Source organism: Ceratotherium simum, chromosome 4, assembly GCF_057802395.1.
Source record: "Ceratotherium simum simum isolate JZ-2026a chromosome 4, ASM5780239v1, whole genome shotgun sequence".
NCBI lineage: Eukaryota > Metazoa > Chordata > Mammalia > Perissodactyla > Rhinocerotidae > Ceratotherium > Ceratotherium simum.
In genome coordinates this window covers 51,145,942-51,218,030 of record NC_141903.1, presented here as the reverse complement: position 1 = coordinate 51,218,030, position 72,089 = coordinate 51,145,942, and the positions used below count along the sequence as shown (strand labels likewise).

At 39.7% G+C, this 72,089-nt stretch overlaps 1 protein-coding gene across 1 annotated transcript; it reads left to right on the top strand.

Moving 5' to 3' along the window:
* Window positions 1–30,071: 30,071 nt before the first annotated feature.
* On the top strand, window positions 30,072–58,877 carry LOC101392842 (zinc finger protein 474). The gene is made up of 3 exons (XM_004420272.3): window positions 30,072–31,285; window positions 55,717–55,897; window positions 58,611–58,877. Exons 1-3 carry the CDS (start codon window positions 30,254–30,256, stop codon window positions 58,760–58,762), a joined length of 1,365 nt encoding a protein of 454 aa, XP_004420329.2. The 5' UTR covers window positions 30,072–30,253; the 3' UTR covers window positions 58,763–58,877.
* The last annotated feature ends 13,212 nt before the right edge of the window (window positions 58,878–72,089 follow it).

Below are 72,089 nucleotides of genomic sequence, written 5' to 3'. Positions count from 1 at the left end.
TCTGCCACTTAGCTGCTTGGAGCAGATGCTGTGGAAAAGTGTATAGGCTTTGAAGTCAGGCAGGCAGGCCCTGCATTCGCTTTTCAAAGGTGTCCTCACTTGTTGGCTGCAGGAATATGACTAAGCTACTTAGACTCTGTGTGCCTGCTGCTTCATTTGTTATGTAATCCCTTAGTTATGCAGCAGGAGTCTGGAAAAAGCCTATTCTAGAAAGAAAGCTTTCTCATTTGAACACGTGGAGGGTACAGAGCCCAAAGCTCAACCTTGGCACTATTGACATTTCAAACCAGATAATTCTTTTCTGTGGAGGGTTGTGTTGTGCATTGTAGGATGTTTAGTAGCATCCTGGCCTCTACACACTAGATGCCAGTAGCACTTCCCCAACTCCATATGTGACAACTAAAAATGACTCTGGACCTTGCCAAATGTCCCTGGGAGTGAAGCGGGGTATCACCACCGGTTAAGAACTACTGATTCAGAGGATGATTTTCCTATCAAGTTTCATTTTGGTTTATACATGGTCAGACTAGAGTTGGCGTCTGGACGATATTGTCTTTTTCTGGCGTCCCTTACCATGTGCCCACAATCCAGCTTAAAGGCAGCTCACTAGGGTGATGGGGACATTGTCTCCATAAGAGTCAGCTTAAGGCTTTCAAAGCTCAGGGAGAGCATCTACAAGGCAAACAAACTTGGTCTTGCTGATGTTGACCAACTCTTTGTAAAGCTTTCATGAGTTATTACTTTAATCAAGTTTCTATCTCAGCAAAGATCTGCAGGAAATCAGGGAGTGAGGAGAGACAGAAAACTCCATCCTATCACAGCAAAGGGAGGACTCAATAGCAAACTGCCTGGACAAGACCTGGCACACAACAAAAGTAAGCTCTCTTCTTTCTTTCTAGGTCACAGAATACAGTGCTCCCTACTTACCAGCTGCCATCTCTCTCTTCACTCATTCAGGGTGGTAACCAACAGCCTCTGCACCAGGAGCTGTGGGCTGTAACTTAGGTTTTGGACTCTTCATTTCTTGGATGGATTATATTTATATTCATTGGGTCTTGAAGTCAGTCTGAGGAATTTGTACTCATTTTTTTTTAATCAATGGGGTGGTTAAGAAAGGAGAGAACTTCTAACAGGTGGAAGGGTGACAGTGTTAAATACATCAAAGTCATTGTGGGTAATGGAAACTGGAAAAAACTCTTAGATGGGTTGATTCGGATGCCACTGATGATGTTCTAAGAAGATGCTTCAGTGAAAGAAGGGATAGAAACCAGATCATAGGCTAGAGAGAGGGTAAAAAATGAAGGAAGATATAAGGAGAATGGAGGCAGTGCCTTAGACCACTCTTTTTCAAGAACAGGGCGGATGCACAGAGCAAATGCAGATTATTTTTTTTGAGACAGAGGACACCTGAGACTGTCTGAAGGGTGAGGGGAAGAAGCCAGCAGAACAGGAGAAATTAAATGTGCTAGAGAGCAGGGACTAATGGGGAAGCAAATTACCAGAGAAGAAACATCCCTTCCTCTTAGACTTGTGGAAAGAATTAGAAGAGGGAATTCCCTTATAACTTACTGTTTTCAATTAAGAGGTTGAAATGCCCTTCATAAAATGCACATGAGAAGGTAAAAATATTAAACCGTTATCGGCCATGAACACTCTAATTTAAACCAGCTTTAGAAATCTGTGGGTAATAAACTAGTGATTAAGTATTTATTAAACATTTATCATTCACTTGCCATAAGGCATTGGACTTCTGCCAATTCTCCAAAAAGAGAGGCAAAATTATTTCAAAATGTTTAGATTATATCAAGTAGAACACTTTAAGTACTTTTTGTGTGTGTGTGTGTGAGGAGGATCGGCCCTGAGCTAACATCTGCCAATCCTCCTCTTTTTGCTGAGGAAGACTGGCCCTGGGCTAACATCCGTGACCATCTTCCTCCACTTTACATGGGACGCCGCCACAGCATGGCTTGCCAAGCGGTGCGTCGATGTGCGCCCGGGATCCGAACTGGCGAATCCCGGGCAGCCACAGAGGATGGCGCGCACTTAACCGCTTGCTCCACGGGGCCAGCCCCACAACACTTTAAGTATTAATGTGGCCTTTAACATCTTGTAACTTTTAGTCATCTTCAACCAAGCCAGTCACTATTATCTCTTTTAACAAAAAAATTGTGTGCCCAGCTTAGTGGGCAAACATTTACCAAGTGCCTACTATGTACAAGTCCCGCGTTCGGTCTGGTTTAGTGGGTGTTGGAAAAGAAGTGGAGGAGCAGGGTGGAGAGCTGTGCCAGGACAGTTTGGAGAGCCAGACTTGTGATGAGTAGTCCAGACTCACAGCAAGTATTTAAAACCTAGAAACTCAGGCCCTTGAAACAGAAGTATGTAAACAACGCAGTATATACACAATATTTTATTATCAGTAGAGCACTAGATATATACTAAACAAAAATCCCCGGTCCATAGGAAGGGAGATCAAAAGAAAGAAATTCTTCTATCTGCCCTGGCAATGTTTCTATTATGCCAAAGATAAAGCAAGAGAGTCTTTTGACAATTTTTTTTATTAGAGTCTCAGTTTAAATCTGTGGCACATAAACAAATAACTTAATGTCTTCTGCTTAAATGCCTCGTCAATTTAAAAAAAAAAAAGTTAGACCAATAATATATTTTTGCCTGAAGACAGCTGGCTGGACTAGAGGCTATTTTAAAGTCCACTTCAGCTGCAAGAGTTTTATTTCTATGATAAAACCATTCAAATGCATAGAAAGTATAATATACTTATTGCCCTTTTCAAACAAATCCATTTTGCTCTTGAATACAGTAAAGGAACAATTTGCTGTGCTTTTTTGTTTTGGTAATTTAGGAAGGGTTTCCATGGTTTCTGTGGCCTCTTGGTCACTTTTTCTGTGCATCAGTTTGACTATAAGATTATCTAAAACCAACATTGTGAGCTCTCCAGATGTATGTCCCTGGGGCACACATTCCCATGTATAAAGTGGCTTTTGGGGGTAACATAATTTTAGAAAATACATTGGTGTGTGGCCCACCAAAGGGCTGTAATACTTGAACAGATACAAGGTATATCTGTAGTATTAAAATTTCTTGATTGGGGGGGATAAGAAGAAATATACACAAAAAGACTCTGAGTGGAAGCAATCATGAAAAAACGGTTGGTAAACACTGCCCTGGAGCAAGGAGTCCTTGGGGATTTAAGATGTTTTGGGTGAGATTCTGAGGCATCAAATACAATTTTTTGTTGTTGTTGTTTTAAAAGTCTGTATTTAAAGTGTATCCTCCCCCCTTTTTTTCTAATCCACCACAGGACACTTTTTGCAGTATTTTAAATTTAGACATTTTCAAATTCAACGCAGTATATAAAACTCAATTTATGCAAAGGCTTTTCTTGTGACAAAAGGAATATCTAGAAAATCGACTCTCTCTTTTGAGGTCAGACTGTTCTGTGTGGCAGCCTGGCAGCGAGGTCTTGCGGCAGGCAGTGGAAAGAGTCATTGGGCACCAGAAAGACGTGCATTTCAATCCCAGATTGGCTGTGGATTAGCCTTGCAATTAGGCAAGTCGCTTAAAGCCCCTGAACTCCAGTTTCCTCATCTGCACAATAAGGATACTAACTCCTCCTCCTGTAGGGTTGTTAGAGGATTTGAGATAACTGATGTCAGCTGGCTGGCAGTCCCTGTTTTTGAGTTAGGTGGTAAGGAGAAGTAAACAATAACTGGGTAGAAGAGAACAAGATGCCCAGTGGACCTATTTTGCCAAACTTCACAAACATCCTGTTTGAGTTCCTGTAGCTGCTGCTTAAAAAAAATTCTTGCACGCAGAATGTAGCCCCTGACCAGTTTAAATAAACTCGAAAGGATTATCGGTAGCTTTTAGAGTTAAGATTTGGGCTTTGTATCAACGAAGAGACATCAGGACCATCAGAGACACCGGCAAGGAGCAGCATTTCTCCTGCTCCGTAAAATCACCATGATTTATTCCTTTAATGAAGAAGTCAGGGGCTTGTGAAGGCACAACAGCTGTGGTTTTATGAAGGGAAAATAAGCTAGAATTCCTTGTGGTGGGGCTGTTGCCACAAGGGATCATTGGTGGAGGCTGGCATCATCCTGCAGTGACACAAACATGATTGGACATCAAATAGCATGAAATAACTCGCGATTGTTTTAGGTGAGAAAAGCTCAAGCAATACCAAACCAGACTAGCTCTGTTTAAGTAAGGGCTTCAGTGTCTTTGATCTGAGGTTGAGCTGAGTGTCTGGAGTGGGAACAGAAGAAGGAACCCAGTTATCTTGAAGCTGGCTCTGGTTGCTGGTTGCCCACTCAGCAGATGTGAGCAGTTTAGCTGTCACCATGAATCAAGGGCTTTTTCCCCCAATGTTATAAATAGGGATGGGTAAATATTTTGGATTCATCAGCCTCTAAGTATTCTTCAGATGTTTGGGGTTCAACCAAACAGAATACATCGTGCTGAGTACATTCTCCCTTGATTTTTTAAGGACCGTGTGTGATTTATGGGAAATGGAATCCATATGTTTCTGCTTCATTTACTCTTCAGTCATCAAAAGGTTGTGTTGTAAGAGCTATTTGATGTCCAAGATGCTTTTTGAGTTTGATTTTTTTAAAAAATATAAGCCACTTAAAAGTTTTGGTCCCTTTAGAAGACAGAGAATGCGAGAAAGCCGCCTAGGAAGGCCTGTTTTGCCAAGATGAAGTAAATTTGAACATCAGGAAGTTCAATTTAAGCTGAAACTATAAATCTATGAATTTCAAATGGGTCTAGAATTTGAGAGAAAACCAAAGCTCCTCTCCAGCCAGTTTGAGAGGTAGCTCCGATGGTTGCAGCAAAGCAGCTGGCGACTTGGCACCCCCACCAGGGCAGAGAGGGCTGTGGTCCCACCATTAGCGCCCCAGCTAACACATATGCCCACTGCTGGAGGAGCTGTCATGCTTGGTCCTCCGGAGAGCAGTTGTTCCAGTCCAGATAAAGAACTCTTCGCCCTATTTTAGCATGGAAGTATCTGCTCTCTCGGTGTTTTCCCGGGGTTGTCCTGTCCCAGGCCAGCATTTCCTGTCTGTTCTTCTGCCATCTGGCCCAAACAGCTGGCCACTGGACTGAATATTGTGTGTGCATTTGGGATGTTGTTTATTTGTTGGGCAATTTCTTGAGAAAAATATCTCATTTAGCTCACAAGAGTGCTGAGACAGCGTGCAGTTTGTGTAGAGTAGGAAATATGTTAACTAGAGACCCACAAGATAGTAAAAAGCCAAATGTAAAACTGAGCTTTCTTGCCTCCGTCTCAATATTTAGTCACTCATAGCGGCTCTTAAGTCATTTTAGGCATGCTTGCTCATCTATATATGGCATCTTAGGAAAGATTTCAGAAGAAAAGCATACAAATTAGGACTATCTTATATGATAGTATACTTAAGGTATCTTTAAATATCTGGAGAGGATATATCTATTCATCTTTAGAGCATTATAGAGTGTTAGGATGTGGAACTTCATTATCCAGTGGGGTCTTTAGACTGTGTGGTCTGAATTAACATTCCTGTGAATTACCTGTATATCCCAATTCAATTATCTAGGGGTGAGGGACAGGGTTTTAGAATCTTAGAGGTTAAGGGTTTTTTTTTCCCCCCAACTCCTAACTCTAAGGAACATCGAATAAAATATTTCCTAATCTCATCATCCAGCTATTACTACCGTTAACATTTTGATGTATGTTCTCTGAGTTAAGCACATGCATGTGTACAAAAACACATACATACACAGAGTTTAATAAGATCATACTGTTTATTCTGTTTTGTAGCACCTCTTTTTAGAAATACATTGTGGACTTTTTCCCATGTTAATAAACTATCTTACCTTCATGAGCTTTAATGCTTGCAAAGTATTTTGTTGTAGGATTGTACCATAATTAGCTTAATGTCAGAGTATTTTTAAATACTAAAAAACATAATTATTATGTCTAAAAAACATAATTATTTCAGATACATTTTAAAATGTTGACCTTAGTTTTAAAAATGTTTGCTATATCTTAGGATACACTAGAAAATAAACTAACCATAGCTCCTACATCTTGTATTTCCTTATATTTTAGACCAAAGCATCCACCTTTGAGAGCCATGGGGACTATCCATCTCCCTCTTTCAGAAGAGACTAAGCTCTCCTACATAGATGGTGCTTTTTAAAGACCCTAGAAAAGATTAATAAGATAGTCAGTACATTTTATTTCTTTTTCTTCCTTAGAAAAAGAGTTGTCTCCACCTCATTCCCACACAAAGAAGAGGCTTATGACTTAAATTCATCTGCCTCTCTTTGATGAATCTGCTGGTAAAGCTCCTGGAGTCAGCTTCAAAGGAAGCTGAAATCTGTACCTATTCTGTCAGTTTCTGAGTTTCTTCACCCCTTGTTTTGGATTTTTCCAATGGGTTACTAGAGAACTCAGTCCTGTCCCTTTTGTTGACAGGTTGCTAGGATACATCCAGGAGACAAAGGCTGGGGTTCCTGTTCCCGGCAGCCTCACATACCATATGAACTCCTGCAAGAGGGCATGTGAATCGTGGAGCTTCCGGCTATTTTGCTCCTGTTTCCACCAGCCCCCTCCCTGAGGGGCTCAACAGGCTCTGATAAAAGCCAAAGTAGGAAGGTAAAGAACAAATGTCACAAGGTGAGGCTCTCAGAAGGTATGCTCTTTCTCTGTTGTCTGACAGCTAATCGATTTCAAATCTTACTTTTCCACTAATAATGGCTGCTTATTTCAAATAATCTTGATCTCTTCTGCTTCCTTCTCACCAGTTTGTAGTAAATATTTCCTTGCTATAGAAAAGGAATTCAAAGAAAAATAGTCTTAAGTTCTTAAATTCAAGTTCCTAAAATCAATGAGTTTGATAAATATGTGCAACCATGTAACCCATCACCTTAATCAAGACATAGGACATTTCCATCACCCAGAAAGTTTATTCACATCTCTTCCAGTCTATCTTCCCTCCATAGGCAACCGCTGCTCTGATTTCTATCACTAGAAAATAATTTGGCTGTTCATGGACTTTATATGAATAGAATCATGCAGTATATATTCTTGTAACTGACTTTTTTGGGTTAGCAGAATGTCTTTGAGATTCTTCCATGTTGCTGTAGTATATTACTAGTTCAATTCTTTTTATAAGTGAGTATTATTGCATTATAGGATTATTCCACATTTGTTTATCTGTTCTCCTATTTACTGGTATTTGGTTTGTTTCCAGTTTGGGTCTCCTACAACTAAAGCTGCTATAAACATTCTTGCATAAAGACATATGTTTTCATTTATCTTGGGTTCAGACCTAGGATTGAAATTGGTGAATGATATGGTAGATGTATGTTTAACTTTATAGTGGGTATGAAATGATATGTCACTGTGGTTATAATTTGCATTTTCCTGATGTCTGATGAAGTCGAGCATTTTTACATGAGCTTGGAGATCTGTATCTCTCTTTTGTTAAGCATCTGTTCGTATTTTTTGCCCATTTTAGATTTTTTTTTCTTTTTTATATGATCTTTACTGATGTATAATTTACATACAATAAAATGCACCCATTTTAAGTACACAGTTTGATGAGTTTTGACAATTGCATCCATGTAATGACCAATGATATCAATATAAGAACATGTCCATTAACCTTTGTAGTTCATTCTCCACTCACCCATCTACCCACCAAGCCAATCACTGATCTACTTTCTATCACCTACAGATTAGCTTTGCCTGTTCTAGGGTTTCATATATAGAATGATTCAGTATATACTCTTTTGTATCTGATTTCTCTTATTCAGTATAATATTTTTCAGAGGGATCCTTGTCATTGTGTGTATCAGTAGTGTGTTCATTTTTATTATGGAGTAATATTCTATTGTATGAATATGCCATAATTTGTTTATTCATTTACTGTTGATATATATTGTCAGTTTCCAGTTTTTCACTATTAAGAGTAAAAGCTGCTATAAACATTTGTATACGCCTTTTTGTGGACATATATTTTCACTTCTCGTGGGTAATTACTTAGGGATAGAATGCCCATGTCATCAGGTAGGTGTACGTTTAACTTTGTGAGAAACTGTCAAACAGTTCTCCAGAATGGTTGTAATATTTCCCACTCCCACCAGGTATTTATGGGAGTTCTGGTTTTTCCACATCCTCACTAACACTTGGTATTAGCAATATTTTTAATTTTGGCCATTCTAGTGTGTGTATAGTGGTATCTCTGTGGTTTTAATTGGCATTTTGCTAATGACTAACAACTAATAATATTGAATTTTATTTCATGAGCTTATTGACTATACACTTTTTGTTGTGAATAGTCTATTCAAAGCTTTGCTCATTTTTAAAAATTGAGTTGCTTAATATGACTTAATATATATATTTATATATAATATAAATCTTTTTCAAATATATGTCTGGCAAATTTTTTTTTCAATCTATGGCTTGGCTTTTAATTTTCTTAATGGTGTTTTTTAAAGAGCCATAGTTTTGAATTTATATGAAAGAAATTTTTTAATTCTTTTTCTTTTAAGTTCAGTGCTTTTTGTGTTTTGTCTAAGAGATCTTTGCAAATATTGAGGTCATAAAGATATTTTAAGTTTTCTTCTAGAAGCTCTATAGTTTTTATATTTATATATTTTCGTATAGGTTTTATATTTAGTTGTATGATCCACCTTGAATTAATTTTTGTGTGTGGTTAAAGTGGAGAGTGGGTACTGATTTTTCCCCTACATGTATCCAGTTGTTCTACCATCATTTGTTTCAAAGATTTTCCTCTCTCCATTGAATTGTCTTGGCATCTTTGTCAAAAATGAATTGACCACATATGTGAATCAACCATATATTTCTGGACTCTATTCTGTTGCATGAATCTATTTATCTTTATTTATTGGCATCATTAGTTTTTAATAAGCCAGCTCATCTTGACTTGTAAATAGTGAAGCAAGTATTAAAAACAAATATACAAGCTGAGTCCTTTCACGTTTGGTTGCCAGTGGAACCATGCACAAGAGTCTGCATCAGGTTGGGCATTCTTTCTTGCATGCTGTCCAAATTTTTCCCTAGGCAGTAATCTCATTTTAAGTGATTCTATAATAAGCAAAAGCCAAATATATGCAGTTATAAATATTCAAGAATGATAATCCCGGTAAAAGAGATGTATTTTTCAAATCCATTTATACAGAATGTGCTTGAACTTAATTTTTATTCTTTCATTCAATAATTTATCAAATACTTACTGTATTCCAGACACTGTGCTAAATAAGAAGAGGGAAGGAGAAAATTTCTTGGTTCATTTCCTGCAAGGAAATTATTTGTAATCTCTACTCTATTGCCTACTTAACAATGTATTTTTCACAATTACAGAGAAAAAAAATCTATACTTGGTAGAATAAGCATCAGATTAAATGTCTTCATGCATTCCTACAAATTGACAGAAAATTATCAACACTCAAATGTTTACTAAGGAAAAACATTTCCTCAGGCTTTCCAAGTTTGCTATCACTCTCATAAAATATCTCATAAAATATCCGTTTCTTTTGAGCCTGAGAATGTAAACTATCATTTCTGTCGGTTGCATCTTCCAGCTTATTTTAGAATTTGAATCTTGTATATTATTTCCAAGAGAAATTTGTTTGAAAACTGGATCTTAATATGGTTGTTTCCTCTCTGTGTCTATATAATTTCAATATTATATGCAATACTATTTTAAATAATTTTCCCAAATTCTGTGGTGACTGAAACATTTTCAAGAATATATGTAATTCTAAAAATAAATTATAAATGGTAAAGAATGTGAACAATTCCAGAACACCCTTCCTGAGGGAGCTGTGTTGATTCCTGTGGAGTCTTAAAAACAGAAATATTTTCAAAATATCACAGCATACAAGTATGGCAATAGGCATGCACCATATTGGGGGCAGCAGGGAGGGAGAATGTAAAGGAGCAAGTTGTTAATAGGTTCAAAGTGATGATAAGCTGCAAATAGAATGTCCAGGGTGCGATGCAGGTGAGCATTTTTTTGAGAGAAGACTCTAAGAGGAGCCTGATGGAGTTCTATGTGAGCAAAACTTGGTAGACTTCTGGTTGCATTGAGTGCTATTTTGGATGCTTTACTGTTAAAATAAAATGGAGTCTCATTGGTATGCTCTACTTCAGAGGTTGTGAAACTTTTCCTACAAATGCCCAACTAGTAAATAATTTAGGCCTTGTAGGCCATATGTTCTGCAGTTATAGGGCAAAACCTGTCCAAGACAAATACATCAATGAATAAGCACGACTCTGTTCCAATAAAACCTTATTTACAAAAACATGTGGCTGGCTGGTCAGATTTGACCAGTGAGCCATAGTTTGTTGACCCTCATTGTAATCTTTGCGGAATTCTAATGAAATATCTTCCAAAATCATACTTTGACATTTTAAGGCCTGTGGCCTCGAAACTATTCTTCCTCTGGGTGCCCGGTACTTTGGGGCTTTCTTCAGAAGAGATATGACTTCCAAGGAGAATTGAACTTTGAAAGTCATCTGCAGTTAGGATGCATGTGGTCAAGAAATACAATACATGAAAAAGGCCAGCTCAGGAAAGCCAAACTCGTGGATTCTCCTTCAGGTTTCTACCTAGTCATACACACCAGTACATGTGTCTAGCTAGTCATACAGCCACCTCTGGGGTGCTGTCTAGCTCCATTCTCAGGGAATGCTCCATGGCATTGATGCTGGTTGCTCATTACTCAATAAACAAGCTTTACCAGGAGATACAGGGCTTGGTCCAGTAGATAGTCATTGGCTGGATTCTCATTTCTCTTGGATTCAGTAGAGTTACACTTCTAAAGCTAGAATACTAATTCCTTCAGTTAGTATTGTGAGGAGGATTGAAAAAGGGTTAAATGCTTAGGTATCCCTGAGACTTGAGAAAATACCACAACACTGGCTGTTAACCCTTCCTTTCCAAAAGTCCTTTTACATTTTTGTTCTTATATTTAAATAATGAGCTTGATTTCTAGTTAAAAATTTAATATAAAATCAAGTTAATCTCATTCAGCTCATTCAACATTCAATATATTTTGTTAGCACCTATGATGTGCCTGGTATTGGGCAAGGTGCTGGGGATATAATCATGTAGAGAGAAAACAAGTCCCTAATGTCTTGGAGTTTACATCCAAGTGAAGGAAACAAATACTATACATGTAAACAAACAAGACAAAAACATATTCAACAAGTGCTGGGAAGAAAATAAAGAGCGATGTCATTAACTGTGAGGTGGTGGCAGTGGTACATGTGTGCGTGTGTGTGTACATGCATGTGTGCGTGTGTGCGTGCGTGTGTGCATGTGTTCACATGTGTCTCTGTGTGTAGGCATGTGTCTGCATGCACATGTGTGTCAGTGTGTGTATAAGTTTGAGAGAGAGAGAGAAATTACTTGAGAAAGAGTAGTCAAGAAAGGTCTCTTTGAGTTGATGATATTTAAACAGATACCTGAAGGACAAAATGAGAAAGCTATGCAAAGAACTGGGGGAAGATCCTAGGCTAGTTGCAAGAGCATGTGCAAAGCCACTTTCCAGTCCCTCCCCTAACCTACACCAGAGTGAAAATGATTTTAGCTTGTTTAGGGAACTAAAAGGTGAACATAGATGAAGCACAGTGCAGACAGGGTAGAGTAAAGGAGAACCAAGGCAGAGACTTAAGGAGGCACCAGGTTACAGAGGGCCCTCATGGTCAAGAGTTTGGATTTTATTTTGAGAGTAGTGGGACAACCGTGGAAAGTTTAGTCCAGGGAGATTTAGGATCTGTTTTGTAAGGAAGGAGTTGAATATGACCGCTCTGAAAAAGAAGGTTTAGAGGGGGCAAGAGTGGGAGTGGTTATTCACCCACTATGGCTGAAACAGCATAAGGATGGCAAGGCATGTCCATTCACCTGCCTGACAGTCAATTTAGGAGGGCAGGCAAAACATCCAAAGGAACAACTGGCCACATCAACAATAGATGTAGAAATGTTTCTACGTAAATTAACAAAACATTCTAAGTGGTTATCCAATATCAAAGGGGTAGAAAGGAGTGGAAGAGTATGGAAGAAGAATTGCATTAAGATGCAAAAAGCAGAAAGAGCAGGAGATGAGAAAGCAAGCAGAAGGAGAATTTAAGAAGACAACTAGAGTAGGATAAGAAGTTTACTTTTCTGCCAAATCATTATTAGGCAATCATACAGAGAATGAAAAGATTCTCTTGCTCTCTTCCCCTCAACCCTACATCTCCCATGCAAGCCCACAACAAGATCAAGAACCTAGTTGGAGAGAAGGAAAACATCTTCATGGTGATCTCAGCCTGGCCTCACCACCAATGTGACTCCTCCCAAGTCAAAAGTCATGGTCAAAAGTTATTGTAGTAAAATTCCTGTGAAATGAAGAAAGAACAAAATTAGAAGTAGTGAAGATTGGAGATAGAAGAAATAAGCAATTGGAGAAAGACTCAGAATTCAATTTTCAGCCAACAATTGTCCTTATTAGTACCATCTGACCTGGTTACACTCCAACATAGAATTTCCAAATAAGTATTAGATGGACAGGATCCTGGAACGGATTCATTGCTAAATGAAGATTGTGACAATGATTATCAATACATCTCTTGACCTAAAAGGAATAGACAGAGGAATGTGTAGAAGTGTGTGTGTGTGTATTTGTTCTTGTGTGTGAGCAATTGGACACAGAGTGCTCAGTGAAGTGAAAATAAATAAAATAAAATTCCAACCTCTTTCTAAGCAGTATATACATTCATTGAAAGGATGGAAATATATATATTTAATTTTTGCAAAACTATTTACATTATGGTTCATTTTAAAATCAGAAATGTGTAATAAGAAATTAGTATTTACATTATTTTTGAATCAGTTCCTGGCATTTCCTCTCAAAAATACCAAGTGATTGTGCAACATTAAAATAAGACAAATCTTGGATTGCTTTATCAAATAAGTTCCAAGTGAACCATCTTATATATGAAACACATGACATTTCAATCAACAAAAATTAAAACCACATTTTCCTCTTCAGTTAGCCTATTTCCTGTGTTAAATACCGTGTCAAGTGGAGTTTAATTACTTTAGCTATTGGGGTATTTATGGGTGGGAAGAAGTTTCCAAATAAAGTTTTCAACAGAGACTCCTAGGAGAAGCTTATTTATAAGTAGCATAGGAATACTGTGCTAGCTAAAGTGACTGAAATATACACTATCCATTGCTTGCCTAAATAGAGCCTGTTCTGTTGTGATTCACCAACAATTTAATAACCTTTAATGTATCTGAATCTATTTCAATGTTACTTTTGTAACTGTAATTTTTTAACTAACCAAAAAAGATCAAGATTTGTAGCCTAAAATTGTATCATTCTTCAGTGTGATATTTACAGGACTGATCCTAAATTTACATGTTTTCAAATATTGATTCCATAATGTCTTGTGATAGTTCAGCCTATTCTACGTATTTTTTGCACATAATCGTGGTATTATAAGATCTTGGCATTTGAAAAATTAGAAAACTAGTAACACAAGGGTATGAACAAATAAATGAAAACCAGCTTACAACACTTAAACGGAAGTTTAAGAAGACAATTGGGAGGAAAGAACAGCGAACAAAAAAAACATACAGCCCTGAGAAATTGCCACAGCTCACTGAAAGCAAATAGGGACTTGACTAAGTACGTCTCGTTGGCACTTTCCCACCCTGGGCTCCAGGGTGACAAAATAGTTCTCAAGCTAGAAAAGCAGGAAAAATCTTTTTAGGCAGCTTAGGAGCCACGTGACAAATTTTCCTTGTTTGTCTTTTAGTGGAGTAGCCTTTGTAGATGGGACTTCTGGGCCTGAAAGAACAGGAAAGGTAGAGCAAGAGAATGAAAGGAAGAGGATGCTCCTGATGCTTATTGTTGGTGTCCCATGGACCTAGGCTGATGGAATTCTCTGAAAATTTCACCTGGGAGCTGGGCTAACCATAAACTGTTACAGAAAACCAAGACAGGAAAAGAGCTCTACTAGACCCTAGGATTGGTCCGTCTGTTCCCTATGAAGACAGTAAAATGACATAATTTAAATAATGCCATAGTAGTAGTACAGTAATTGCATCTATGAGGGAAAGGCCAAGACCATCATTGAAGCATTGGTATTGTTGATCTGATTACCTCTGGACTTCTTACTTCGGTAAAGAAATATGCTTCTACTTCTGTAAGCGGTGGGAGTAGGATTTTCTTTATTTGTAGTGACACACCATCCTAACAGATACATAGTTGAGGTAAACATATTGTAATAATTAGTCTGTTAACTCATGGGTGTAAGAGTTGGGTTATTTGGAAATATGTCTAATGAGTAATGTGGTGGTAGTGATGGGAACTCAAAAATTGTCACAAAATATCTGTTCTGGGCTCCAGTGCCAGAGGCAGCATTCCAGGCAGAGTGAATTATTAAATAAATTAGTTCTAGGCAGGCCTTCTTACCAGACTCAAGTGTCCTCAGACAGTGGGGCATTTATTGTAAGGGTACATGTGCATAGAAACACAGGGGAATCTAACAACTGAGCCTCAGGAAGCATAAAGACTACCTGCTCCAGGGAGATTCCCAGCCAAGTAGTTGAGGAGACTTTGTTTTCTGGTCTAGACACCAAAAAAATTAATGGGTAATTTTTCATAAAAGTTTCAGAATTCTAGAGGAAAGTCAAAGGAGCTTCTCAACCACATTCTTTTTATTTCTGCTGAGTAGAGTGTTAATAATCAGGTATTATCCCCATTGGCTTTTCAGCCCTACGCTCATCAGGTCTCTTTCTGGAATGTTTCAAAAGTCTGAGCAGAACTAGAGACCCCCACCCACCCATCCTGCTTCCCTTTTCAGGAGAAGTGGAGAAAGAGGCCTGTCAGCAGTCAAGCTCTGTGAACCCAACCTGGTCACTGCTTTTCCACCTGTGAGGTCACCTGCTTCCTCTTCTATACCTGACATAACTGACAGTGATAACATCCAGATATAATTTCTCATTTCCTATTTGGGACATTGTGACAAAGTCTTCTTCTATTCTCTCTCTCTCTTTTTTTTTTTGTGAGGAAGATCAGCCCTGAGCTAACATCCATGCCAATCCTCCTCTTTTTGCTGAGGAAGACCCGCCCTGAGCTAACATCTATTGCCAATCCTCCTCCTTTTTTTCCCCCAAAGCCCCAGTAGATAGTTGTATGTCATAGCTGCACATCCTTCTAGTTGCTGTATGTGGGACGCAGTCTCAGCATGGCCAGAGCAGCGGCACGTCAGTGCGCGCCCTGGACCGAACCTGGGCAGCCAGTAGCGGAGCGCGCGCACTTAACCTCTAAGCCACGGGGCCGGCCCTCTTCTATTCTCGAATAGGAATATCACAACATTCCAGGAGCACAGATGTTCTCTAGACACAGAGTAAGATATAAAGACTAAAGAACATCACATCTTCTGTACCCAAGCTGCAGTGGCAGCCCCTCATGGACTTTCACCTGAGCATCCCAGCATTAGCCTGCTCCTACGCTCTACCCTATTTCACTACAGTCACTCCCTCTCCCTCTATTCTATCTTCTTCTTGTGCATAATTTATTTGCCATGATATTTCATGCTTCATGTTCCACTTCATAACTCTTTCTCAGTGTCCTCTCTGCTTTCGCAACGATTACTATTATCCTTCTCAAGAGAGGAATGCGATTGGGCTAGTTCATCTTTTCATGTCAGGCCATGTCAGAGACTACTGGTGAGCCTTTTGTCCAGTGCCCAGCTTCATTCCAATCAGCTCAGATTGGGGATGGGGAGTTGAGTTATGTATTTCATACTGATTAGATTTGATAATTTTAGAAAATGTACTCATATTTCTCCTAACTTTTCAGTATTTCTTTCTCTTTCAGGACTGCAGCTTGGAATGTCTTTTAATAAAATGTGATTTGAGTTAGCTAAAGAATGAAAACTTTGGAATTCCTCAGAATATTTTGGCAAAAGGAAGAATAATTTTAAAAATCTCTAGTTAATCTCCTAATTATATTTTTAAGCCTGCTGGATTGTTTATAAAAATATGGAGATGACAGATATTAAAATCATGTAATAACAATTGTGATATCATATTTACCACCTACTATACATTGTGCTAGGCATTTTATCTTATTTTTAATCCTCACAATAACCCTGCATGGTAAGCATTATCATCCCACTAAACATGAAAGGAAACTGAGGCACAGGGAAGTTACGTATCCCAAGATTCCACAACTGAAAAGGCATTTTTGAGCTAGTGTCTGAACTAGGACTGAGTTTACAGGAGAGGTATGCAAAATGTACTTTGAAGTGGAGACTGACTATTACTTGATTCTTTGCTATAAGCTACTCTTTCTGCTTTTACTTAGCAAACTAGACCTTACCAGTGTATTTCACAGTTTGCTTGAACTTGGACTTTTTTCCCAGACATGATAGTACCAAAATTAAGATCTGAATGACCTGATCCCATGCCACACAGAAAAGGGAATGGGAATTGGTTTAGCATCCAAAGGGAAGTTGCTGTTGGAAATAAATTCTTTCATTCTTTAAGCTCTGTCTAAATGCAGCAAAATTCTAGACCAGAAGTTTGCTTTCCGGTCCAGAAGTATTTGTCAAGATTTTTAACAAAAATATTTAGACATATGTCAGCTATTAGTAACATAAGATGGGACACGGAGGCAACTGTTTGAACCAATATTAAACAGAATTTCAGAACTGGAAGGAAGAAATAGAAGTCTGGCTTTCTGTAGTACACATAGTCTCAAGAAGCTAGGTGATCTATTTTCCTAGTAAATTTGCTTTTAGAGGAAAATGCAATGGGTCCTTTTAGGAAACTAAAGAACTTCTTTTGTGCAGTCCTTAAGTGTTAAATGTTGATGTTCTCCAGATTTCATTACTCAAGATATTTTCTCAACTGTATGTTATTGGTGTTATAAGAAAATCTATACAGGTTCTTCATTTTCTATAGGGCAATCAAAATTCCTGAGATTAGCTATAGTACTTTTTATAATTTGTTTCCAATTTACCTTCCCAGTTACTTATATCAATTATTCACCATTCTTTTCCCTCTCTCATTTCACCCACATCTTACTACCCATCTACACACACACTCACACACACCACTCACACCCATCTACAAACTCATACATACACATCCATTTACACACTCCACACCCAAACACTCACATTGCTAAAAACACTCACCCCCATCCACTCACAGGTGTCTACACACACCTCGATCATTCACACCCATCTGTACACAAACATCCACTCACATCCATACACACGCCCCACTTAATACTTCACACCCCTCCACCCATTCGCATCCATCTGTACACTCACGTTATACCCATCCACTCACGTTTATCCATACACATACATCTATCCACTCATACTTATGTACACACCCACACCCATCCACTCATATCCATCTACACACTGACATACGCATACACTCGCTCTCAACTACACACACATACACATACCCATAATCCCATCCATCTACTCACACCCATTCTCACACACCGACCAACTAACATCCATCTATACACTTGTACTCATGCACACTCATCCACTCCCATCCATCTGCTCATACTTAACTACATACTCACACTCATCCCCTCACATACATAGCCATCTGCTCATAATCATACACACACTCAAACCCCTCCCCAAATCACACACACTCACCATACATACACATATCGTCCCTGCCAAAAACAAAGTCTCATGATTTTTCAAGCATATCATGCTCTTTTAGGTTCCCATATCTTCGTATATGCTGCTCTATCAGTTGGAAATGTCTTTCCCTCTTCTCTGCCTATCTAACTGCTATTCTTCTTTCAAGAACCAGCTCAAATGACGTTGTTACTTGGCACACAAATGTTCATAGTAACTTTATTTGTAATAGCCAAACTATAATCAGCCCAAATGTCCTTGAACAGGTAAAACAAATTACAGTACATACTTACCATAGAATGCTACTCAGCAATTAAAAGCAGCTAATTATCGATACATGAAACAACTTGGATGAATCTCCAGGGAATTCTGCTGAGAGAAAAAAGCCAATCCCAAAAGGTTACATACTGTATAATTCCATTTATATAACATTTTGAAATAAAAAACTTTAGAAATGGAGAACAGATCAGTGATTTCTAGCAGTAAGAGATGGGGACTTGGAGAGGGTGGCGGGAGGGAGGGAGGGGGTTATAAAATGGCACAAGCTGGATCCTTGCGGTGTTGGATCTGTTCAGTATCTAGACTGTAGTAGTGGATATGGACACAGGTGGGAAAATTGTATAGAGCTTAATATATATACACACACATGAGTAGAGGTAAAGGTGGACTGTATCAATTTCAGTATTCTGGTTGAGATATTATACTAGAGTTTTGCAAAACGTTACCACTGGGAGAAACTAGGCAAGAGTACAAGGGATCTCTGTATTATTTCTTTGAACTGCATATGAATCTACAATTATCTCAATAAAAACTGTAATTAAAAATACAATCATAATGTCATCATCAGACCTAAAATATTAACATTAGTTCTTAATATCTGGGCAGCAAGATACATTTTATGGGATCATGATGTGATAAAACCAAACAAGATGAAATGCACCTAGGAAAATGTCAACTTCTACAATTAGATCCAAATAGCCAATTGCATCAGTGCAGACTGAGGGAGACCTGGCTCAGCAGCAGATCACATGAGCACATCTGAGGTCTGGGGACAGGATGATAAGGCATTATGCCACCCACTCACCAAGGCTTTAAGCAACACACACTGAGGCTGAATTGCTGAGTACATCTTTCTTTGTGAAGGAGCACACAGGCAGGAAACAGCAAGGGATGTCCCATATCTGGGGTGACTACCTCACACTAATGCAATAATTTTCCCTGTGTGACCCTCTTCTACCTATACAGAAGTTCCAAATATGACTCAATTGTGGACCAAATACTCAGTCTCACCTCTGCATTAAAATGAAATCTACTTCTCCTTTCTGAGCACTATAGGCAACATCTCTAATGTTCTCATGCTATTTGTACAGAACATTCGAAATTTCATTTTGGCTTTGCTCATGTGTGTGTAGTACATACACTTTGGGTATGAGATGGCTAAACAGTAATGACCAGGAACTATTGATGCCATTTAATGAGGTTACACAAAGGGTCATGGCACAACATGCCAGGGGATCCATTTTATACTAGGACTCTGTGGAGGAGGAAAAAATTTCTTTATCCTCTTTGGTTCAGTGGGAGGGCCTGTGAAATAAACTGGCAAAAGACAGATTAACAAGAGAAAAACAGAGTTTATTAACACGTGCCTTGTGCATACACATGGGAGGACTCAGTGATGAGTAACTCAGAGGGTAGTCAGAATTTGAGGTTTATATAGCATCTTCACAAAGAACCATAAATGTGTGGAGAAGTGACAAGACAAAGGAAAAGGGATTTAGGTTTTGAGGAGCAACAAACTGTCCAAGTAAGTATATGGGGGAAGGTAATAGAAGATAAAGGCTGTTTAGCAATGTTGTTATATAGCTTCTTCTTGGTGCTTGTCTCCGGGCTAATAAGTGTCTACAGGTGAGTTGAGAACTCCAGGTGAGTTCTGCCCTTCCTGGGATGGAAAAGGGAGACAGCTTTACAGATTTATGTCCTGCTCTCAGGCAAATAGAGGGAGGGCAGAGAGCTTTTCCTATATCTGCTTTTTCTCAATTGCCTTCAGTTCAAAATAATCCTTATGCCAAAGTGGTATACTCTGATACCCTACAATTCCAAATAGGAAATGACTCTACAAAATGGAAATGTGTTTTCGGTTCAGAATCCCAACTGGAAGTGACCCTTTCCATCTAGGAAGGGTTTAAACATCCACCTCCAATTGTTAGAGAAGACTGACCCGCGGTCCTGAGAACACAGTTGAAAGGAGGGAAGGAAAACATTGTTATGCACACGACACTCTCATTAAAAGTAGTCAGTTAGCCAGGAGCAGTGTGTATTTAAGTCAAGTTTCTGAAGAAAACAGTCAATAAAGACTCTACCTGATTTAAAGATGCAGATGCCAGGACAGGAAATACAGTCAAAGAGGAAAGGTGAGAAGTGTGGACAGGAAAGCTGTGTAGACCACACTGGGGAGCATGCAAAATCTGAAAGGATTATTTCCTCAGTCACTGGTTGAGAGTTCTCACCAGAGCCAGAGGGAAATACTGGACCCCACTGAATAATGTTATGTGAATATTTATGCTTTGTTACTACGGAGTGAATTGTATTATAATTCTCATTCTAGAGGGCTGACTAGGGTATCTCAGCAAGAATCCTGGGATGCAGTTCCCCCTGGTGGTGTTTCCAATGGAGAATAGAGCTGGTTGACCGTGAGCTGACTATTAAGATTCTGGGGCACAGTGTGGGCAAAACTAGCTGAGCACTATTTTTCCAGAAAGCTGCATTCACAATGCTGATCTCTTTCTGTTGTATTTAGTTTTCTATTATTGCTGCAGCAAAATACCATAAAGTTAGCAGGTTAAAACAACCAAATTCATTATCTTATAGTTCTATAAGTCAGAAGTCCAACATGGATCTCCTGAGGCTAAAATCAAGGTGTCAGCAGGACTGTGCCCCTTTTTGGAGGCCTATTTTGGAGGTTTTGTGTTTCCTTGTTCTTTCAGCTTCTAGAGGCCACTCACATTCCTTGGCACATAGCCCCCTTCCTCCTTCTTTGAAGTCAGGAATGGTTCGTTGGGTCCCTTTCTTCCTCAGTTGTTCCATCTCTTTCACCAAATCAGGGAAAATCTCTCCATTTTTGAGGACTTGTGTGATTAAGTTGGGCCCATCACTTCTAATCCTGCTTTCTCTAGAATATAATGGAGTTAAAATATAAGCCACACTTTTCTAGTGGTGAGCTAGTTAGCGTTGCCTTAGAGCAAATTAGCAGTGGAGTCAACCACGGGATGCTACGTTCTCCACTCCCTTCCTAATGGCACCTTGTCCTTATTGTGTTGGGCTGTCCTTTTAGACTTAAAGTAGAGATAGACAGACAATAGGAACAAGGAAACAAAGTGAAAGAGCACAGAAGTTGGGAAAAGAGCCTATTGAAAAGACAAGAAAGAGGAAAAATCAGCATCCACAGAGTTGATTTTAAATTGAGTTCTAATCAAATATCCCAATCTTTCCAAACCTAAGTATGACTTAAAACACATATGGATCTTCTTTTTGTTTACTAAAAAAAAAAAAACAGAACACAGCAGTTGATACTCTCACTGACTTTCTGGCTATTTGATAGTTATTGGGCATGGAGTGGAAGGAGGCGGTCAGTAAATTTTAAACCACAAATAAATTAAAGTAAAAGCTAAAGACATTTGCAAATAAAGAGCTGTCACCACATTTCATATTTGGCTTCGGCTCTGGGGACATAGAGAATGAACAAGTTCCTCCTAAACACTGGGAGACTCCGTTTAGTGGTTTTCTCCAGAAAGGGATAGCCCACGTAAGATTCCTGAGCAATGAAAGCGTGTAGTTTGGAGGATTCCGAACCATCAATGAGCCCAAATCATCTGGCCTGTGAAAGGGTGCATTGTTCATGAGACATAGAGATGTCATATGGAGTGACAATAGCTTTTTGATGACTTATTTACACAGGAGGGTGAAAGATGTGGGAGAACAGCAACAAAAAGCCCATGTTCAAAAACAGCCTTCAGCTTGTGGTCACACATAAACTCCCAAGTCTCCGGGGTCACCACCAGGCAAGTCACACTGAGCATATCAGAAAATAGAGGCGCATTCATTACACACACAGCAGAAACCAAGCCTGCCTCATGGGCTCAGCACTGTTTTTGACTTTCTTCCCAGGAACTTGACTCAGAAACAGCTTTGGATGGGGAGAGCATTTTTAACAAAGGGTGTTGATGTCTGTAATGAATGGTAATGACGATCAATTTAAGTGTTAGCCAGGTTCTGGGAGGCACCGACCTCCTGGAGATGGATGGCATGCTAAGGCACAATTTTGAGGGTGTTGTAGGATAAATGGATGATGTGGTTAAAAAAAGGTTCCTCCAGGATACAGTGAGGCCCATCTCTTGCATGCCAATCTATCCTGGCCAAGAAGCTCCCTTCAGGGCGGCTGTATTCTTCACTGTGTTTGTTTCCCCCTGGATGCACTACCCCAGTGACTACACTTCTGATACTGCCACTCTGTGGCTTGGAAGTCTGTACCAGAGATATTGCAGTGAGTTAGAACTCTGAAACAATAAATCATGAGTGTGAAGACAGTGGGAACTCTGTGCAAGCATATCACATGATGGGAGCTAGTAAACCCACGCATCTATTTGCAGTTTTATTACATTTAATACTAAAGGGTGTCTGTAGTTTTCCCCCACTATTTTTTATCATAATACATCAATTTTAGACACTTGATGGATATCTGATATCCTATTCTAAGTTGAGAAGGAATTATTGTGCTATTCTTATACATTTTCAGTTCAAACTCATTTATAGGTGGTATTTGAAAAAATGGTCAGCTTGGCAGAAAGAAAAAGTGCAACAAATTCCGTAATTCCTACAAGGAAGCATAATTCTCTTATGAAGCATTTCCAGCCCAAATCTTGGAAATCCAACAGCATTTTGCTAATAGCTTGTTTATGGTTCTTTTTATTGACTGATTCTTTCTTTAGACTAATAACTTAAGATATCCAACATTCTTCATCTGGGGAATCATTTGATGGTAAATCAAGGACTGCTGGCTTAAGCAGAAGAGTAGCTCTTATTATATCAATGGATAACTACATAATTATGGGAATGCCTCCAAAAAGTTCAGATTGTCTCCAAAACACATTTTTTGCCTGCTTGTGTTTTTCTTTTTCTTTTTTTTTCTTTCTATCATCTCTCCTGTGGCTGATCTAAACGCTGGATGCTTGATTTTTTTTCTCTCTGAAATTGGGTGCATCATTTCCTATGACCTTCCAATAACCTATGAAAATTCCTTCTCAGGTCACTGGTTCTTTCTTTTCACCTTGGATATTTCCCTCCCTCCTAGAACCAAGTATTTCAACCTCACTCCACTTTCATTAGGAAGTTTGCAGTCTGAGTTTTTACCAACAAATATATCATGCTTTTAGTAATTATCTCCTATAGAAAAGACACCTACTAGATTCCCCGTTTCCTGAGGATGAGTGCTCCTTGAAGTGATTTTCAAATATTTAATTGAGGAGAAAAGTAGGGGGAAAGGGACATTTTAAAGTAAGGATCACAAATGATCGCAAATTCAAATACCTTTGAGAATCAAGCATGAGCTACAAATTAATGAAGCAAAGGGCTGACGAGAAGCTTTGGAAGAGTGAAGACTGGATATCTGACCTACCTGCATGGCCCTTACTCAGTATCAGCTTATGTTGGATGTGGCCACATTGGAGTGTGGGCTTTATGGCCAGATCTTTCACTTTTTCAAAAGAAACCCCAAATCCTGATTTTGTGTGATGTCTCCCAATTTTAAAATAATGGCAGCTGATTCAAACATTTTTAACTCTATGCTGGCCAGAAAGAACATATCTATGGGCCAGATTTGGCATAGAAACCACTGCTTAAAATTCTTGAGAAAGAGCTATTTGCAAGAGAGCTATTTTATTGGAATAGAACTATCCCAAATGTCAGAAACTATAGTATGTAGACTTGTTTTTTATTCAATGGCCTGGCTCTTTCACTTTTTTTTTTGTCTGTCCTTTGAATTTCTATACATTATAGGCCTCTAATGTGATTGTACTGATGGTTTCCATAACCAGTTCTCCACCACTCCAAATGCCAATATTATAATTACACAGTCATACCTGTGTGGCATTCGTGACTCTTGAGTACTCTGTGATTTGGATACTCAATATAGAGTGAAAATTACAGGCTCAATCTAACAACAGCTTTCATGGGGTGATATTATAAGACTTAACAACATAAAATGTCTTTGCAGAAGGCTCTACTTAGAAGCATAAAGAGTGCATTTCTCCCATTTTCTGTTTTCATCACTTTCCTAACACCATAGACTATTATGTCTACACCTGACAATTAGATTGAATGAAAGTGAAGGAACTTATTTCTTGGTTTAAAATTCTTCATGGTGAAGGAGAGACAAGGAAGGGGAAATTTTTCGTTAGCAGTTCAAAATCACCCTGGAAATGCCAAAATGGACAGTCATATTCCCTTGAAGCCATATGTCTCAGGCTAAATGGTTTTTCTGAAAGTGTTTCCATTTTTTACCTTTCAGATACTGCTCTTGTCTTTCACAAACCATACCACCATTATTCCCTGGTTGTTCTCACTGGCCTGTCTACCATTCATCAATTACTGAGGACTGCAAATGCCACTGGTCCAGGTGCTACCCAGAAGGGGTGCGGAGAACCAGCCAGAGTGAGCTAGGCCAGCTCCCCTCAACTCTTCTTGGTCATCCTTAATCTATGAATGGGAGCACTTTTCTTTGACTCCCTCTCTGGCAGTGGTGGCCTGATGGCTGGGCAGTCAGCAGCAGAAGAGTGTCATATAAAATTAAGGGAAATATGAATATGCCTAAAATGGCAGGTTTCCCTTATGATTTAACTGTAAGTCACAAATGGAAGACCAACGTTTTCTAGCTCTTGAAGCATGGTAATGGTGTAAAAATTATAAAAGTGTGTGTTCAGTGGTCTGAACTAGTTGAGGGTTGAATGTTAAGATAAGCAGCATATTATTTTCTAAGACACTATGAAAGAATTCACTTGAGTTTATATTTATTGCAATGGTAAGGTAACACACAGATTTGAATCTTAAATATTACAGATTTTTATTACTTATATTCTGATGGTGGTTATATCAGTCAGACAGAAACCGTACCAGTCATACTTAAGTGGAGAGAATTTAATATAAAGAGATGTTAACCAGGAATGAAGTTGTTACCTAGGTAACTAGCAGGGTAAAAAGAGAACACTGCTATACAGAGGAGGTGGCAGCTGCCATTCCCAGGGCTGAAGGATCAAAGGGAAGAGGTTTGAATTGTTGAAACTTAGAAACTTAGAAGAAGCGCCTATGGAGCTGAAAATCAGATCTCCAGAGGAGGCACAGACTGGCCGGTGATGTCGTCTGGTGGGGCAGGGGACGTGACTCTGGTTTGCAAGTGTTAGAAAAACCGTACACTGGTTTCAGCAGCTGCTGCAGGAAAGAACTGCTTCTGCCGGGCTGAAGAAATGCTGCTGGGGTGATGCTCACAGGAACCACAAGCAGACAGGAAGCCTTTAAACAGGAGAAAGCCCTCTCTTCCTCCTCCAACTTTGCATTCTCCTTCCAGTACCGCTATTGGCAGAGCGTAATGCAGAGCCAGCTGGCAAAGCAGAAATGGGGTGGGCAGAGTCCCAGTGCCAGCATCGCAAAGCTGAATATAGAAAAGAGCGTTTGGAATATAGAGACAAAAAGTTAATAAATGGCATAACAAGGATGCCTCCTAGCTCTTTCAAAAGCTTATGGGAAAAATAGATTTTTATTTTCCTAAAGCAAAATATGTCATTCAAATTTGTTCAAAAAGATAATTCTAGGGAAGGAAGGATTGGTAATCAATTTCTTAAGAAGCACTGGTTCAGTATTTACAGTTTCAAGTTTTTTATTTCTGATTTTCAGGAAAATAAGTTTACTCAACAAGCCAATTTTGCCCCCAAACATAAACTCTCTCAAAAAAAAATTCTTTCATCAATAAAAAAGATCCTGAAATTTGAAATAGCATCGTTAGAATTCAATGACAACTATGTCAATGACAACTATGTCAATGACAACTATTAAAATAGAACTGTATCTCAATTAGTATTGAGTTTTCATGTGAGTAAAGGACTCTTAAAAAGTGGCTAAAGTATGAATAGATATTTATTTCTCTTATGTAAATAAAGCCCAAGAGAGGCACTCCAGAGCTTATATGGTGGCTTCAACATTATCAGGGACTCAAGTCCATCCAGGTCTCTCCTCTGCCACATCAAGTGTTACACGAATGTAATCTGGTCCACGATGGCTGCTAGAGCTCCATTCATCGCATCCATGTGCTAAGCATCAGTATGAAGGAAGAGAAGAGGAGCAGATTGTGCCTCCACTTTTCAAGAAGAGTTCTTATAAGTCCCACACAATACTTCACTAGCTGCAAAGGAGCCCACAGACTTTTAGCTGGGAAATCATGTGCCCAGCTAAAAATTGGGGCTCTGTTAATATGCAGGAGTTGGGCAGAATAACTATTGGTAAGGAACTAGTTGTCTCTGCCAGACTCTGGGAGGGATATTACTTCATCAGTCATAAGCCTTGGTATGAATGAGTCTATCAGCTCCTTTTAGAAAGTGAGATTTCATAGGTAAGGAAGACTGCAGAGTATATGAGGGCATGAGCAGGGGAGAGTAGAGGCTGCTGAGGGGGGTGGATACAGGATATTAAAGACAAATCTCTTCTATTTTACAATTTTGCTTGGAGCCAGCATCAGCCCCATCTTTCTTTTTTATTCATTTGTCGATTTAAAGAGTTTGGATTCTATACTAACAAGGAACAGATCATGTATCACATGTTTATTTAGTTTCAAAAGACTAAATTATTTTTTAAAAAATGTAATCATTTTGGTTGTGTTCTTTCCCCTCTTTTATAGAGAAACGCCTTCTAATGGCAAGATGGGTTTTAGGTTTCCACGGTTATTACACTCGTCTTTGTAAGTTTGTCTCTCCCTTCCCATGAACCCCAAAGGGCGTGGAAAAATGGCATCATATTGATAAAACATGGTGCCTTCCAAGACATTCTTTAAATATCCTGTGTGCAAATATGGTCAAAATGAATAATTCAGGCCAGTTGGAGTGAACATTTCTCTACGGATGCCTGGGGTGAAACTGGCTGGCTTTGCAAAATGGTTCTCTTTATAAACTAGCAACATTGCTTTATGACGTGTCTGGGTGACGGGCCAATTTCTTAAGTGATTTAAGTTTATGTATTTAGTATTTTCCAGCACTTTTGCTTTTAGAACCAACTTATAGGGTAGAGCAGCTGACCACGCTGTGCCTTGTCACATTGCCTTAGCAGAATCACTGGCGGAAACATCATAAATTTCTCCATTAGACACTTCAGTTCCCAAAAATTTTACTCGCTTCTAACTACCTCATCTTTCATACTTGGACATCTTTAATCACAATAAGACAAATTTCAAGAGGACATTGGAGGAAGAAAGAGATGATAGAAAAAGAAAAGATGTGAAGATTCAGTGGAAATTTTATGACGCTTTGTCACGCACGCTAGGGAGAAAATACTAGTAGAACACAAACTCTGTGTGCATAAAGATCCATCCATCTCCTAATGAAAATAGTAAAGTGGCTGCAAACTGAACACCATCCACCCTATTTGGGCAGCCTTAACTTTCACCCTGCACCCATTATAACACCCCAATTTCCCCTCACCCATCCCCACCCCTGGCTAGTAACATAGATTTTTTCTTAAGGAAGTTGGTGAATCAGGAAAAGGATCTGTATTGCACGTTGTGTAGGGAAAAACTTCATCTAGAAAACCACTTACAGCAAAATAAAATGATCCTTTTCACTTAAGAAAAAACGCTGTCTTCAGTGGCCCCAATCTCTCTCTCCTGCTTTTTCCAGCTCAGAGGTTTCTCTTCTTCTGCACCCTCGTCCCCTCCTCCCTTTTGCCTCTTCCTTCTCCTCAAGGGGAGCCTAAAGGCTGGAGCTTAGTTACCTTCCCGGGGGGCATATGAATTGTATATTAAAACAGGGATAAAAACTAAAGAGAAGAAGCTCTGCCCGTGGAATTTTAGGCAGAATGAATAATGGAAAGAGCTGCATATTGGAGCCAAAGAGAGCTGGAATTGATCCCCAGTTCTGTCATTTAGAAACTGACTGTCTTGGACAAGTTACTTGTCTTTTCTGAGTCACAGTTTCTTCATTTATAAAATTGAAATAATAATACCTGCTTCATAATCGTTTGAGAATTAAAAGAAATTATGTATATAAAAATTAGTATAGTACCTGATGCATAGTTAGCATTCAATAAATATTAGTTCTCTTACCTTGTCATAAGGGGGATGGAGGAGTTGTTGAGGCAAGTCACGGGCTTTCTCAGTATTCTAACCTGCTGGGAGTAGTGTATGTGTGTGTGTGTGTGTGTGTGTGTGTGTATGTGTTTGTGAGAGAGAGAGAGAGAGGGAGATTGAGAGCAAGTTTAGGGGAAGTAAGGTTATTTGACTGCATTGATTTTTCCAAACTGTCTTAAGAAGAAGTACTTTTGGTGTCTGCAACTTCCTGGTATCAAGGAAAATGAGAAACTAAAACAGCAGATCCTTGGTGAACAAAAAATCAGAACCAATGAAGCAGAGTGGTATGGGGGGTTATTTCACGCATGTGCTGATAAAAACCTAGTGAAATGATTTTACTGCAGTCCTTGTATTCTCTAGGTCCACTTTCTGTTTTGGACGGTGCTGACCAAGTGATACATTTTTTTTCTCTAAGTTTCATTTTCTGTGCAGGCCACTCTGTTTGGGGCCAACACATTCTTCTGTCACATGTGTTAATATCACTGTCTTAGGATCCGTCGAAATGAAGAATAACTTCCTTTTCTGTGCCAGACCTTGTTTGATAGTCTTCATGGCAAAGATTCAGACCTTCCTTGGCACCAAAATACAGGAACTGGGCACAGATCTCAGAATTCTTTTTGTCCCTTATCAAACGTAGTGCCCAAACAGTGTTTTGATATGACCAGCACGGCTGTCCTGGCTCTGCCTGAACTCAAGTGTCTGCCGCGGTCGGCAGAGTCCAGCCTCAGATCAGGTGCTGCTCCCTCTTTGACTGGGAGTGGATGCTACAGAGCCTCTAATCCAGATCCACGTCATTCTTCAGGAAATGAAGACGGTCCTAAGAATTCTGCAAATAATCCTCCTTGGGGCTAGATTGTAGACCGGGGGTGAAACTGACCCACGCATTTATTTCCCCAAGGTAAAAACTCCTTAGGCTTCTGCCTATAATGAGATCTTATCAGCCCTTTCTTCTGGTTGGTTTGAGAAAACCATTGGCCATGTTTTTATAAAAAATATTTGGAAGATAGATGATAGATAGATAATATCTATATATAGATACACATCTATATAAAACAAGAAAGTAAGCATGATAGCTATAAAAAGAGTATCAAGCAAAGTCTGAGCATCTTCATCCCAGGGAAGCTCTGCAGATATCCCACCAGGAAGGGCGTAGGCCTGAGTTTCATTCTTGGCTTGACAGTTATGGCCACAATTTATTAATACTCCATTCCTATAATAAAGAAAATTGCATACCTGGTAGCTTATGAGAATTGTATCCACCTCTGAGGGTTTTCTTGATAATCCTCATAATATTCACTATTGAATTACTTCTTCTGCAGGAGTTCTTAACCTGAGGCCCATGGACCCTCAAGAAATCTGGCTTATTACTATATCTCAAGTGAAATATATATCACAACCAAAAATATTTTATAAATTATTTCAATAAAATTAGTTTTACTTTTAATAGTAAGAATTTTATTTTTTGCCTTTAAAATCATTATTCTGAGAAGAGATCCATAGGCTTCAAAGAACTGTCGAAGGGATCCATGGTACTAAAAGTTAAGAATCCCTAAGGTAGTGGAAGAAGGTCTTTTTACATGATCTGCGGTTTTATTAATCTAATTTTCACAGTTCTTGGTTCCCTCTTCCATGATCTCACCACCATGCCTCTGTTGGTTTGTGCCATATGTCTCTATGATATGCTGTAATTGTCGATCTTTCTTTGAGCAGAACACTACTTTCAATATGGTCACGGTGCAATTCATAATGGAAATTTTCTTCATAGTTATTTTAAAATTTACTGAACAAATCCTATATGCTAGTTACTATGCTAGCTAAAGAGGATACTAGGTCAAAAAAAAAAAAATCACTGATCTTTATCAATTTACAATCTAAAAGGTATGTGTGTGTGTGTGTGTGTGTGTGTGTGTGTGTGTGTGTGTTTAATAACTTCTTGATTTATGTTTCCTCCGCAGATCTTGGAGGCATCTGAGGTTTAATGGAGACTTTCCAGCATTCCAGACTGCTGCCCTGCAATGAAGCTCTGAGTCACGATCTTTGGGTCTAAGGTACTGGCAACAATGTGGAACCCCAGGACAGCCAACCTGACTAACCTTCCCTCTAAGCAGAAGCCCAAAATGAGTCTGGCCTGAAATCACAGCAAGCACTAGAGAAGGACTTCTTTGTTAATGGAAAGAGGAAAGAAGAAAAAGATTTCCAGCAAATTGCAACAGACTTTCCACCATTCTAAAGAACCCACCTTCCTTATCAATCAAGCCGTCCTATCTAGTAACTCCCATTCTAGACTTTTGCCAGGAACAGGGCATGTCAATCCTGGTGAAAATATCAAGACAAACCCTCAGAAAAATAGACCTGGAACTGTGACACTCTCAAAACGGTCCAGTAGGAGAACAATGTCGGAAAGCCAGTCCAGCCCCCCTGTGATCCCGTCCCGCAGGCCTGGATTCCGGGTATGCTATATCTGTGGCCGAGAATTTGGGTCCCAATCACTTGCCATTCATGAGCCCCAGTGCTTGGAGAAGTGGCATATTGAAAACAGCAAGTTGCCCAAGCACCTGAGGAGGCCTGAACCCTCCAAACCACAGCCTCTCCGTGGCAGCGGGTCCTACAATCTTCAAGCAGCGAATGAGGCAGCGTTTCAGAGTTCCCAGTCTCAGCTGCTGCCCTGCGAATCCTGTGGCCGCACATTCTTGCCAGATCGTCTTCTTGTTCACCAGAGAAGCTGCAAGCCAAGGGGTGAGGGGCCCAGATCACCAAACCCCAACAGATCTGATGATCTTCCTGGTTTCAAGAAAGCTTCCAGCATCCCAGCCCGACCAAGGACTCTCATCTGCTACATCTGTGGTAGGGAATTTGGCACCCTGTCCCTTCCTATTCATGAGCCCAAATGCCTGGAAAAGTGGAAAATAGAAAATGACCAGCTCCCCAGGGAGCTCCGCCGCCCATTCCCACAGAAGCCTCAGCCTCTTCCAACTGGACAGTCCGGTCAAGAGGGGCCAAGTCAAGCTCAGCTTGTGCCCTGCCCAAACTGTAGCCGGACCTTTGCCCCTGACCGCCTTCTGGTACACCAGAGAAGTTGTAAAGCTCAACCCAGTGGGTCAACAGTTCAGAATTTGACCTTAGGAAGTAAAGGTGGCCTAAAAGAGTCCGCTAATTCTAAGCAGCAAAGGCACATGGCAGCACCCGCTGTGACTGAAAAGGTAATTCACGCCACTTGAGATGCACTGGGTAGACCTGGGGGTACATTCTGCCTCCAGGGGAATGAGAGAAAACTGTCTGCAGAATCAGCTGCCTCAGCCCCTAGGATGGTTTCTTTCAATACATTATTTCTGCCTCAATGCGTCCCATCCACGTTGACCACCTGTCGGACTCCAGGGGCTATATCTCTGTTGACAAAGTAAATATAAGAACATCCTTGCCTGGTGGGTTCATAGTCCTCTTCCATTCTGCTGCCTAAAAGTAAGAGAGATAGACTTCTTTCTTCCCTGATCCCTCATACCAATAATCCTTGGGAGAGACTGTTATTTGAAAATGAGTCATTAATGCTGTGTCTACATTACAGAGATATAATTCCTATTCCAACAGCCAATATTTATTACCAGTTTATTTTAGTCATCTACCTTAGGAATTCATTTTTGGCAATGCTGGGTTATGCTGAGTTTATCTTACTAAAATAGAATCTGTGTCAAAAACCCCAAATGACTTTAGCAATAATTAAACACTGGAGCACTTACAGAAATAGACATGCTCTGCAAATACGGCATGTTTTCTTTCAACAATTACATGATTGTAGTATGTGGGGAATTAACCCCCGTGTAGACTCTGAAGCAACTAAGTGTGTGTTCATGGTTCTGAGAAGCGCTCAATTCCTGCTCCGTGTTTGGGTTAGACACCGGGCCCTGACCCCTGACTTGGGCAACTGTAGATAAGCATGACCCCAGGGGTCCCCAACCTGTATGGTGAAGTGTTGTTGGGCCTTTACCTGAAGTTTCACCATCAGCCAGGATTGGGGAAGGATGCTTATGGAGATGGCTACCTGCAAGAGAGGCATGATCTATGTTCTTGGTCCTGCCATTAAGCCAGGGGAGTGGAAGTGCTGTCTTGTACAGAATGTCAAATTGTGAGAAATAGGAAGTGCTCACAGTCTTTTCTCTATGGCTTACTACTTAAGATGCTCCACCTGCAGGGATTCTTTAAATGAACTGTTTTCGAGAAACTAAGGTTACTGAAGCTATGGTAAGAGATTAGACCAGAGGGATGGACTGTGGGAAGGCATCCTTTATTTTTAATCCAATTTTTTTCTTTTTTATTGCATTATTTTGGCAAATGTCTATTACTTTTTCCTAACTTCCATGTTTAAAATGAAATACTTATGGACTTACTGGTTTGGAAGATTCCAAGACAATGATCCTAAAGCTGAAGAATCAGACTAACAGCTGCTGGGCAAGTTTTCCAATGAACATTGAAGAAAGAACGGCTAGTTTCTTTGCCGAAGGAAAACCCAAACTCTTAAGTGTGGCATGGGCTGCAGGCTGGTCTCATAAACATGATCTGTTTTTCCCATCTTCTGGCTGTTGCTTTTCTTCCAAAACGTGTGGGGTCTGGATTCAGAGAGGAAAAGAATCCGTGTCTCAGGGCCACAAATGAGAAACTCCGTGAGTGTTCTGACTTACAGGCCTGTTTCCTGATTGTATGCATTTACTTCAAATGTTCTCATTGCAGATCTCCAGATAGGGAGGAGTGTGGTCAGGATTCTTGTGCTTGTTGTTGTAACACATACTTTGTGCTCCCCAGAGTGGAGCCAACAGGCTGAGCACAGCGTGTTCTCACTCAGTCACGACCGCTAAAAGAGGCTGGCCTGGGCCCACGGCTTCACAAGAAGACACCTCCTGATCCACCCAGTCATCTGGAGGGGAGAATGTCAGAAGGAGAGGCCAGAGATGGCCCTCAATGACTCGAGCATTTCGATCAGAGTAGGGGGAGTCCATCAGAACCAGGGCATCTAGAGGACATGGCTATGTCAGGGTACAGCCAACCCTGCTCCAGACCTGAGAAGGCATGTGTCAGTGAGAAACTGGCGCTCACTGCTGTCAGATGTGTGCTGGCCCGTTTGGGGACCACACAGGCTTCAGTGGAGGGCATAGGAGGGTCATCCAACATAGGGTGCCTTTAGCTGCCAGATTTAAAGCAAGCTTGGGTTAATTAAAATGGAGGAAACTCCTAGGCTTCAGAGAGGCATAAGAGCTCTTGAAGCAATGGACTTTATTCCTCCTCTAGAAAAGGCATTTGCCAGTCCATAGTGCTTTCAGCAGAAACCCTTTCCTGGTAGCGTAATTTTCTCTTTAGGTAGTGATTTGATCTTGTCTGTTGCTCTTTTTTCTTTCTTTGTGTCATTTAAAATTTAGATAGTACAGTGAATCATCCATTTTCCATAAAGAGCACTGCCCTATGTATTATTAGCTCTCAGAGTTTCGTCTGCCTGTGGTGGCCGACTCTTGGCTGACTACAATGCACACTCATTCTTTTTACAATTCAGATGTTTGCTTCATGTCTTCTCTTGTCAATTAGAACAATTTCCCTCTAGAATCCTCATTCTGACTTCAGATTAGAATCAGTGATCTTGCCTAACGTTCTCAGGAGGCTCAATCTTGTCATGTATTCAGGTGAGAAAAATATTTTCAGAACCATGATCATAGTGCTTGGAAAACAATTCACTCCGGTTGGGCGACAATGACTGTTTTGCTGGCAGAGCGAATTACCCTCCTCTCGGAATGTTCCTCCAACATAGATTGGCGCAGGTCCCTTATGACACAGATGCTCCTGTTGCCCTTCAATCAAATCTAAACACAAACAGACGCCTTTAAGACAAGTTCTCCTCCAAGACCCTGTGGGGGTGGGGGGGGAGGGCAGGGGGCTGGAAGCTTTTTACTTTAGCTCTGCTTTGCCTTCTAACCACTGGATGGGCTTGAACTGTCCTGTTGTTTCTCATTCAAAATATAGAGCTGAATTCACTCTTTCTGATCTCACAGGGAAGTTGTGAAGGATGCTAAGCCGTATTTCAGAGGAATAAAACCGTTGGTGTGGATTTTTATTTAAAAGGTGTGACTGCCCTGGAGTTATTGCTCTCCCACTATATGGCGTCACGAGCAGAATCGCACTCCCTTTCTTTCCTCTAAAAGAAGGGAAGCCTGAATAAGAAATATCCAGTTTAGCAAGATTTTTAAAGTGGCGTCAATTTCAGATAAAATTTTGATGCATGATATGGAAAACCATATATTATCATTTTAAATTTTAATATTGCATTTATTTTATGAGATCCTTTGAGGTCTATTTTCGTAAGCAATTTCCTAAGTGATGCTGAGAGGTACAATAATAGAGGTCATTACTGCTCCTTATTTTAATATGAGTGAATAAATTTTAATATTTGCATTTAATATTTGGAAAAATATTACCCTTTCTAGAAGGTGAGAGTATTTCATTCTTTGACTTTAGGCCCTTTCTGGCTAATTGGAACACAGATTGACAGAGTTAATTAAATATAACTACAAACCAAAATGAAGCCTTTATCTAATTACCTTTTATTAGTTAGATAATGCTTGGGGTTATTTTCTTAGGATTTTGCTTTTAACATGTGAAACACTGTTCCTAAAAATCCTTTACTATATTACAAAATAGACATTCTTTTTCTTTATGGAAACTATCTTTTCTATAAATGATTGCTTCTCTGAATGTAGTTTTAAGCTAACTCTGGTCTCCTAGATGCTAAGATTTAAGCTAAAAATCCCATCAGACGCATCTCTAGCATCTGGTGCTGCCATCTGGTGTTTTCTTTTAAAGTAATATCTTCTACACTACAAAAATGTTCTTGCCTTTCTCTTTGTGTTACCTCCAAACGTGTTTGAGAAGATGCCTTTAAAATACCAACTCTAGTTATTTAGGTCTACAATTATATATTTGGTTTAATATTATAAATGCTGTTCCATGGCTAATTATTTCATTCTCTAAAGGCGAAACTCTCAGTGGCAAGGTCACAATCAGAAAGATCCAGAAAGGCAGGAGGGATGTTCTCATATTGTAAATGTTGCATGTGTGCCTGTGTATCTATTGGGTAAGAATTATTTGGAGTTTATTAGGAGGCATGGAAGAAAGAGAACTAACTTTTATTGAGAGCCCTTATGATTTCAGCCCTTTATACACATGATCTCATTTTATTCTTCATAGTATTACTGTAAAACAGATATTATTTTCCCCACTTTCCAGGTGGGGAAACTGAAGTTAAGCAACTTGCCCAAAGTCACATAGTGGGTTTGGTAGTGAGTGTCAGAGCCAGATATACCTATTTCCAAAGACCCATCTTTTCATGTCACTAAGAGAGAGGCATATGTGTGATACAAAAAGGGTATGGCTGCCCTGCTGGGCTGTGAGTGTTAAGTAGGACAAAGACAACAGAATTTAGTTCATTCAACAAATATTTATTGTTAGGCGTTGGACTAAGTACTAAATATAGAGTCATAAAATAGATAGACACTGTTCTTGATTTCATGGGTTTTTAGTTTATAAAGGAAATTTTATGAAATATGAAATTTCAAATTGTAATATGACAGTGTCTAATGGCGGGAGTGGACATTCAGGATCTTGGTTAGCAAAAACCTCTGGGAGGAAGTAACGTTTCAGCTGAGAGATGAAAGGTGTGAAAGCATTAGCTGAGAGCAAAGATGTAGGGGAAGGAAATGGCAGGAAGAGGAGACCTTTTGGCCAAAGGTAGCGTGTGTGAAGGCTGTGAGGTAAGAAAGATCTTAAAATGGGACTAAAAAGTCCACAGAAAAGTGGCCAGAGCCTAATGAAGGAGGGGACAGGCACACAAGATGAGACTGTAGAAACAGCATAGTTCCCTTGAGCTGCCCAGTGGATGTGGGGACATCAGTTGTTTGGCTCTTGCAGAATGCAGGCTAGAGCTGATGATGGCTTGGCCTAGGGTGTTGGTAGCAGAGATGGAGATAAGGTATAATGGGCAGAAATTGGTGATAGTTGGGATGTGGAGGGGTGAAGAAGGGGGTCAGGACAACTCCCAGATTTCTAGCTTGAACAATTGTACTAGTTGTGCCATTTTCTAAGATGGGGAAGACCTGAGAAAGGGTAGGCTCTTAGGGGTCAAGATCAATAGTTCCATTTTAGACACATCAAATTCAAAATGCTTGTGAGATATCTTAGTGAGTAGGTCAGCCTTAATATATAAGTCTGAATCTCAAAAGAGAAGATTAATGTGGGATATACATTTGTACATTAGTAATATATATTTAAAGTCATCAGAATGAGTATAGGGTTAGGAAATTAGAGCCAGGGCTGATCCCTGAAGCATTACAATATTTAGGGGTTAGAGGAGAAGGAGCTGGGGGATGGGTGCCTGGAGACATTGGAGAAATTACTAGAGAGTATGGTGCCGTGGAAGCTGCAATCAGAGAAAACGGCAAGAATGAGAGTGCGGAAAACAGCGTGGGATGCTGAGAGTCTGGGTAGAACAAGGGCCCAAAAAATATCTCTTTGATATGGCAATGTGGATTTAGTTTGATAGTCTTGGAAAGAACACATTCAGTATAGTGGTGGGGGTTGTAGAGTGTGTGGATGATAAAGATATGATGTGTTTTGAGAAGTTTGGCTTTGAAAACTAGGAGAAAAATAATGGATAGGCTGGAAATAGAGATATTTGGTTAAGAGAGATTTCTTTAAAAGATGGGAGCTTCTAGACTATATTTGAATGTTTAGGATCGTGATCCAGTGGAGAGAGGGAGATTGAAGAAGCTGGAGAGGAGATAAGGGCAAGTGGGGGAGAAATGGGCACCAGAGGGTGGGATCCCAGCTTGTTCAGAGGGAGGAATTTGATAGGAAGGGACATTTCTCCATTTCAGGAGGACGTTGAATGCAAGTGAAGGCAAGTTTGTAGTTTGCAAGTGGGAAGATGAAAGAGCTACAATCTGTTAGCTTATCTCTTATGTTTTCTCAATGAAATACCAAGCAAGCTTATCCGATGAGAAAGAGAGAGGTATAAAAAGAGAGAAAAAGGTTACTTTTAAGAGTCTACTTAGTCCTTCGTCTCTTTATGCCTTCAGTTAAGCTGTGTTCCTGAAATCAAGACTAAGGATTCTAGAATCATTTGCCTCTATGATTCCCAAGCACAAGAATGATTTGGAACCCTTTGGAAGTGGTAGATAAAACATTCAGTGGGATCCTTCTGAGGGTTCTTACCCTTATAATCCTCTTCAGTGGTCCTACTTTACCTCTTCAGCTGAGCTGATGTCATGAAAACCAGCCTTGACCTCACAAACAGTCCCCTGATGATGCTGATAGCTGCACTACTCATGTTCAACTCCCTGTGCCATTTCTTCACCTTTCCTTGGTGCCAACCATGCCTGCACATCAGGGCAGCATTCTAAGATCCCACCGCTCTCAGATGTAAGAAGCGCAACTTTAAGGTAACAGGACCAGTTCTCTTCTGCACTGTGGCTCTAGAAGCCAACCCGAAAGCATCTGTGTGTGTGTACTGCATGTGTGGATTACGTGTGTGTTGAGGGTGGGGGGACTTATGAATTTTAGAGCAACAGCATTACCACTGAAGTCGATGTATAGCTTCCTAATATAAACACTTGAATGAAAATACTCATTTGTACAAATTACAGTCTAACGTAATTATTTTTAAAAATCAGCCTCAAATTATAATTTTATATCACATATCCCCAGTGAGAGAGACCATAATAGATACAGCCACCTCTCCCAGAGCCCAAAGACCAAAGTAAAAATAGGTGGTCAGGGACCAGCCCAGTGGCGTAGTGGTTAAGTTCACGCATTCCGCTTTGGCGGCCCAGGGTTCGCCAGTTCGGATCCTGGGCGCGGACCTACTCACCACTCCTCAAGCCATGCTGAAGCAGCATCCCACATAAAAGAACTAGAAGGACCTACAACTAGGATATACAACTGTGTACTGGGGCTTTGCAGGGAGAAAAGAAAAAGAGCAAGATTGGCAACAGATGTTAGCTCAGGGCCAATCTTCCTCAAAAAAAAAAAATAAATAGGTGGTCATTGCATTGGTGCTCCAACATGGGGCTTTCTGCTTCTCTAGAAAGAGAAATACTGATTATAACCTCTGTGAGAGGAGAAGATCACATATTATAAATTCAAATATTATTCAGACCTAAAATGACAAAACTATAACACACCATACTCTCAAAGAATTAGTCTAGCTTAAATGATTTCCTATGTCTTCATAAGCCCGTTTTTCCATCACCCCCATCTCCCTGCTTCCAGCCCCAAACACACAGACATCCATATTTTCTAATGATAGATGCTTAGAAATCTTTGTGTGATCATTGAATGGGTATACATAGTTCTTAGAAATCTGAATTCCAAGGTCAACAGCTAACATCTCTCCCAAAATTCTTAGAACTTCACCAAAGGCAGTGCAACACAACTTTGAAGGAGTTCTTATTGAAACAGAGTCTCCCTGCTAATATGAGACACAAGTTCAGCTTTATGAATATGTGGAGCATTGAGAGAGTTTGACTTAGGACTCCATCTCTCGCTTTCCCTTTATATTGTATAATTCACCTCCTTCTTACATCCATTGTCTCTTTCAAATTTTGACCTCTATGAGGCTGTTTTACATGTAAAGAAATGTCCTGCAAATTGAAGAAGGGCCTAATAAATCCAGGTACTCAATAATTTTTCAATATTCCTGCTCCAAGCACCATCCCTGAGGCCATGATCCTGTCATTTAAAGTCCTCAAGCAACTCTCACATCCCAGGCTACCTTTGTTTAAGCAGAGAAGGTGAAATCATAATGGTATCACTGGTCCCAACCTAAAGGTTCAGGAAATCAAGGCAGAGGGAGAGAGAGAGGATAGGGAGGAACTGGGATCAACAACTCTGATAAGGAAAGGGAAAAAAAAATTGTCTCCCAAGGTTCGAATTCTTTCTGGCCTATCCAAGGGGATACCTTTCTTTTCATTGGAAAACTTCTTTCTTTGGCCTTCACGCTGAGCTGGGGGCCCTTTAGCATAAATTGTAGACGAATCAGGCATATGTGTCTGCATTCGTCGAATCAGGAAATAACCCAACTTCCAAGTTCCAGGTCAGGTAGCATCTACACTTTTCTTTATTTCTCTCTAACTGTAGAAGCTGGAAAAACTGAGTGGCTGTCTCAGTTTGTGGGTTTTTCCTGTCTTGGCCCCATTCCTCCCTTGCTGCTTCATTTTATCCTATGACCTGGAAGCCATCTGACTACAAGGGTGGTCAAACTGAAGAGCACAAAAACCAGATACAGGGGACATCCTCCATCCATTTTCTTCAAGGAAAGTCATTCTTGACAAGAATTTAGCAAGAGATTTAATCAAACACTTCACCTTCCAACCAATATCCTTCTAAGGGATCAGGGAAAAAAGCAGTTTTATCTCAAATGTGAAAAAAACTTCAGCTAAGAAACTGTATTTGTTTCAGGAACAGACTGTAACGTGGAATTCATTCTTTGACTTACATTTTTCAGCCTTGTATCTCAGGGTAAGCAATTAAATAACTAAAATGCCAAATTACCAACTAAAACATAGGTACCTGAAGATACTTGAATATTAACAACATTTCCAAATGAGTAGCCAAGTCTTTCTTATTGTTAAAAGGAGCGAAACAAAACTCCAAATCATAAGTAACAGACTCTCTCTAATAGTTGGCCAATAGACAGGCTGGATTGGAAAATTCCTTACGTGGCATCCAGTGATTTCCAAAAACAATTTAATTTCAAATAACGATCCTTCCAGATGTGACATTTGGGTAGAATTGTTTGAAAACACCACAAGTAAATGTGACATACCAGTGGTTTCTAGACAATCAAACTCTGCAATTGTTGAAGTTTGAGACTGAACTATGCAGTTACTCCTATATATTAAAATGCTATTTATACTGTATCTGCATGTGTAGGACATGCCTGGGGGGATGGAAACTTAATTATATACATTCAGTCTCAGTCAAGTGTGTTAAAATTGTGTTTTAAATGGCCACAGGCAAAATTCTGACTTTGGGAAATGAGTCTTTGGTGACCTGGCCTCACGTTCTGATCTTTTCCTTTCAGCACATTCTGCACCCTCCCTGCCCTTACCAACCCCCATTTCTTGATATTGTTGGAAAGGGTTTGGGAGAATCTGATAAAATCCTTCATAGAAAAATCTCCCTCATAGGACTATTTGCATTTTGAAAGAAGATAGTGGAGAGGGCAGTTTTAACCGAAGGAATGAACTCTTGAGGTAGTCGAGAGAGCAGAAGTAGGAATTTTGCTGGTTTCTCTCCAATCCCACCAAATGGCTGACTCTCTGGACATATAAGACGGAGTATGATACTCTGCTGACCACTGGTGGCCTTATCCCTCATGTTTCTAGAAGCCATTGGAATCAGACAGACCTGGAATCAGATAATAGATGCACAATGAAATCACATATCTTTGAGCAAATTACATAACTTCCCCCAGCCTCAGTTCCCCCAATGTGAGAGGTTGAAATGAGAGAACACCTACAAAGGACCTGAGATGGCAGCTGAAAAATGGTCATTTGTCAGCTACTCCCTGCCCCCTTCACAGTGGCAGTGCCTGAAGACCCCCTGTCTGAGTGAAAACGAGCTTTACCACTTACTAATCACTCTGTGCCTTGGTTTCCTGCTTTGGAAAATGGGGGTACTGAGTCTTTCCCAGAGGATTATTATGAGAATTATTTGGATAAAGCATGTTAAGTGCTTAGTATGGTGTCTGGCACTTAGAAAGTGCTGGATAATTGTCAGCTGCTACTCAGTTGGACATTTTCAATATTGGAATATTCACAAGAATTTCTAAGAGAGGTTTTACTGATTTCCTCAAGTATGGGAGAAAAAAACTTCCCCTCTTATTCCCCCATCCAAACTTTCTGCATTCTATGGTATGCCCTGTGCTCTTACCACAGACATCTCAATTATTTGGCCTAATGCAAGGGATCAGGAGAATGGAAAATCTAAAATAGTAGCTAAGGCTCAAATTCTTCATATTTAATTTTGTCTTTTGGGAAGAGGAAGACTGACTGACAGAATGACACCCATTCAAACAGCTGCACAGTCACATAACAAGACCCTCAGACCCTGGCAGGACAGGCCCTGTTTTTGACAGGCTGAGATTCAGCTGGGAGTGAGGGTAACAAAAAATCCTCCAGCAAGCAAATGACTTGAGAATTACGCATGGTTACTGTGCCTATGTGGTCTTGGAAGCCAGTCTCATCCCTCAAAGTAGGAGCTTCTTTTGCTTAAGGATAGGCTTCAAGCCTCCTGTCAAGTTCTGTTGTAATTGCCTAAGTGCTTAAATTCAAAGAGAACAGGGAATTTTCAGTGTGACAATCTCTAATGTATCACTGTACACTTTTTTTCTAAAATGCCTCCCCTACCACCTGGCAAGCTTTTTAAATCCCATAGTCAGAGACTCAGTCCTTTGACTCAAAGCACTGACTGTATAGAAGATCCCAGCTAAAACGCAAAGATTCCCTAGATAGGTAACAAGCCTTTTTTAGCCACTGGCACGTTAATGCAAATTAACCATAAGTTTGGCTCATTTTTTGGAAATGAGATATAAGGCAAATACCTTTTGTCGGGGAGATATGTGGGGAGAAGAGGTGGGGAAAATAGGCTGCTCAGAGTCACAAACTCAGATGCTTTCAGGGGTTGAGCAGGCTGCGTATAGGGCAACAGGGACTGGTGGAGTCTGTAGTATCGTGGAAAGTAAGTCCCTTCTAAAGATATTCACATTTAAAGCTTTCAAGAACATTGTGCTGGTCAAGTAACACATGCCTGTCTGTTGGCTGAAGTGGCCTTTGGTCCATCAGTTTACAATCTGAGATCCAGAGTAGGAAGCAGAGGGGAGATAGTTCTAGGGGTAGCCTGGGTGACAGGCTGTCAAGAGGACAGCCTGGGTCAGAGGGACTCATGAAGGGACCCACATAGTTGTGTGATAGTTGTGTGCAGGAACCACTGGCATGCACACTTCATGTCTGAGCATAGAGGAACTCACCCCAGCTGCCAACCACCATTTGGGAGTCTCCAGAACAAGGAGGGCATTCTTGTGGGTCAGACCTCTGGGAGCCAAACCTTCTAAGAATTTTACAGGGCCACAAAAAGTCCAGGATCCTAGAGAGCTTCCACATCTGGAGAGTAGTTTTCAGAACTAATCAGTCCGAATTCAAACATATCAGTGGGCAGAGAAGTCAAGAAAATGCTTCCCCCACGCAACAGGGCCCTTTCTCACTCTGCCCCTGTTTCTTGAGTAATTTCAGGTGGAATAGGCTCTGTGCATGCCAAAGAGGGATCTGCCAACCCGACTTATTGCCTTCGAGAAAGAGCTTAGGAAAAAGTAAAAAATATTTCCCAAATAAATGTGGTGAGTTAAGTGTGGTTATTCCCACCGTTAGGGCCGGTTCCTGGTTCTGTACCTAGCACAGTGTCTGGCACACTGCCCGGAACCAGAAAATTCTTCCTGAGCAACGGTATCTGGGGTACAATTGAATCACCTCCTGAGAGACAGCCCTTTCCTCCAGATGCGTTTCCATTTAGTGCAGCTCTCATCTCCCGAAGCAGTCTCAGCTGGATCCTCAGCAGATGTCTCTGGTTTCTTTCTACTCACAAGGCAGCTTGAGCATCAATATTTAGAATCTCATTGCTTTATTGGCTTTTGTGAAGTTGAAAAATATCTGATTAAACCCAGATATTTTCAGACTGGCCATACTGAGCTCGTTACCCGTCACGCTCCATTTAAGAAACAAAGTACATCAACATATAGGGCCGGTTCTGGGCCAGGGCCTGAGACAGGATAAGAATTGTCATGTGTATCTCTCCCATGGCACCATTTTTTAATTTTGCGTCTTGTGACTTGGATCATTACAGATTAATGATCACAACCAGATGGTTTGAAAGTGTCTTAGGGGGGACACCTTTTTTTAATTTACTCAAAGTTGTGGTTCGGGCCAACGGGAACCATTCCCTTTCAGGATGCTCTCTTACCTCTGGGTTCCTTGATTTCTCTTTGACTCTTAGGTTACTGAATGTCCCCAAATGAACATAGGGCATATGGCTGTTTCGATGCAGGGATGTTATGATGCAAACCTAAAAAAAAAAAGGACTCTTAAATTTTCTACATTTTTTGCTGTTTGTATCCAAGTAATGTGCAAAGCATGTTACTTGAGGGAAAGAGCCAGGCATTTCATTTCATTTGCATACATATTTGGTAATAAAAAAGACATCTTTTACATTTTGATATGGTTGCTTTGGCACAGCCCCACTAAAATGGCCTCCTCAAAAAGAACAGGCCAACTGCTTCAATGACAGCAAATAAATCCAGCTACCTCCTGCCTTCCGAGGTGCGAACGTGGGGGGCTTCCTCTGTTCCCTGGTAGCAGATAGGTAATTGTGTTTGTGACCTTCTAGAGCGAAAGCTCTCAGCTTTCTCTTTCTTGCTTAGGGGAGTGAGCCTAAAGATGATGATTACAGGCTGGAGGGACGTCAAGGGCAAAGCCGAGGAAAATGTAAAGGAATGAATAGTTTGAGGCAAAGGGAGACTTTCAGTATCCCTGAAATCAACTGAGGAAAGCAATTGACTTTATATGTCTTTTGTGCACACGCTTACACACACACACACACACACACACACACACATTAAAGGACCTTGAAGTTTATTTTACTGGAAGATGAGAAACTGGTGTCTGTTATGTTTCAAACAGACCAGATGCCATGCACATAGCACAGAGGGAAAGCCCTGCTTTTAAGCTATCCATTTCTGCTGCAGGGCTCAGGCCCTGACACTCTAGAATTGGACTTTTCTGGTTGAAATTGTATGTGAATGGATTTGCTCTCTAGTGTACTTTCTCTGGCAAAATTTTTGATGTCCTGGAAAAAAAATTTTTCTAATTTTCTTTCTTCAGTTATCTCCTATAGCATTTTTTTCTTTTTTCAACTGGAGGATGTCTTGGGAGACAAATTAAAGGGTTTACGATCTAGATCACTTAAAAATATTCTCTAGGTCTTGGCAAAAGTCACTCTAAAATACATTATTTGATTCTGGAATTTCATCTGAAAATGTGTGTTGCTGACTTTGAACTTACCGCATTGCATGAGCACAGTAATGTAAAAACACTCCACTAAACTAGGTCCACATGAGTGGTTTCTAATCAGTTTTATTGAGGAATAATATACAAACAATAAACTGCATTCATTAAACATGTGCAATTCAATGAGTTTTGACAGTTTTTTGTTTTTTGTTTTTTTGTGAGGAAGATCAGCCCTGAGCTAACACCCGTGTTAATCCTCCTCTTTTTGCTGAGGAAGACCGGCTCTGAGCTAACATCTATTGCCAATCCTCCTCATTTTTTTTCCCCAAAGCCCCACTAGATAGTTATATGTCATAGTTGCACATCCTTCTAGTTGCTGTATGTGGGACGCGGCCTCAGCATGGCCGGAGAAGCCGTGCGTCGGTGCGCGCCCAGGATCCGAACTCGGCCGCCAGTAGCGGAGCGCGAGCACTTAACCGCTAAGCCACGTGGCCGGCCCTTGATAGTTTTATATACCTGTTATAACACCACCATAATCAAGATACAGAACATTTTCATCATCCCCAAAGATTCTTGATACCCTTTATTCCTCCTTTCACCTCCAGCTTCTGAGCAACCCCTGATTTGATTTTTAACCACTATGGCTCAGTTTGGATTTTCTATAAATGAAATTAGGCAGTAATGTACTGTTTTCTGTCTGGCTTCTTTCAGCACAATTCTGAGTTTCAACCATGTTGGTGCAAGTAGCAGTAGTTCTTTTGTCTTGCTGAGTAATAGTCCATTGAATGGCAGTATCATACTTTGTTTATCTATTCATGGACGTTTCCAGTTGCATTAGTGTCTTTATTATCACTTAAGAGTGCTGTCTACTTCAGCGCAGGCAGAACCAGTTTGTATTTCTTTAATATGGAAGAAGCAAGGTGTTTTAGTATATGAAAATTATAAATTGTCCCATCTGGCCCATTCCTTGATCTGATTCTGTCTCAAAGCGATTAAGTCCTCATCCGTGCACTCGGGTCTCAACACGATCAAGACAGTTTTCATTACTGCCCTCTCTCTGCCTGGCTCCCACAACAACACAATGGCCGATGCAGCTCTCTTGGCATAGAAAGTGCTTGCTTCTAGTACTGTCTGTCAAATCCTTATCCAGCTACTGAAACATGGCCAGCTTCTAACGATAGGAGAATGGAATCTGGGGTCAGGACCAAGTTGGGAAGATGGGGAGACACTTAGAAAAGGCACCAACCTTTGACTGCATTCTCTCGGTCTGACCATTCGTGTTTCAGTCCTATATTGAACAGACTAATCCTTGCTTTCACACTTCCTTTCATCGGTCTTTTCGCTATGGGCTTTAAAGATTTCATGTTAATTTACTTCAGTAATATTAAATAGTTGTTGAAAAGGTCATGTTGTCTGGCAGTTTGCTTGAGGGAGTTCTCCCCTCATCAGTACAGTTCTACTCATTTGACAAAACCAATTCAAATATCACTCACTTCTCTGGCTTCCCGTCAAAACTCTTCCCTTTCTTCCTACTTCAGGCTCCCATGGCTCTATGTCTTCCTATCACGGCACTTATAAATTTTGCCTTCTAATTAGCAGTTTACATGCTTGTCTCCATTACTAACGAAAACTAAGGATTGGGGAGCCCCATAACCTCCACCATGCTGAGGGTGTTACACTCAATTAAATTTTTGTTGCTGGAACGAGTAGATGAATAAAGTCACGGAGGCAGCAAAGTTGAGGACTGTGGCCTCTAGCTTGGGGAATGGTGTTGAGTTTGGTGTGGCTAGCAGACTTGTTTCACGGGGCTAAAGTTGGCCATGAATGAAGTCAGTATAAAATGTTTGGCCTTTATTCTGTAGCCATGGAGAACCACAGAAATTCCTGGTATCATGTCAGACAGGCTAAGTTTGCGTAAAACAGAGTCAAGTGCAGGGGGCTGTGGGGCCGGTTAGGAGGCTGAAAATTATATGGTGATTTGTCAGTCCAGCCACAATGGGCAACACAGGACCCAAGGGATGGTTCAGTCCATCCATTCCCCAAGTTATCTTTTTGGCTGCCACTCAACATAAGATGGCTAACACCATACAGCCCCATTTAGTTATTTGTGAATTCGTGTTTTGGCTAATGCATCCAAGCCAGGAAAACAAGCCTGAACAAAATTTAAATATATGAAAGAGCTATATTTAAATTGTCTTATGGTGGAAACAGACTCAAGCTGAATCCTGTTCTCAAATTATTTTTCCAGGCCTTTGTTACTGCTTTTTAAAGTAATGGGGCAGAATTCTAGGACTTCAATTAAGTTGCATCATACAAGCATTTAACCGAAATATAGTCAACTTTAAACAGTTGACAAAATAAAATAGTATTATTGCAATAATGTAATTTAAGATATTGTAAATATTTTCATTTTGTGTTGTACTTTTATTTTACACTATGCAAAGCTGTATTCATTCCTAATATTAATTCTAGTTCCAATTACTAATTTATTACAATACTAAACTGTATTGTATACAAAGCCTTGAATATCATCTTTATTATTATTATTATTTTTGTGTGTGTGAGGGAGATCAGCCCTGAGCTAACATCCGTGTTAATCCTCCTCTTTTTGCTGAGGAAGACCAGCTCTGAGCTAACATCTACTGCCAATCCTCCTCCTTTTATTCCCCAAAGCCCCAGTAGATAGTTGTATGTCATAGTTGCACATCCTTCTAGTTGCTGCATGTGGGACGCGGCCTCAGCATGGCCGGAGAAGCCGTGCGTCAGTGCGTGCCCAGGATCCGAACCCGGGCTGCCAGTAGCGGAGCGCACGCACTTAACTGCTAAGCCACAGGGCTGGCCCTTGAATATCATCTTTTATCAATTATTAAAGGAGTTTTCAGAAAGTAATTTGGGCTCCACTCGATTTTTCCTTTTAGGACTGATTTTCTTTCCTAATCTCTGCTTAAGTTTTGACTGTGGAGTTGATATTCTTTTTTATTATTTTGTTATTCTTACGAAAATGACACAAGTTCACTACAAAAATTCAAACTATTAGGAAAATATAAAAATTACCCCAACCTCCCCTTAGTTTGACCTTAGCAAATATCACTCCAGACATCTCTCTATATACATAAACATATATAAATAAATAGACATGCAGATTGTTTCATTGAAGTGTGATCATCATATCCAAGTTATTGTTAATAGAGATATTATATTTAATTTTACTTGAATTTGAAAAAAAGAAACCAAAGTGAAACTGATATTGCTGAACTACAGAAAAATATATCTTCACTAAAAGAATATTAGTTTCTAAAAGGACCCACTAACATTAAAAAACAAAGATAAATTATTAAAAGATTTAAAAAATTTTTTTAACTCTATGTTTTAATATCACACTGACTTAATTGACTGTTTGCCATGAAAGGTGAGGAATTTAGTATCATTAACATCTTTCCCCTGCCAGTTTTTGATAATTAACTATTTTTATTTGTCAAAGTGGGTTCTTTTTATATTCTCTTCTCTAACCATAATTTCTCTAGTCGTTTTGTCTTAGTTTTATGTTTAAATGAATTAATTCCCAGTCTTATAGTCACGGCTTCAATATTTCTGAGCTTTTCTGTTGTTGTTTCCTCCTTTGATTGCTTATATTTTGCTAATTAATGTTTTTCAAAGGGGATGGGAAGTAGAGTGACCATATAATTTGTTGACTAAACAGGGACACTTTAGAGAGTAAAGGAAGGAGCTATTAATACTCAGTCAAGACAATGGATATAACAGGGACTGCTCTAGGCAAAGCAGGATTTAAGATCACTGAGAAGCCAGAGGTGGTGTGTTTCATAAGTTCTTGCATGCTTCAACTCACTACTTTTTGACACATTTAAATGGTGCCAAATGGCTCCTTACACAAAGGAGCATCTATTTGAAGAAAAAGTTTGGCTCTGGCTAAAGGCCAACAACTCACTTCCTGGGGCTAATGGATGGGTTTTAGGGAGTCCACCAATTTTTTGAAATCATACCCATAATTCTGTATACATGTACATTTTTCTGGAGCGATAACCATAGCAGTCATTAGATTTTCAAAGGGATCTATTGCCCCATAAATATTACTTGCTAATTTCTACTTCACAACAAATCTCCAAAAAGCTACATCCTTGGTTCATGATCTCCTAACTCTCTTGTAAATAATATCGCACAACTATAATTTCACACTATTATTACTTAGTTTTTATTGTGGGTTAATATAAGAAATGAACAAATAAAGAGTGTTTCTGAACTTTTATAAAACTTCTAGTAATGACTTCTGTTTTAATTTTTAATATTTCTTTCATTAAGATTCATGCAACAGTATTTAGTGCTAGGAATATTTTTTCCTTCTTGCTAATTTTTATGCTTCCTTCCATAAGCTCTATTAGCTATTGAGTTGTGTCATTCACCGTGGTTTCCTTTCAGCCTGAACTACCAGGGAGGTCATTGAGAGCTATTTGAAGCTATTTGAAATAGGTATCCTAGTCTAGATTTTCTAGAACTATGTCTATTCCTCTTCCATCAATATCTCTCTTGAGGTTCTCCACCAAACCACCCTTTTTTCTTGGTCTTAATCTTTTCTTTTCCCTTTCCTTTAATGGTGATATTACACCTACTCATTTTAAATTGTAAAAGTGAGTAGATACATGAGAGGTCATCTACACTGATTAGGAGAAAAGTTGTTAAATGTCTACTTCCCTTTGCTTTGCACAGTCCTGGCCTATAAGATTGAACATGAGGTGTTCCTGACAGAGAAAAGACATTAACAAAAAGAAAAAAAAAAGCCGCCTGGAAAATAAAACAATAATTCCAATAGTGGCCAGCAAAACGATTGAAAACATATGAAAGTTAGTGGATTCAAGTTAAAAGAAAAACACACTTATGAAAACTTTCCCTGAAGTGTTCAAGTGCTCTGTCTATATCCAACCTAAATACACTTTCCCGGGAAACTGAAAGAACAAAAGCAAAATTGTGATGAGCCTTAATAAACTTTTGTGCATAGGGGCATGTAGTTGACAGTTCATTTAGGAAGTTTAGGAAACAGTTTACACCTGAAATAACACTTATGTAGATTCAGAGATTAATTTTTTAAGAAATCTTTTACCCTGATGTTAAAAAAGTAATGTCTCACCCCCAAAATACTATCTGAAATATTGACAGGAAAACTGTTGATCTAATCCTTTGCTCTGCAGAAACATTAGACTTAAGTGCTTCCTCTTTGCCTTCTTTTGATTAAGCTTTCCTGGAGTTGGCTGGCCCTGTTAAGGCCCCATGTAGACGAGCCCCCTGGGCAGACCTTCACTGCCCCTGCCTTGCTCTGTTATGCCATGTCACATTAGCACATTAGTGAAGAAGGGGCCTTCTGCCCTTTCTGCCAGGGCTATGGTCTCTTCTTCCTGTTCCTCCTCTCCATCCCCCACACATCCACTTTCATCTGAAAACACTAGAGAAAGAGGCTGAAAAGTAACACCTTGGCAGTTGGGGTAGTGGCAGTAACCACAAGTTGGCGATTGTTCAGCTTTCTCTGGAAGTTTGAGACTGACAATTGTGAAATTAATGAAAAATAAAAGAGATTCTCTTATCTCTGTTCAGACCCTGGGGATGCATTTTTCTCTTCAGCTGTGTCTGGGTTGCTTGCACTTCCCTAGAGCATGGCTTAGGAGTAAGATGCTCAAAACCTAAGAATACGGAGCGTGTTGCAGGTTCATCTGCAGTTCAACCACAAATACATAGCATGGAACAAGCTTTGGAAAATATAATATAGAACATCTTAGCCTTTTTATGGTATTAATTTTCTCCCACATCTCTTTAAGTTATTTTGTGTGTGTCTTCTGGCCTCTGTGTCTGCTTGTTTTCTTCTAATTTTTCCTTTCAAAGAAACCTGCTGACAATGTGATATGAATGTCCTCATTTAGGACCCATGCCATTTATTTCGCTTATATGCTTGGTTAAATACTGGATTTTGCTTATTCTTTCCATATGGAATTTTAATAAATTCATTATTATCAAAGTAAAAAAAATAACCTCTCGTTTTTAAACTAAAAACCTGCACTTAATTAATCTTTCAAGTAAATAAACATGTGAAAAATAGTAAGGAACTTTTGGATATTTTGAAAATTATTGCTTCTGCTTTACCCTTTCTCTTAGGTATTGAATTCCTCAAGTATTTTTGAAGTTACTTTTCAAGTGTTAAAGACCCTGTTCCATGGCTAATAACAAGGAAGGATAAACAACTATAGTTATTTTGATGAATGTAGTCTATTGGCATAATTTAGCATAGAATAATAGAATAAAAATATTCTACCTCAAATAATGTGCTTTTTTAAAAACTTGGATCATCCAGAGGGTAACTCTATTTTCCATTTTGCTTGGTCCGTATTCATTGCGGATTTACCCATCTAGAGTCTTTTTCGGCTTGAGTATGCAGAAATCATAAATATGTTTCCTTCTGACTTTGATCTTGCTCTGTGCCCTTCCCATTGCAGGTGTAAACCCCCAATAGTCTTAGCTAAAAGTAGGCAGATTCTAAAACCTTCACACATTCTGCCATATTTTATTTCCCCAAAGGTGACCACACCACCAGCTTAATTTTTTTCTGCTTTCATGCCATTCAGTGCTACTTAAGAACATGTTGAAAAAGGTCATTTAATTTCATTGAAATTTCTTGCAGTTCAACTTAACCAGGTCTTTTCCGTTATTCGATGAGTATTCTTCCATAACTGAATCATTATTACATTCCCTGCAGTGCCTAATTCCCATATTTACGCTATTCTCTTGCCCAGAATTTGAATCTCTTCATTCTCTGAAGATCACTTTGCCCCCTCCTTAGAAGACTGAATTTATCTTATGTGAGCTCCACTTATGCCTCGCTTCTCCACACCAACCTTTCTCCAACTTCATCTGTTTCATCTTCCCTTTCCTAAGAGGCATTATAACATCTTCAGTCACACCCTTGATCCCATCTCCTCCTGCCTCCTCGGAGATGTTATTCTATTGATTATCCATTTTCCCTTCAGCCTGCAGTCTCTCTCTCTGCCCAAGACACTCCTATCCTGAAAACAACCACAAAACAAATCTGTCTTCAACTCTGCTTATCTCTCAAATTTCCTTTCTGCAAATTTTTTGAAAGTGTATTCCTTTTCTCTTCAACCTAATCTTTAACTCCTAACAATTTAGTTTTATCCTTATCACTCCATTGGAACTAAACTCGCATAAGTCACTGGTATATAATCTACTGGTAACCAAATCGAATGGCCTTCCTCAACCACCTCAACCACTCTCTGTAGCATTTGACAGCGTTGATGACACTATCTTTCTGGAAACCAGAAGTGTTTCCAGAATCCTGATTGGAGTCTTTTGTCCCCATGCTGTTTCTTTGACTGAAAACTTGAACCTTTATTTCGTTGGCTGCAATTTCCCTTGCCCAATTTCCTTATTGTAGATATTCTCCCAGGAATTTTTCTCCATATACTCTCTATAAACTCCTTTTCTGAAATTTTTATGGTTATAAACATCTCTTTTGTGTGAATAGCTCTGAAACCCACTAATCCTGAATTACAAGCCTCTATTTCCTGTTTTGGCTGGACTTACTCATATTTAAATTCTACTAGTATGTCAAAGACAACAGGTCCAGAATAGAATCCATTTATTTCTCCTTCTCCAACCTGTATTTTTCTATTTCCCCCCTTCAGTTAATGACATCACTATCTCTCCTGTTACCTAGAATAAAACATTGGTATTCCCTTGGACCCATGATTTCCTTACTCTCAGAGCCATGAATGCTCAAACCCTCATAGGTATGTGCCCTGCTAGCCCTTTTAGATACATTGCAGCCAGACTTACATTCCTTAAGTGTGATTATAAATTATTCCCCTGCCTAACAACTTCCTATCCCTTACAAAACAAAATCCAGACCTTAGCATGGCATTCATGGTTGTTCACAGCATGGCTGCAGCCTACCTGTCTGATTCTAGTTCTCAATGCTACACTGAACACAAGGCAGGCTGAGTTATTTGCTATTCTCTGTACTCACCTTCAGATTCCTGCCCTGAGGCTTTGCTCAAGCTGTTTCCCCAGTCTCCAATATCCTTCTCCACTCCCACCCCCCCGGTTCTTGGGCTCTAAATTCTACTCGTTCTTCAAATGCTACCTCCTTAAAGCTTTCTTTGATCTTCACAACTGGAAGAAACATTTCCAACCTCTGAATTTCAATTAAATTTTGCTAATATAGCCAAACTAGCTTTCATTTGCTTAGTGTTTAGGTGAAATTTTTTTCCTGTCCTTTTACTTGTAATCTATCTGTGTCTTTATGTTCATAAAATGCATTTCATGTAAACAACATGTAATTGGGTCTTGGTTTTTTCTCTATTCTGTCAATCCATTCCTTTTAGTTGTGTTCTTTAGTCCGTTTATATTTACTGCAATTATTGATATGTTTAGATTTAGGTCTACGAGCTTGGTGTTTTAATTCTATCTCTATTATTTATTTTTTTGGTCCTCTATTCCTCCTTTCCTATCTTTCTTTGGGGAGTGGTTAACTCATCAATTTTTTTTAATAGTCTATCTCCCCTAGTTATGCCTCTTTTCATGACTTTGTGCTTTAGTGGTTACTATAGTGATTGAAATATGCATCTTTATCACGTCACATTCTATGTTTAAAGAATTACTTCAAGAAAGATCTAAGAATTCTATGACAATCTATTTCCAATTTTTAGCCCTCACTGTTTGTGCTCTTGTTTACTATAACTTTACATTTATATGCTATAAACTCCATACTCTTTTATTACTATTTTTCTTCAAAGAGCCCATAGTCTAAAGAGATTTTGTCATACATATGTACAAAAATTAGGAATATTTTTAAAAGATTGTTTTAATTTATTGAACTATTTGCATTTTATAATGTTTCCATTCCTTCTTATAGAACCAGATTTCTAGCTGATATTTTCCTTCAGCATTTAGAACTTCTTTTAGGATTTCTTGTAGAGTAACTCCGCCAAGGATGAATTCTTTCACCTTTTGTCTAGTTAAAGATGTCTTTATTTCACCTTCACATTGAAGGATATTTTTACTGAATATGGAATTCTGAATTGACATGGTAGTGGGTATTTTTTTAATGGTAGTGTTTTTTTTTTCTTTAAACATTTTTAAAATGTCATTCCATTGTTTTCTGTCCTCCATTTTTTTCTGATGAGAAATCATCTGAAATTCTTATCATTGTTTTCTTATTCTCTTGTATATATTGCCTCTGTTTTTTTCTGACTGCTTTCAGCCCTGTCTTTGGTTTTTAGAAGTTTCACTGTTATGTGTCTAGTTCTGTTTTTCTTATTTATCCTGCTTGGATTTCTCTGAGCTTCTTGGATATGTCATTTGTTGTCTCAATTTTAGAAAATTTCAGCCATAATCTCTTCATTTTTTTCTTTTGCTCCATTTTTTTCTCTTCCTTCTGGGATCCACTTACATATATCTTGGACCATTTGGTCTATTCTGCTTTGTTCTTCATTCTTTTTTCTCTCTGTGTTACAGTTTGCATAATCTCTTTTGACATGCCCTTAAGTTTACTGATTGTTTCTTCTGCTGTGTGGGCTTCTGCTGAAAGTCCATCAAATGAATATTTCATCTCTGATATCATGTTTTTTATTTTAGCACCTCCCATTGGTTTTCTTTAATAATTTTTATCTATCTGCTTTCATCTCTCTGCTTTAATTTCCCTGGTATTCACACAAGCTGTCACCTTTTCCTCTAGATCTTTTAATGTATTCATTACAATTATTTTAAATAATTATTCTTAAATATTAATTAAAATAAGTATTTTCAAAATAATTATTTTAAAACCCTGATAATCCCAATATCTAGGCCGTAACTTAGGTTATATTTAAGATTGTATCTGATGATGGTGCATCCTATTTTCTTTCTGTGTCTGCTTTACAATTTTGATTTAATGCTGGACATTCTGTGTAAGAGAATAGTAGATTCTGAGGTAAATTATACTTATACTCAGAAACGGGTATGCCCCATCTTCTGTCGGGCTGTGAGTATAATTGGCTGTGTCAATGTAGTCTGTAATTTAGCAAGGTTTGGATCTTCTCTTTGCTTTAGTTATGTTCAATGCATTACAGGCTTTAAATTGCCCCAGTGGTAAATTGCCCCTGCCTTGTACTTAGTGAAAGGCCTAGAGCCAAAGGGCTCCTCCCAGTTCTCCTGCTATATTCTTAGACTCTTGTGGGCCCTACATGCCTGCAACAGAGAGGGAGTCCCTCTTAGTGCTCCCACCCCTCCTTCAGCAATAGACCGCTTTTATCTGGGACTCATTGCATGGCCTAATTCTCCAGCTTGACCCTCAGATTTATGCAGGTCCTGTGTTCCTGAACTGGTGAGAGTTTCTATCAAGGCTCCTGCCTCTCCCTAGTGTTGGACTGTTTTGGGTGGGAGAGTTTATATACACAGACGCTGCATGCCTGCATCTCAGAAGGGTTCACACTCGGCTGTCCTGCCCTTTTCTCTGTGGCAGACAACTGTTGTCTCCTATTCATGTAAAGTTGGAGGGTGGGAGGTTTTCTCTTGAGTCTGCTGATCCACCCTCAAACTTAGGCAGTTCTTTTAGTTCATTAACTTACCTTGCAACTTTGAGTCTCCAGTGGACAAAAAATATTATTCTGTTGGCTATTTGATTTGCTTTCATTGTTTAGGTGGGAGCAACGTTTCTTATAACTTTCTATATCCTAGACAGAAGCAGAAGCTCCCTATTGCATTTTATCCTTAACTCTTGCTTAGATTTGATTCTCTCAGAAACAAATGATAAAAGAATGATTTGAGTTCAAGTAGTTTATTTGGGAGACGATCTCAGGAAACCCCAGTAAAACAGAGGGAGGGGAGACAGGGCAGAGAAGGAAGCCTACACAGTGTGTTAAGGAGTAACTGTGGTGCAATCCCAGTGGGGCCATCTGGAAGACTGTATGGAACCAGCCTTAAAGAGGAAGCTGGGTATTTAACCACTAACTCCCATCTGTAATTGATTAGTTGCCCTGCCTGTGGGTGGAGACTGTTCTAGGTCAAAAAAGACAGAGAACAAAGGTGCTTGCAGTAGAAAGTTGTTGACATGAGGGAATGTGGGTGGGCACAACAATATCTGTTAAACTCTCCAATGACACTTATTACTTTATTTCTCAGACATGCCAGTATACTAAAGCCTGATGTTATTGAGCAAATGATTCATAGCTGATTTAGCTTTGTATTCTCCCAGCATGGGGAACAGTCAGAAGATAATCAATCAATATTTATTAAAGTACCAATATGTAGAATTCTGGTTAGCTCTTCTTTATTTCCTAAACTCCTCCCAAACCCACATCCTCACCCTCCCCCGCCCCTCAGATAACGTAATTTGCTCTCTTAATTTGTCAAAAAGGCTAAATTCATCTGACTGGTTGGAATTTTTACAAAATCATATTGATTTTCTAGCTAATTTGAATGTATTATGATTTGAAAATATAATTTCCAAATGTGAACTTTATCTAACAGATATTTTATACTACTTGCAGCCAACAATGATAAGACGTCCACCAACAATTGTTTGCTACATTTGTGGTCGTGAATATGGAACAAGATCAATTGCCATCCATGAGCCACAATGTCTGAAAAAATGGCATAATGAAAACAACTTGTTGCCTAAAGAGTTAAGGAGACCAGAACCTAAAAAACCAGAAGTCAGGACCATTACCGGTAAGTTTTTGGAAAAAAAGACTTGAGTGCATAAGGGGAGACTTTTCTCTCTAAACTTATAAGAGTAGAGATATTCTTTTCTTATTTGTTTAAGCAACTGAAATCAGCAACATTTACTGTCTCGGCTACAGCCAAATACAAAAAACGGTTCTGGAATGCCTGCCCAAAATGTTGTCTTCAGATGCTGAGATATAAAGATACTACGTGCTGGAAAAATTGTGCAAGAAGAGGGGGCCACTGGAATTTGCTATATTTCCCAAAAATTACTTTCATGTATTATCAAACATAATACTTAAAAAATGTAAAGCTTAAAAAACTTTTGGGGATATCTGGAAACATGTTTTCAAATACAAATGTGTCTTAGTGTTCGTAGAGCAGGGGTACCAAAACCAAATGCTTACAGAGTCCCCTAACCAGGTTATGAAATTGAATAAACTGGTCCAGGTATGAAAAAAGGGAAGTTGGGGACTATGGTGAGCTGAGAGCACCAGCTCTCTCTCCAGTTCCAGCTGGTGTTATTCATTAAGACATTTAGCCTAGTGTGGTCATACATTTCAATAACACACAAAAAAACTGGAAATCTAGACATCTATATGAAATGTCCAGGTTTTTAAAATTTTGCAATTAATACTTTGTAAAGCACTGCATGAGCTAAATGAAACTGAAACTCCATAAACTGCCATGTGTGGTCTCTTTACAAGCTTCATGCTTACTCATTTAGGATATGAGAATAAAGTAGTTCAGAGAATATTTTTGCCATACAAGCTCAGACTTGCTGGTCACATTTCTACTATTGTCATTTTCTCACTTGAGCCCCTGATTCCTTTCAAAGGAAAATCTTTCTTGGTTTTAGGAGGAGTAGCTAATTGAATTCAATTCATTCATTCTTCTTATGTAGCTATAGATTTGCAGAGCCAGGAGGTCATTTAGTATCAATTAGTCCAAAGCACTCTTGTTAGAGATGTGACCCAAAGAGAGTTTTATAGCAACCCACAGAATGGAATCCGATTTGTCATGGTAAAGTTCTAGATGCTGCTAGCACTCAAACTATTCAGTCTTTGCTAAGAGGAGGACTCTGAATACAGATGGGTAAAGAGCTCAAGATGAAAACATCCATCTATTGAAATTAGAACATTTGCCCACAAAGAGATTGTTTACCTCATTAAAACTCTCTTCCCAGCAATTCTCATTTGGTGTCAAAACTGTGTTTCCTTTACTTCTGATCTTTATCGCTTTCTCTGCTTGAGCATAATTATCACACATCTAGAAGAGGTGAGAGAAACTACTAGTTTGAAAGCCCAGGTAGGTTCATTTTTCTGTTATTGCCTACAGATGGAACAGGTAGGTCCTATCACTGCACTTCCCTGCAATTTTCCTCTTGGCCTCATGCTATTTTTATTTCTGAAGGTGCTCTTTCTCACCAGGCCCAGAGAACTCCCATTACCATTTCCATCCCATGGACTTACTGTGGTTGCAGAGTTCAAATTACCCTTCCTGCAGATCCAAGGTCAAAGGCTTATGCAAAAACTTAGAAATGTGATGAATCATCTATAAGTGAGAATCAATGAATACTCTGGAACTTCCGAGTCTGTATTAAAACTCATAAGAGTAAGGAGAAAGTCAGCGCCATTCCTTTTCACGAGTTTTCAAAGCACTCAAACTACACATTTGTATCCTACATAGAAAGTCGTACTTGCTTTATCCAAAGGAGAAATTCTGGGTTTGCTGGTTTTTAATTTCCCATGGAGCAAATAAAAGAACATTAGGAATGGGCATGTTAAGGAATCTGAGGTTTGCTATGCTTGTGTGAGCCATTAGACAGAAATCGTGTAATAGCCTGGGCTTTAATGAAAAAATATGTGCTGTGAAAATGATTAAAACTGTGTTATATATTTTTGAGTGCCTGGCTACATTTTGGGGGGCCTATTTGGGGTAATTCTAAGACATAGTTAGTTTAATGTACTAAAGTCATGCTATTTAAATAAGGTTTATTAAAGCTAAATCCCACACTGTTTCTCTAAAATAAAGCCATATGCTTTTTTTCCTATGCTCTGCCAATGAAGATTATACGTCTCTCAGCGATCTTTGCTGTTTTCTTAAGGACACTTCTCATCAGATTGACTAGTCTGTTTGTATTCTTCACTTTAATGATTTAAAGAATCTTCGAGTTTATGGCCATAAAGAGATTATAAATTTTTAGGATATAATTCATCTTAAATTCACTCTCAACTGTCAGTTTTGGCTTCTAAAAACATTCCACTGAAGGATTACAGAAGAGGAAAATACAAATACATGTTCTTTTCCTTTTGTAAGCTTATATTTAGAGGCAACTGAAAGAAGGCCAAAAGTTATATTTGCAAGATAATAATGTGTAAGCAAAGATGTTAATAATTAGTGAAGAATGCATGTCATAACACATAAAACAATATCTTCCCCTTTTTAAAATCCAAGGAGTGAAAAATCTCTGGTTCATAGCTAACTTTACTCAACCTTTGGGTGAGCAGCACTGTTTTTTTGTTTTGTTTTGTTTTTTGGGGGGCAAAAGTAATAGGATTTGTTTAAAAGCCTCAGTCAACAGGTATTTCCTGATAATATTTTCCATAAAGTAGAGTATGGTTCTCCAGAATGAAAATTGATCCATTTTACCATTTTCTTTTCCTTTTCTTTCTTTTCTGTTCTTTTTCCTTTTTTTTTTTTTTCTTTAACTTTCCAGCCAAAGGTTTCTACGATCTTGATGCCTTAAACGAAGCTGCTTGGACAAGTGCCCAGAGTCAGTTGGTTCCCTGTATTATTTGTGGGCGTACTTTCCTGCCAGACAGACTGATTGTTCACCAACGATCCTGTAAACCAAAAGTCACCAAGTAAAGCCCTTTCTCCCTGCTGAAGTGTTAGAGCAATTACATTCTTCTGAAAGAGATTGTGATATGGTGGGAAGGGAAAAAAGGAGCCAAGGAGAGGAAACAAAGAAAACTGGAATTGACCAAAGGCTGTCTAGCACAGGAAGCCCAGCCCAGTGCTCTGGTGGCACAAGTGTGACCACTGTGTGATGGGTAAATGTTCTGCTTTTAACAAGTGCTGCGTGCATGTGCATAGACACACTGCGGGGCATGCATATCACACTTTTGTCAGGCAGAATTATAAGTGGGCTGTGCCTCAGCAGAGCTGGCATTTTTGTCTCAAGGAAATTTCAGAGCCAATTGTTGTCATTTTATTTCCATTCTATTTTCCCAAACAAGATTTTCAACTCACAATTAGGACTATTATTCAATGAACAGAGGCTTTGGGTGGTCACTTCAGGCAAGTCCTTAGTCTCAAGAAAAATTGGATTCCTTCCAATCCCTGTGCTTTCTGAAATAACATGCCACTCCCTGCTTCCTCTGATCCAGGGAAATGTTTTTAATTGAGTTCTTAATTGGGAATCTTCTTTACTCTATAAAATTGTGTAACAGGAGAGACGTTGAAAAAAGAGCTAAGGACTTAAAGTACTAAATCCATATGTAACTCTACTCCCTTACTAATAGTGAGAAATGTTACAGAGAGATTTCAGAATTTGTGCCAGCTTCCTATGTCAGAGATTGCTGCAATGCAATCCATAAAATGGGATGAGCCTTGCTCCTTCCTTCTACAGGAGAAGACCAGCAAGGGTTCTCTCTGCCCTCATAGGGGCTTATATGTGTTTCATTGTTGAGGGATAAAAGCTGCCAGGAAGTTCTGTGCCTCCCCACCCAAGGCCCATGCACAGTAAGTTGGTTGTGAGACTGCTCTGTATTTTAGAGTCCTTGAACGTGTATTCACAGAGGTGGGGCTCTCCTGGGAGGATGCCAGGCCCAGGGAGATGCTCTGCCCAGGAAACTCTGCTCCCCCAGGCAGTGCTACTTTGTCTGGACTCCCAGTGGTTTTGCTTGAGATCTTTGTTCATTTTATGGCTGAACTTCAGGGCAATTCTGGATCCTCTGGGTTCCTGCAAGCCTCGCATTCATGACCTTACACAGCACAGTTTGCTCCAAATTATATAAGCAAATTTATTTGACCTAATATTTTGGTCATACATCTATATATTATAAAAGTTTAGGTTAGGATAATGATGCCAATCATTCAGTTTTTCCTGCCTGTTCTAAAGGAAGCAAGAGATGAGCTTTTAAAAAAGTCTTTAGATACCCTCAAATAAGATTATCATCTTGTGAAAGACTAGCAGTTAATGACTCATAGTTGATGGTTCAGTTCTTTTATTTTGCTAACAAAAATGACAACAACATCTAATAACTCACACATCTGTGAGTGTGCTGTGGGTCAGGCACTGTGCTTAGTGCTTCCTATACGTCAGTCTACATAAATCTCACATCACCCCTACAAGTAGATATCATTATCCTTATTTTACATGTGAGGAAACTGATACATAGACTAAATAGCTAACTCAATGTCACACTGAACTTGAGGTAAGAGATGGAGTAGGGAAGCAAACTCAGGACTGTTGGTCTTCCAAACCCATAACCTTTCCATTGCCGTTTGTATGCTAGACATCATCATTAATAAGATTAACTATACTAAGGCCAATGATCTGACAAATGTGAAAAGTTTTGTACAACATTTAGTAACTAAGGCAAATGGGAGTCTTAGCATGCTTGCAGTTCAGCTGCTCGTCTGGGTTTACCTTTTTTTTTTTTAATTTTTTGTTTATTGCAGTAACATTGGTTTATAACATTGTATAAATTTCAGGTGTACAACATTATACTTCTATTTCTGCATGGATTACATCATGTTCACCACCCAAATACTAATTACAACCCATCACCACACACTTGTGCCGAATTATCCCTTTCTCCCTCCTCCCTCCCCTCTTCCCCTCTGGTAACCACCAATCCAATCTCTGTCTTTATGTGTTTGTTTGTTGTTGTTATTATCTACTACTTAATGAGGGAAATCATACGGTATTTGACCTTCTCCCTCTGACTTATTTCATTTTGCATAACACCCTCAACGTCCATCCATGTTGCCACAAATGGCTGGATTTCATCGTTTCTTATGGCTGAGTAGTATTCCATTGTGTATATATACCACATCTTCTTTATCCATTCGTCCCTTGATGGGCACTTAGGTTGCTTCCAAGTCTTGGCTATTGTGAATAACGCTGCAATGAACACAGGGGTGCATGTATATTTATGCATTGGTGTTTTCAAATTCTGTGGATAAATACCCAGCAGTGGAATAGCTGGATCATATGGTAGTTCTATCCTTAATTTTTTGAGGAATCTCCATACTGTTTTCCATAGTGGCTGCACCAGTTTGCACTCCCACCAGCAGTGTACGAGAGTTCCCTTCTCTCCACATCCTCTCCAACACATGTTGTTTCCTGTCTTGTTAATTATAGCCATTCTGATGGGCATGAGGTGATATCTTATTGTAGTTTTGATTTGCATTTCCCTGATAGTTAATGATTTTGCACATCTTTTCATGTGTCTGTTGGCCATCTGTATATCTTCTTTGGAGAAATGTCTGTTCAGGTCTTTTGCCCATTTTTTAATTGGGTTGGTAGTTTCTTTGTTGTTGAGATGCATGTGTTCTTTATATATTTTAGAGATTAACCCCTTATCAGATGTATGGTTTGCAAATATCTTCTCCCAATTGTTAGGTTGTCTTTTCGTTTTGTTGATGGTTTCCTTTGCTGTACAGAAGCTTTTTAGTTTGATGTAGTCCCATTTGTTCATTTTTTCTATTGTTTCTCTTGCCTGGTCAGGCATGGTGCTTGAAAATATGTTGCTAAGACCAATGTCAAAGAGTGTACTTCCTATGTTTTCTTCTAGCAGTTTCATAGTTTCAGGTCTTACATTCAAGTCTTTAATCCATTTGGAGTTAATTTTGTGTATGGTGTAAGGTAAGGGTCTACTTTCGTTTTTTTGCATGTGGCTATCCAGTTTTCCCAACACCGTTTGTTGAAGAGACTTTCTTTTCTCCATTGTGTGTTCTTGGCTCCTTTGTCAAAGATTAGCTGTCCATAGATGTGTGGGTTTATTTCTGGGCTTTTGATTCTATTCCATTGATCTGTGTGTCTGTTTTTGTGCCAGTACCATGCTGTTTTGGTTACTATAGCTTTGTAGTATATTTTGAAATCAGGGAGTGTGATACCTCCAGCTTTGTTCTTTTTTCTCAGGATTCTTTTACCTGTTTGGGTTCTTTTATTGTTCCATATAAATTTTAGGATTCTTTGTTCTATTTCTGTGAAAAATGTTGTTGGAACTTTGATAGGGATTGCATTGAATCTATAGATTGCTTTAGGAAGTATGGACATCTTAACTATGTTAGTTCTTCCAATCCAAGAGCACGGAATATCTTTCCATTTCTTTGTGTCTTCTTCAATTTCTTTCATCAATGTTTTATAGTTTTCAGTGTACAGATCTTTCACCTCTTTGGTTAAGTTTATTCCTAGTTTATTTTGTTGCAATTGTAAATGGGATTGTATTCTTAATTTCTCTTTCTTCTACTTCGTTGTTAGTGTAGAGAAATGCAACTCATTTTTGTATGTGGATTTTGTATCCTGCAACTTTACCATATTCGTTTATTACTTCTAAAAGTTTTTTGGTGGATTCTTTAGGGTTTTCTATATATAAAATCATGTCATCTGCAAATAGTGACAGTTTCACTTCTTCCTTTCCAATTTGGATCTCTTTTATTTCTTTTTCTTGCCTGATTGCTCTGGCTAGGATTTCTAGTGCTATGTTAAATAGGAGTGGTGACAGTGGGCATCCTTGTCTGGTTCCTGTTCTTAGAGGGCTAGCTTTCAGTCTTTCACCATTGAGGATGATATTAGCTGTGGGTTTGTCATATATGGCCTTTATTATGTTGAGGTACTTTCCTTCTATACCCATTTTATTCAGAGTATTTATCACAAATGGATGCTGTATCTTGTCAAATGCTTTCTCTGCATCTGTTGAGAGGATCGTGTGATTTTTATTCTTCATTTTATTAATGTGGTGTATTACGTTGATTGATTTGCGAAAGTTGGATCATCCCTGCATACCTGGAATAAATCCCACTTGATCATGGTGTATAATCTTTTTAACGTATTGTTGTATGTGATTTGCTAGTATTTTGTTGAGGATTTTTGCATCAATGTTCATCAGTGAAACTGGCCTGTAATTTTCTTTTTTTGTCATGTCCTTGTCTGGTTTTGGTATCAGGGTAATGTCAGCTTCGTAGAATGAGTTAGGGAGCTTCCCCCCCTCCTCAATTTTTTGGAAGAGTTTGAGAAGGATAGGTATTAAGTCTTCTTTGAATGTTTGGTAGAATTCACCAGGGAAGCCATCTGGTCCTGGACTTTTATTTTTGGGGAGGTTTGTGATTACTGTTTCCATCTCCTTACTGGTGATTGGTCTATTCAAATTCTCTACTTCTTCTTGATCCAGTTTTGGAAGGTTGTATGATTCTAAGAATTTATCCATTTCTTCCAGATTGTCGAATTTGTTGGCATATAGCTTTTCATAGTATTCTCTTATAATCTTTTGTATTTCTGAGGTGTCTGTTGTAACCTCTCCTCTTTCATTTCTGATTTTACTTATTTGTGCCTTCTCTCTTTTTTTCTTGGTGAGTCTAGCTAAAGGTTTGTCAATTTTGTTGATCTTTTCAAAGAACCAGCTCTTGGTTTTATTAATTTTTCTATTTTTTTGTTCTCTATTTCATTTCTTTCTGCTCTGATTTTTATGATTTCCCTTCTTCTACTGATTTTGGGCTTTGTTTGTTCTTCTTTTTCCAGTTCCTTCAGGTGCATTGTTAGATTGTTTATTTGAGATTTTTCTTGTTTGTTGAGATAGGCCTGTATCGCTATAAACTTCCCTCTTAGAACTGCTTTTGCTGTATCCCATAAATTCTGGCATGTCGTATTTTCATTTTCATTTGTGTCCAGGTATTTTTTGATTTCTTCTTTGATTTCTTCATTAACCCAGTCATTGTTCAGTAGCATTTTGTTTAATCTCCATGTATTTGTGGCTTTTCTGATTTTCTTCCTATAGTTGATTTCTAGTTTCATACCGTTGTGGTCAAAAAAGATGCTTGGTATTATTTCAATCTTCTTAAATTTATGGAGACTTGTTTTGTGGCCTAATATGTGATCAATCCTGGAGAATGTTCCATGTGCCTTTGAAAAGAACGTGTATTCTTCGGTTTTTGGATGGAATGCTCTGTATATATCTACTAGGTCCATCTGTTGTAGTGTGTCGTTTAAGGCCAATGTTTCCTTATTGATCTTCTGTTTGAATGATCTATCCATTGGTGTAAGTGGAGTTTTAAAGTCCCCTACTATTACTGTGTTACTGTCTATTTCTCTTTTTATGTCTGTTAATAATTGCTTTATATATTTAGGTGCAGCTACGTTGGGTGTGTAGATATTTACAAGTGTTATATCCTCTTGCTGGATTGTTCCCTTGATCATTATGTAATGCCCTTCTTTGTCTCTTTTTACAGGTTTTATTTTAAAGTCTATTTTGTTGATATGAGTATTGCTACCCCAGCTTTCTTTTCATTGCCATTTGCATGGAGTATCTTATTCCATCCCTTCACTTTCAGTTTCTGAGTGTCTTTAGGTCTGAAGTGTATCTCTTGTATGCAGCATATATATGGGTCTTGTTGTTTTATCCATTCAGCCACCCTATGCCTTTTAATTGGAGCATTTAGTCCATTAACGTTTAAAGTAGCTATTGATAAGTATGTACTTATTGCCATTTTTTAACTTTTTTTCCCTCAGTATTTTAGTAGTCCTTCTCTGTTCCTTTCTCCTTCTATACAGAATTGATGGTCTCTTTAGTTTGACCTCTGTCTGAAAGCTCTACTCTTTAACTCCCCTCCTCCCTCATTTTATGTTTTTGATATCATATCTAACCTCTTTTTTGTGCATTTGTATCTATTACCCTCTTATCATGGAAATAGATAATTTTTCCTATTTGCTCTCTTCTTTTTTCCCCTTAAATCAGTCCCTTTAACATTTCTTGTAGCACTGGTTTCTTGTTGAAAAACACCTTTAATTTTTGCTTGTCAGGGAAATTTTTGATCTCTCCTTCCATTTTGAATGATAACCTTGCAAGGTAGAGTATTCTTGGCTGTAAGTTTTTTCCTTTTAGCACTTTAAATATATTGTGCCCCTCTCTTCTAGCCTGTAAGGTTTCCGCTGAGCAGTCAGCTGATAGCCTTATGGGGTTTCCTTTGTATGTAACTTGTCTTTCTCTTGCGGCTTCTAGGATTCTCTCTTTATCTTTAATTCTGGACATTTTGATTATGATGTGTCTTGGTGTGGGCCTCTTTGGGTTTACCTTGTTTGGGGCTCTCTGTGCTTCCTGTACCTGGATGTCTGTTTCCTTCCTTAGGTTAGGGAAGTTTTCATCTATTATTTCTTGAAATAGATTCTCTGCCCCTTTGTCTCACTCTTCTCCTTCCGGGACACCTATAGCATGGATGTTAGTGCGCTTGATGTTGTCCCAGAGGTCCTTTAGACTGTCCTCGCTCTTTTTAATTCTTTTCTCTTTTACCTGTTCAGCTTGGGTAATTTCTTCTAGTCTTTCATCCAGCTCGCAGATCCATTCTTCTGTATCCTCTACTCTGCTTTTGAGTCCCTCTAGTTAATTTTTCATTTCCAGTATTGTATTCTTCATTTCTGATTGGTTCTTTTTTATATCTTCCATTTCTTTGTTGACATTCTCACTGAGTTCATCTATTCTTCTCCCCAGATCAGTGAGCATCCTTAACACTCTTAGTTTGAACTCTCTGTCAGGTAGGTTTCTCATTTCTGTTTCACTTAGTTCCTTTTCTGGGGTTTATCCTGTTCCCTTACTTGGAATGTATTCCTTTGCCTCCTCATTTTGCCTCTTTCCCTGTGCTTGTGTCTGTGTATTAGGTAGGTCAGCTACATCTCCTGCTCTTGGATAGATGACCTTATATAAGTGATGCCTTAGGAGGCCTGCAGTGTGCTTTCCTCAGTTCTCAAGGTTCCAGGGGTGACCCCTATGTGGGTCCTTCTGTTGTGGCCTGTTTGCTCTCCCTGTAGGCACCCGGGGAGGCCGAGTTATGCTCCTAGCCAGCTGTTGTAATGCTCAGCTGCTTGTAGTTGTTGTGGGCCCTGCAGTCTCTTTATCAGGTGTGGGGAGCCCCAGCACAGTTGGCTGCAAGTTCTAATACAACATTTGTGTTGCAATATTTCTTTTAAGTGAGTAGGCCCCCAGAGTGGCAGGTTGTTAGGCTCAGGGGCTTACAAATGCTATAAGCCTCCAGACTTTAGGTCTCTTTTCAGCTCTCTGAGGATTGCAGCTGGGTGGGGCTGGCCTCAGGCATGGGAGCACCCAATTGTTTCAGGCTTTGGAAGGTGGGGCAAACCCCCTATGTGGGTCTTTGAGAAGCACAAGTCTTCTACAGCTAACAAGCCCCGCCACCCACAGTTCCACACACACAGTCAACACAGTCCTGCCCCGTGTGCGTGCCCCGACCTGCTGAAGTAGACCCAGTCTCTCCACAGCGGGAGCCCCACACTCTCCACCAGCTCCTTGTGCATGCCCTGCCCCACTGAAGTCAGCTCAGTTGCCAGGCTGCGGAGAATCCATTCACCAATCTATGCAGGCCCACAAGTTGCGTGAGGGCTTGTTGTTGGGTGGGGCCAGTCTCTAGGGTGGGCTGCCTGTCCCGGCTGAGCTGGATTAAATCGGTGCTCTAGTGAGTGGGGCAGACCTGGGCTAGCAGGTCCCAGGGAGTACTCCAATGGCGTCTGTGTCAGCACGCCCATACCAGGCCACAACAATGGCCGCCGCCAGTGTCCCAGTCCCTGGAGAGGTCTCACCTCTCACTGCAATGCACTCAGAGCCTATCAGGTGAGTCTCTTTTCACCAAAACACTATGCACCTTTCTTTCTGGTGATTTTCAGTTGCTTTCTGAAATGGGTGAGCTTGCGCATGGGCCCTTTAAGAGCCAGTTTTAATTTCTTTGTGAAGCAGCTTTTCTGGGGGTACTCCCCAATGTTTTAGTAGCAGGCAAAGTCAGATATGCCACTTGTCTCGATTGTGCTAGATTCAGACAGTGCCTACAGTAGGGGCGCTCCCTGGCTTAGGGCCCTGCTCCTCCAGGGAGGGCTATGGACCTTTGGGCTGCTCCCAGCCGTGAGGCGCTGCGGCTTGTGAAGGCAGCGTTTGTTCTCTCCAGAAGGGAGTTTCTGCCTCTTTCACCTCAATTAGGATTGTTCTTTGTTGCAGGAGTTCCTCTTATCCAGCTTTCAGTTCTGTCTCAGGGGTAATTTTTCCACGAGTAGTTGTAAATTGGCTGTGTCCGCGGGAGGAGGTGAGTTCCGAGTCTGCCTATGCCGCCATCTTGACTTCTCTCCTTGGGTTTATCTTAAACTGAGGTTAAAACAAAAGTCTGAACTGTATTGTGTTTCAAAAGACACTTCCGCATTCTGCTAATGTTCAGAAGTCAAACAGCAGGGGAAATAATGTGAAAGTTCTGGCCTCAACATTGAAATGAATTGCCATTTTGGGTCATAAAGAGAGATTCTTGGGCACTTTGCTTTCAAAGCATGACAAAAAACAAAACAAAATGAAACTACTTTATCTGTAGGAATTATTAAGTCTGTGAGTTCTTGAAAGGTTGAAAAAGATGAGCTCTTGTAGGAATCATCACTTCCACAGGGGACAGTTTGAGGTACATCAAGGTGCTGACTGTGGGGATTCTACACCCAGTTCCGCCTCAGGCGGCCAGCAAATGTTCCACAGGATTAAATTGGGAACAGGCTCAGTTGTAATGACATCAATTCAAGAGTTCCTGTCCATTATCGAGGCAGGTCATCAGTCTCACCATTAAAAGGAAAGAGCTCACCTGCTGTCTACCAACTGCCCTTCTTCCAATTCGTTCACACCTGTGCAGATATTTGTACTCTCAGAAGAAAATTTCTTCAACAATGATTGGCACCTCCATGAACTATGTATTTGAACCTTGAAATGGTTCCCATAGACACTCTCCTAGATGAGGAAGAGCAGATACCAGATGAAGGTACTTGGCACTCTTACACTTGCCCAAGCAGTTATTGGTCTGGGACATAATGTTATTACAGTGTGGGGAGAGAGGGAGAATCCCCCTCTGCCCTTTCCCTTAAGGTTCTTATGGCTGGCCAAATAATCAACAAGACAGGTTAGCAGGAGAAAAGAATACCAAGTTTAATAACATGTATACTTGGGAGAAACTCAGAAATGAGCAACTCGTCCCTCTGTCTAAGCTGCTTGCTTAAGTATTGTAGCTAAAGGTGAGGAAGGTGTTAGGGGTGGGTAGTGGTCTGGGACTTCAGAGGGCAAGAAGACAATTCTTTTCAGGGTCATCTACAGATAATGTGGTCAGGGAGAGATAGAGTTTTTTTTGATAAAAGGGGCTTGGTGCCCCTCCCATTGTAATATCTATTTTACATTATCATTATAGCCATCATGATAGAAGATCTGTTCCAGGAAGGAGCCACCATGTCAAATTCTTTAGGCAGTTAGTGGGGGAGGTCAAATGTCCCTCAGAGAAAACAATCAAGGTAAAGAGATATATTTCAGGGTGGCCAAATCTTGATCTCCCACAACAGGCACCAACAATAATGTGATTCCTGCACTGCTCTGTTAACTGGTGCTGCATAAACTTTAATTGAATTCCCCTCTAGTTGAGGTTATGGGAAGAATTCCAGGATTTCTTGATGCTCATTTGCACACTGAATTCACATCCAAGTTGCAGGGCATGTCCTATCAGATGGGAACACTGGGGACAGAAGAAGCATGTCCTAGTAAGAGGGGAAGAGACGGACAGTCTCCTACTGTGAGTAAGCATGGGAATCTGTTAGAGCTCTGTTACGGGAGCCCTTCAGGCAGCTCTTCATCAGGCAGCCTGGGAAGTATTTCCAGGTGGGTCTCAGCATTTCCAAGGATGGCTCTCAGATGACACTGCTTCAGCCTGGGGAATACTGGTCTGAGTCTCTTCATGAAAAAAGAAGCTGCTACTGACAAGCAGACACATTTGTGAGCAGTGAAGAGATAAAGGGCAGATACCCAAACTCCTCTATCCCCCTGAAAACAGCCCTTGGTCTTTCTGTACTTGTCTGCTTCTGACATTAGCAGTATTTCTTCTTTACACCCCTGTCTAAACTAACTCATATGGCTTTAATCCCATATCAGGTCAAGGCAGGAAGTTCAGCCCTTTCCTTCCCCAACCTGAGGGGTCCTTTCCTCCTCTGGGGATGGTCCACCTTCCTTTATCATTTATTACTTTCCTGCTGACTCACTGCCTGGCCCACATGAACAGCTGTGCCTGTTCCTGCTGGCCCTGCCCACTCTCTGTGAGCACTATGGGCAGAGATAAAAATGAGGCTTTCCTGCACTTGGAAAAAACAGCACAAATGAGAAGCAGTCAGTTTTCAGTAGGGGCCAAATTGGATGGTGTAGAGAGAATGTACACCAGGAAAAACACTGCTAAATTATCATAGGATGGTACACCTTTATGCTTAGTTTTTTAAAAATTTTGTTATAAAAATATTCAAATAGATACACTTATTGGGAAAAGTATAATGAAGTCTTATGTTCTCTACACCAAGGCAAACTTAGATCTTCACATCCCACTAAGGTTGAATTTGAATGGTTTAAATTTCAAGTACTACTCTTATGGGTATAAGAGGGAGATGGAAGTGGCAGGGAGAGGTGCTGGGAGCACGAGATTCCAGAGTATCTCTGATAATGCCTTTTAATTCTACTTCTAGAAAGATGAGATTAAGCCAGCATGGATACAAACCAACTGCAAATCTGATAAAAAAGTGAACCTGGCCGGGCATCACGGGGGCTGGGTCCTGTCATTGATTCGCACTGATTACCCTACAGGCCAAGCTTGTTCAGATAATTCTTAGTTGAGTTAGGAAAAATAATGGCCACCTAAAGATGTTGATGCCCTAGTCCCCCAAACTTATGAATATGTTACCTTACATGGTAAACGAGATTTTGCAGATGTGGTTTAGGTTATGGACTTTGTAATGGGGAGAGTATCTCAGATTATCTGGGTCCAATCAAATTTCATGATTCCTTAAAAGTGGAATAGGAAGGAAAAAGGGTGGGTGAGACACATGGCAGCATAAGAAGGATTCAATACCCCGTTGCTGGTTCTGCGATGTAGGGAACTATGTCAAGGACCAGAGAGAAGCCTCTAAGAGTTAAGGGGGGCCCCAGGAGACAGCCAGCATAGAAAATAAAACCTCAGTCCTATAACCACAAGGAACTAGATCTTGTCAATGATCTGAATGAGCAAAGAAACAGATTCTCCCCCAGGGCATCCAGAAAGGAATGCAGACTTGCCAACAACTTGTTTTTGTCTGTGAATCCAGAGTTGAACTTCTGATCTACAGAACTGTAAGAAAATAAATGTGTGTTGTTTAAGCCACTAAGTTTGTAGTAATTTGTTTTGGTAGCACAGACAACTAATAGAAAAAGCATATGTGGCATAGGGTAGGACCAATAAATCTTCCTATTGATCAGAGAGGTAGAGCTCTCAAATCCATGAGGGATGCTGGCCACCTCCAATGCTTGATTAGTGAGAGGGCACCACAGCCAATACACAGTAGGGCAGAGAGCCCGAGGAAAACTGGTTTCACGTTTTGCCACCCCTGAATACACAGCTATTTTGCAACATGTACAAATTCTGGATGAAGATTTTTAATATTCAGTTTAATTAATGTTAATTTTAATGTTCTGTTAATATTTTAACTGTAAAACTGATTCTGTCATATGTACACGCTTGTTTTTTAAAAAATAATAATAAATGGACAAATACAGTTGAATTATTTGGCAATGGACTTCTGGCCCCAATGACATCGTGGCCTTGCCCTGCTTACCTGTCTGTCTTTTCCATGAGCTGCAGAAAGAAAATAACTGCCTAATCTGAAATGGTAGATGGTTATTATTATAGGAATCTCTCAGTAAACTACTGACTGAAAAATAGTCAAAACATCCAAACTCTGAAAGTACAGGTATTGTTTGAATAAATCCCAAAATTCTGTTATGATTTTCACCACGGGCTTCCTGAGGGGTCATGTGCAGATCTAAAAAGTAGGCTGGACATCTTAATAACTGGCTTAAAGTATAGGAAAGGGCAGACAAAAAGCACCTGATTTGAGGACTGGCCTTCAGCTGAGTTATCAAGCAAGAAATTTGCCTTTAATGCCTTCATCATCTCTCTGCACCTTCTGCTCTCTATGTCCTCCCATCAAGGTTTCTCCAAGATCCTACTGTCCTACCTTCCACCCACTACTGCCTAGACTTCTGTTTCTGTTGGAGCAAAAACTCAAGTGCTCCAGGCCCTCGATACCCTCCATCTCTCCCTATTTCCCCCGCAACATTTCACTTCTGTGTCCCTTTCTCAGCTTTTCACTAGGTATTTCATTAGAAAGAAATTTGAGAAAGTCATCTATGCTCAGCGGTTCATGAAAGATAATGATTTAATGTGCTACCCTTTTCAGGAAACAGTTATTTTAAAAGAAGTTTCCTAGAAGTATTACGTCTTTATCCAAAGTAATGAAATCCACGTGGTGGAGTTTTAGACAAAACGTCGGAATGAAAGTCAAGAAAGCATGGGAAGTGGGCCTCTCCTTGACCATTAGTGTCTCTTATCACACCACACAGACCTCTGCTAACTCCACATCTAAGTAGGGGCATCTCTGTAGGGTATCCATTTACAGCTTGTATTAAGGTAGGCAGGCTAGTTGCCATAACAAATAGACCCAAAACATTATAATGGCTTAAATAAGACAGAAGTTTATTTCTTGCTTTAGAAAGAGTCCTGGGCAAGCGAACAGTTTAGAGAGGTGTCCCGCCTTCGTGAAATCATTCAGGGCCCCAGGCTGATGAGGTCTCTGCCATTTTCAACACATGACACTCAAAAGTTGTCCTGGGAGGCCCTCTCCTTTCAGCCCAGCCACAAGGACAAAACAGCATGGAGTTACCCACCAGCGCGTTTGTATAACCAGACCTAGAAGAAATGCTCATCATTCCACTAGCATTCGTTGGGTAAATCTCAGCCACATGGCTGTACCTAAGTGCAAGGGAGGCTGGGTGTTGTGTTCTCGCTGCATCAGCAGGAGGAAGAGGTGAACAGGATTTGGGGGAACAATTAGTAGACTCTGCCACGCAGCTCAAACATAAGGGTATTCCTGGCTTCTTGTCAG

What these genes read in the sequence shown, in the direction of transcription:
- LOC101392842 (XM_004420272.3), top strand. Translation starts at nt 30,254, where the DNA reads ATGGAAAGAGGAAAGAAGAAAAAGATTTCCAGCAAATTGCAACAGACT. An exon ending in CACCCGCTGTGACTGAAAAG is followed by an intron (nt 31,286 to 55,716) that starts GTAATTCACGCC and finishes TACTACTTGCAG; the next exon opens with CCAACAATGATAAGACGTCC. An exon ending in AGAAGTCAGGACCATTACCG is followed by an intron (nt 55,898 to 58,610) that starts GTAAGTTTTTGG and finishes TTAACTTTCCAG; the next exon opens with CCAAAGGTTTCTACGATCTT.